The 72089-nt window shown below is 41.5% G+C and overlaps 1 non-coding gene across 1 annotated transcript; it reads right to left on the bottom strand.

The window, feature by feature from the left end:
* Positions 1-33745: 33745 nt before the first annotated feature.
* On the bottom strand, positions 33746-33852 carry LOC138818340 (U6 spliceosomal RNA). The gene has a single exon (XR_011369070.1). It is a non-coding gene; the product is annotated as a U6 spliceosomal RNA (small nuclear RNA).
* Between the last annotated feature and the right edge of the window lie 38237 nt (positions 33853-72089).

Genomic DNA, 72089 nt, shown 5'->3' on the forward strand with positions numbered 1-72089 from the left:
AGGGGAATGATGGACAAATGTTCATCTTCTGTCACTTCTTCAAGCTGACTTAGGGGTGTTGATCCTACCTAGCCACGAACCTATAACCTTAGCCTTTTTTACAAAGAGGATACAAGGGTTAGAAGTCATTAAGAACAACATTATAACTTTTGACAAATGCACAGACCTTTGTCTGGCTAGAGCAGTGTAGCTTATTTAGCCTTCTGGTTTGCAAAAGGATCTTTCTGGATGACTAAGGAATGTGATCTCTAGTAATCCTAACAATGCCTGAATTACCTATGCAGGCCTTCAGACAGATATCAATAGAAACACACTCTCAGGTTTACAAACATTTTTCCTGAGCTGATGAATTTCATGTAGCTGGTGTCAGCTCAAAAGTTACTGCCAATTAGAGCTTTTGGCACATACAGGGGTTGGGATCTAAAGTATCCTCCACATTTTACAACCTTAGCTTTTTAGTACTATCATAGATAACTAAGTTCCTGTCCCTTACAAGGTAGATAGTCAAAGATATTAAGCATGCTTACAAACTATTTTCCCATGACCTCCTGTCTCTGACCAATTGTTGAAGGGCCACGCACAAATGACTCTAGGATCTGACATTATTTCTGCCATCCAAGCAGTGGCTTATAGTTTCTGGATGCTCCTCCCTTGCTTTCATCCCAGGAGTGTCTTCTCTACACTGAGAAAAAGGCCTCATTGGCATTTCTCTTAGCTGGATGCTGGACTTGAACTTGGGGCCTGAGGGCTGTCCCTCAGCTCTACAGCTCAAGGCTAGCACTCTGCCACTTTGAATCCTAAAGCAACTCTGCTTGCTCTTTCAGCCTTCTGCTAGCTGGGTAGTGGTGACAGTCTCACATGGACCTTTTTCTGCCCAGGCTGGCTTCGAACCAATTTGCAGATCAATGAGTCTCATAAAAGGCCACTTTCCTCCAATTTAAAGCAACAAGGTGGTCAACATAGAAGTAACTTATAAGCATGTTCTTACCTGAATCTAATTAAGAGCCAAAGTTGGGCTGGGAAGGTGGTTCAGTGGTAGATCGCTTGCCTTGCATGCATGAAACCCTGGGTTTGATTCCACAGCACCACATAAGCAAAAAGAAAAAACGCCGGAAGTGGCACTGTGGCTCAAGTGGTAGAGTGCTAGCCTTGAGCTGAAGAGCTGAGGTACAGCACCCAGGCCCAGAGTTCATGCCTCAAGACTGGACCCCCCCCCAAAAGAACAAAAAACAAACAAACAAAAGAGCCAAAGTTACTTCTGACAAACTTACAAGAATCCTCACTCTTTTTTGGGGGGGGCCTGCTGGGAACTGTTAAAAAAAAACAACCTATGAGAGTAAACTGAAATAGGAATTAAGCAATTATTTTGGTAATCCTAGTTTTTCATTTTTGCACTTTGAGGCAAATGTTTAGAACAATTTTACTTTTAAACTTTATATACAGAAATCCGTTCCTAATTTGTAAGCCTCTTATTAATCTGTTTTAATATTCTATATTTTAGTTTTTAGTTGCATTCTGAAAAATCCCTTGAACTCTTGAGGCTAGGTGTCACTCATTTCTTCTTGGATGCTTGTTTTAAAACAGATACACATTAAAACTTTTAAACTCTTAATGCAAAATTTACAATCACTATCATTGTACCAAAGAGCTAGACTTAACACCTTTATGCCTTAAAAAAAACATATCCAATGGCAGAATATCATTGAGAACAAATCACATACAAATAAACTTTTTAACACTCTTTTTACGGCCTTCTCAATTTTAATTTTAACACATCCAAGGGGCAGTTTGAGCTATGCTAATCAGATCATCACATTTTTACCATCATGTTTCCAATGTCTATCTTCAGGGAAAAGGGACAGAATAAAGATGGGCCACTTGGTCCTTCCTGTGGAATGGTCATGCACCCATTCTGACTCTTTAGGGTTAGATGAACTGTGTTTGTGCGAGCTTGCTCTATTTCACCATGCGTAGACTCTTCCCAAGTCTTGTTCCACCACGCATGACCAGTGGAACTGCACTTCTGCCTGTTCACCCTTCACTCCTAAGGATAGGTATTCTGTTGCCTTCTAAGTTTCTCCTTTTTGTTAAGCCAGATATCTTGATTACAGTGTAAACAGCCTTATGCATTCTTAAATAACAGATTTTTAACTTTTCAAGTTAAACAATCCTTAAAAAAACATTTAAAACAATATGAAAATTCTATAAAATTTTTCAGGTAATATCCCAACCTCATAACCTTTTGAATTTTAAAATTAAACTCAATCAATTGTTACAGCATGCTGACAATTTCTATCGTGAACGTTTTCACAAACACATAGAAAACACAGATTTTTTTTTAAAATTTTATTTTATTTTATTTGAGAGCATACTGTACAGAGGGGTTACAATTACATTGGCAGGATAATGCATACATTTCTTACCATGCATTGCAGCCTCCTCCTTTGTTTACCCTTCACCTCCCTTCCCAGCCTCCCCCCTCCACCCCCAATCATACCCCCCTCCCCCCCCACCGACATTGTAAAGCTTGCTTTGACATGACATTTTGTAATTCTCCTTGTTGCAACAGGTCCACCTGAATCCTTAAACGACTTGTTTGTCCCCATCTCTTCCACATGTTATACTGACATCAAATAAAGTGAAAGCGGGGGTTACACTGTGGGGGAGGGACATACAAAGCAACAAAGAAATAATCTTATAAATGCGTTAGAAACACATGCATGAAAGAAACGAAAACATTAAAATACATATTTAAGGGTTTGTTTTCCTAACATCACATTATCTGACCTTTTCCGCTTGACTCATACCTATACTAGATATTGCAAATAAGGGAAACCATGGGACCTATGTTTCTTTGGGCCTGGCTTACTTCACTTAATATAATTTTTTCCAAGCCTTTCCATTTCCTAACAAATGGGGAAATGTCATTCTTTCTGATGGAGGCATAGAATTCCATTGTGTATATATACCACATTTTCTTGATCCATTCATCTACTGAGGGGCTTCTGGGTTGGTTCCATATCTTTGCTATGGTAAATAATGCTGCAATAAACATAGTTGTGCTGGTAGCTTTAGTGTGTTCTTGTTTGTATACATTTAGGTAAATGCCCAAAAGAGAAAACACAGATTTTTTTAGGTGGGGGTCCATTCGTGGGGCCTGAACTTTGGGCTTGGGCACTGTCCCTCAGCTCTTCAGCTCAAGGCTAGCCCTCTACCACTTGAGCCACAGCGCCACTTCCGGCTTTTTTCTTTTTGCTTATGTGGTGCTGAGGAATCGAACCCAGGGCCTCAGGCTTGTAAGTCAAGTGCTCTACTACTGAGCCACTTTCCCAGCCCAAACCCCAATTATTTAAATGTGCAAAAATAAAAATCAGTTGTATGTACATTTTCTAAAGTTTTCAAAGAAAAATTTAAGAAAATATTTCTTTTAAACTAAGTAATTTTGTTGAGCTTCATTTTCCCAGGGCTTGCTTGTTTAGGAAAGCATTTCACCAACTGGTCTTTTGAATCCAATTTGTTGATGGAAGGCTGGGGAGGCGGGTGTCACCTGAAACTAAACTGGCTTGATTTTTATCCAATTTTAGACAAGAGCACTTTACATTGTTGGGACTAGCTGAAAAGTCAAAACCAGGCACACAGCCTTCTCTGTGACTGGGCCCAGATGGAGACTGGAATTTTATATCCCCAGAGATGTTCAAATAAATTTCAAAAACACAAAACAAAAAACCCACATTTAAAAGTAGTACCAAGGGGCTGGGAAGGTGGCTCGGTGGTAGAGCACATGCCTTGCATGCATGAGGCCCTGGGTTCGATTCCTCAGCACCACATAAGCAAAAAGAAAAAAGCTGGAAGTGGAGCTGTGGCTCAAGTGGTAGAGTGCTAGCCTGAACTGAAGAGTTGAGGGACAGCACTCAAGCCCAGAGGTCAGGCCCCACAACTGGATCCCCCCACCCATCCAAAGAACAACAACAAAAAAAAAAACCTAGTACCAATTTTAAAACAGAACTAGACAACACAACAACCAAAGGCTGAGTTTATCCCTACCAGAACTCTGTGCTGTTCTCACTCAGCAAGCTGAATTGAGTCTGCTGAATGAGCCTGCCACTCTCACCCAGAACTTCCCTATCTCAGAGAGAACAGAGAACAATCAGGTCTCAGTGAATGGGGTGACATCTCACCAACATTTGTTGACCAAGAGCCTAACAATGTGGAAGAGAAGTCCCAGTCATGTTGGGGCAAGGGAAATAAGTCCTTAGCAGCCATCCCCTCAGAGTGGCAGATTCTCCCCCATACTCAGTACCCCCTGGGTCAAGGCTTAAGGGTAAGATAAACACCAAATGACAGACAGAACATTCGGCACACCGACACAACTTAAAAAGGCATGCTGTAGCATTGGAAATTGCCAACCAGAAAGTGCCAGACTACAGAAAGAGTTACCCAAAAAATGGAAAACTTCCCAATACAGACGGAAAACTCCCAAAAAATGTCTGCATGAAGTGCCAGACTACAGATGGAAAATTTCCCAAAAAATGTCTGTACTAAACAGCAATCTATCCAAAGGGGTCTGGGGACATCTCCTCATAGACTCCTTTGGCAGTCTCATAGCATGTCTGCCAAGACTCCTTGCCAACCAGAATACAGACCTGGTGGGAAACTAGAATTACAGATACAGAACTTGCAGGCAACCAAATATACAGAACAGCAATGCCTAAACTTGACAGCTGGGTTTTTTGGGGCGTCTGGAGGGTCTTATGAGGCAGATTCCAGACAAGCCCCAGAAATGTTTTATGGACTTGGGACCCCTGAAAGACCACCAGAGACCACAACCAATGCGAACAGCAAAAGAGTCGTTTATTTGCAAGCTCAAGCTTGGTCCTCTGCGCACTGGGTAACCAGTGACACAAAGAGTCCTCAAGCACAAAATCAGCACAGCTTTTATAGTATTGAACATACAAGTTTAGGGAATTTCCACACAAGCAGTTACATGATTGGTTTGAGTCCACTCTAACATCACTGCCCTTTCTCTGAACTATTGGGATTTTCTGTTCCTGAAACATTTGGGCAACTGCTCTGCTTTCTTAAGTGTGGGCAAGGTTGGTGACAACCTGTGTTTTCTCTCTCTCTCTCTCTCTTGGGGTTACTCTGAGGGCAAACTAGCACAAGATGGTGGGGTTAATCTCAGATTGGCCTTACTTTGGCTCTTCAGCCTGAATAAAACATAGCATACCACATACAAAGCTTTGGTAAAATACAGGTCTGTCTTACACTGTTGGACCAATAGAAGTGTATGTCTAGTGCTGTTGCAGGGGTGTCTTAAGGTGTGTGGAGTTTTTCATCCTGATGATCTTGCAATGATGAAATTGACCATCTACACAATTACCTGAGAAGATCCCTGCTGAGACCTCTATTAAGTAACAGCTTAATAAAGAGCAATATTTACAATGAAATATATTGAACAACCAGACATCATGACCAAAATTAGTTTTACCTGATTCAGTGTACTTTTTACACTCTATATCACATGTACAAGTTCCTCATTCCTTTCTGTCTCATTATGTTTTCTTTCCTTATTTTTGTTTTTTTTCAGAACCATGGTAAATAATAGGGCATTTCTTATATTTTTGTCTTCTAGTCTTCAGAAAGTATGCAGTTAAATAGGATTAAGTTCCTTTTGTTAGAAAATTAAAAACACATTGGATGGGGTCTTCATCATAATTTTGTTATGATCTCAAACACGATTTTATTTCTGGCATTTTACCTGTGTAATCTCACTTCAGTGTTTTCTAAAGGGCACTTTAGTAGAAGGAGGAAATTCAAAGTGGATTCTGGTAGAGAATTTCTGTTACTAAAAACTCTGGTACATAATAAGGTAGGCAACTCCAAAATTATTCATTAGAGAGATGAGTTGAAAGTCAGCTTTTTACACACTAATACTCTTTCCTCAACGAAAACAGAGGATTTAAAATAACTAATATTTTTTAAGTTATTGGCACAAATGTGCACGAATTTTCTAGAAATAAAATGATCACTCACGGTCACTGATACTACAAAGAATGCTTTCCAATAAGAGGAATCCCTTTCAGACATTTTCACACAGAAATAATTCAATGAATGTATTGCTAGAAAGTAAAGATAGATGTCTGAGTTAAAGAGTGAAGAAAATATCCCCAATCTCTGGCCCTCCATTGTGAGAGGGGTACGAGCCGAAGCACAAGGAGAATGGACAGAAGTACAGTAGTGCATAATAGTAGTTCGTAAGATGCAATGATGAATGTAACAAGGGAGAAAATCAACAAAATCATCACAGGACTTAGAACAAATGGAATGAGAGAAGAAGAGGGAGAGAAAAAAGGGAATATTAAGAGTTTAAAAGTGGACATGTCTGCCAGGACTATCCTAAGCATATATTAATTAATAAAAATGAGGGAAACCATGGAACCTATGTTTCTTTGAGTCTGGCTTCCTTCACATAATATGATTGTTTTCCAAGTCTTTCCATTTTCTTAAGAAAGGGGTTGTGTCATTCTTTCTGATAGAAGCATAAAATTCCATTTTGTATATATACCACATTTTCTTGATCCTGTCATCTATTGAGGGGCATCTTGATTGGTTCCATATCTTAGCTATAGTAATAATGCTGCAAAAAACATAGTTGTAGATTTAGTGTGGTTTAGCTTGAGATCATTTCCACAAGTGCCCAGGAATGGGATTACTGGTTCCAGAGCTATGTACATTTGACCTTACAAAATGATGCTAATTGAAATGAACTCTAAGTCATAGAAACAACAAGTTTTTTTTCAGATATCAACCTTGATGTAGGTAAAGTAGTGTATCTAGATCTTATTTTTATTTCATTTGCCTTTTTCCATTGGTTTATCCCTGGAAATCTCTGTCTTGATTCTGGTACCTTCCATCTTGTATATTCATTTATCTGATTTGGAGAAAGAAAGGGAAAAAATATAGTGATGAAAGAAGTACAAAGAGTGACCCATTGCAACAATGATATTCACACGAAAATATATTGGAAATGAACTTTACAACTTTGGGGTGAGGGGGAGGTGTGGAGGGTGGGAAGGGATATGAGAACAACAATGGAGTGGGCAACACTATTCAACAAGGAATGTACATTACTCATGTAACTGTAACCACTCTGTATCATATTTTTGAAATAAAATAAAATATAAAAATATAACCTATCCTAGAAAAATATTCTTTTCAAAATAATTCATCTGTCACAGTACTTGTGAGGAATTCTAGACTCAAGCTGTTAGACCTGGAAAGGGATAGATTGGGAAGCCATCTCAAACAGCAGTCAAAAGGCTGAGAGTTGTACTCTGCAAAGGTCAAAAAGTCAAGGGAAGACAGGGGTATGAGTTATTACCTCAAGAGTATTTAATTTAGAGCTTTTGGACACTAAAAGATTAAGACTTTAGAGACAAGATAGATGTCTGTTATGGTTGTAATGACCATTGCTCCCTTCTGCTCCCTAACAATAAGGGATTCAATTAACACTATGTGTACAAACAATATCTCATGTCAATAGTTGTAATCACCAGCAAGATTGATGCCTTAGTTTGTGGATATACCTGTAGCCACTGACCACCCCCCTCCTAGCCCCCATAGTAGAAGGAATATAAAGCATGTCAAGCAGGATTTAGGGATCCAGAAGCTGGCAATGAGGCTTTGGGTCCTCTGGTGTCTTCTTTCCTATTACTTTCTGTGATTTCTCAGTTCTTTGGCCAGGTATCCCATCATCTTTGCTGTCCCATGGTTGTGGTTAGCGACATTACTGATATTCTGAACACCTCAAAACAAACTATGGAAAAACACTTCCTCAAAGAAGATTGACAAACGTATAGGAGCACCTGGAAAGATACCAAACATCAGCAGTCATACTGTGTTCCTCTAGCAAAAAAGTACAATTCAGGAGTATCTTAACTTCTGATAATATAAGAGATGGATAATTGTCCCTTTTGTATATTTGCATAATTTTTCATAAACACATATACATTGTGAAATAATGTTATTTATTTCATAGGTCACAGACCATGTCACTGGAGTGATGACCCTAATGTCTTATCTCAGTTGCCTGATTCAGACTTGTGAATTGCCTAATTATGAACATTTCTTCATGAAACTCAACAACACAGAATGAAGTGTCAGGGTCAGGCCATTCCATACCTGTAAGGATTTTTATGTATATTAGAGTAATATACACCTACACTGCTCAGCACTTATGGCACATTGGTATGTTATAATTATCTTCAGATCAGAAAAAACGCTAGAGCTTAAAGTAGAATGATGGGCTGTACATTTTCAACTCAAGAGTGATGATCACCCCCTGCAATTATTCTCAGTGGAGAATCCTTCCTATACATTTCACTGACTTAGCTTCTACTCTGTGCTTTACCATTATCAGACAGGGTCACACTGTATCAAGCCACAATACTGCAGCAATCTTAGCTGCCTTTGAATTTTACCTTCAATCTTGACACCAAGGTCAACTCTGCAACTCTAATCACATAGTTAGTTGACATCCAAACTTTTCAAGCCTAGTTAAAAATTCAGCCATCACTGCTCATTGCCAGTGTTAAAGATCTCACTCCTTTAGATTTGTTGTGCATCTTCTTGTATTTCCAACACTGCCTTAGATGTTGGTTTTTGAAGTAGAGCTTTTAGTTTGCATTTGATTTATGGAGGTGTTAGTGATACCAGTTGAACTGCATATATTATAATGTAAGTAATTTGATGTTTTGACATATGAATTTAATTTTGGCAATTGAAGAGGTGAATACACATCACTCACAAAAGTTTCTTTATGTGTATTGGTATTACTTTATTGTGAACTTCCTAAAAGCCAGCCATGGGAGCACATGTCCCTAATCCCATCACTTCTGTCACTGAGACAAGGCTTGAAAGGTCCAGACTACTTGGCACTTCATAGTGAGAACCTGTCTACAGAGAAGGGGAGAGAATAGCAAAAAGAGTAAATGAATCTTCTAATAGTTTTGTTACATATTCTTTACACTTAGCCATTACGACCACTATAATAGTATTTTTTAAATGACTTCTTACCTACTCTTTTCCTGTTCTGAGCTGTTTTGTTTATGGATCTCTAAGAAATCATATAAGAATCACATAAGAAATCTATATAAATCATATAAGGCATAATAAAAAATAGTTTTGTTGGGATATATAATCCAAAAGGAATAATTTCAGGAAAGTATTAAGCACATAAAATGTAATGCAGAGCTGGGAAGGTGGCCCAGTGATAGAGCGCTTTGACATGGATTTGTTCTCCTAAAGCAATTACTCCAGGAATAATAAACAGTGGAAGCTGAATGATGTTCATTCAGGTATTTCTTTAGAAATTAAACCAATCTTTATTTGGTATAAAGATCACTTACAATGTCATTACCCACACCCTTTTCATTTAAAAATATTTATATTCTGTAGCAATGTCATTGCCGTTATTACCATGCATGAGACCCTGGATTCGATTCTTCAGCATCACAAAAACAGGAAAAAAAAGCCTTGAGCTGAAGAGTTGAGGGACAGTGCCCAGGCCCCGAGTTCATGCCCCACGACCGGACCCCCCCCCAAAATGTAATGCATTGACTCTTTATTGAAAACTTCACCAGTTGTAGTTTATTTATTCTGATAACAAAGATTATAAACAGTTACAATGGTATTAAGTTACAATAAAAGTTAAAATAAAAGTTACAATGGTATTCCAAATGGAACACAGAACTAGAAACATGAAGGTAGCACTAAAGAATGCTACTGCTACCACTAATCGAGTAAGAATGAAATTTAGGCAAAACTCCCTCAGAGTAAAAGCCACAGGACAACCTCAACATTGCTTTCATTGTTTCATATGAAGAAAAGACTTTATTTTTAGGAAAGACAATTTTTCACAGATATTTATATCAATTATGTATGTATTTCTTAAGGCCTTCAGGAAGAATGCTGTGACCATGTTGATGGAAGCTGATTTCTACACAACGGAAGCTGGTGTCTACACAATGTGCAGACACCATTCCAAGCACTGCACCTGCATTAGAGTAATTTTAGTGCTCATGAGTATTTTTCAAGTTAGGAAATGAATTAAGTATTTTATTAAAAACAGAAGTAGGCATAAGGCTAAACAAATTTCCTAAGTACCTAAGACTGATCAGTTGTAGACCCATAATTCAAATCCAGGTTTCCACCAGGCATATCTGAGGATATTCTGTGCCACATTCATTACCTTTCAAGAGCTATGGAGCAGATGAACCCACATTATATTCCTAATTATAGTAATAATGGCAATGACATTGCTACAGGATATAAATATTTTTAAATGAAAAGGGTGTGGGTAATGACATTGTAAGTGATCTTTATACCAAATAAAGATTGGTTTAATTTCTAAAGAAATACCTGAATGAACATCATTCAGCTTCCACTGTTTATTATTCCTGGAATAATTGCTTAAGGAGAACAAATCCATGTCAAAGACACTTGTGTTGATGAACACAGGCTTTTAGCATAAAGTACCTTGAACATACAGGGAATAGTTTGTTGTGGATATATAATCCAAAAGAAGTAATTTTTGTGGCTATTTACTTCCTTGTTGTACCAAAGAAAATCTGTTCCCTATTCTAAAACATATATCAATTTAGTGGATATTAGTGATATCAGTTTGAATTAGGTGTGCATAATATATATAATGTATGCTATTACATAACATATGAATGTTATAGTTATAATGTATGTATCATTACTTATATTCTATAACTACTATAAATAATATATGTATAAAACTGGTTTTAGTATTATACTGTGAAGGATACAAGAAATGAAAACTTTATTTAAACAAATATATTTGTAAGTTTTAGTCACATAAGTTATTTTTGTGCCAATACTGAGACTTGAACTATGGTCTGGGTGTTGTCCCTGATCCATTTCACTCAGACTAGCTTAATATAGCTATCTTCAGATCTCAGCCCCTAAGTAGCTGGGATTGCAGATATTAGTCATGTTAAATTTTTTAATTCCATCCTTGGTAGGTCCGTACATAATTATTTTTGAATGTTCAATTATATTATGATAGTCCATTTCTAAACTAATTCAGAATAAATAACTACTTATTGGAGAAAACTATAAATTGCAATTGAAATTGTAAGGACCCTACTTTACTATCAATTTTCAAAGATATTGCTAGTTTAATTCCTGGACAGACAAGTAGAAAAATTAAATTATGTGTGCATAATACATGTAATATACTATAGTACATAATATACAAATAATATATTTATAATATATGCATAATTAGGAGTATTCTATAATTACTATAAATAATATATGTATAAAACTGGTTTTAATATTATACTGTGAAGGATAGAAGGAATGACAACATCCCTATCTTAACTATCTCATTTTCAACAGTATGTAAACTATGCTATAAACATATACCATCAATAAAGCACACCTGTGTAATCACATATTCACCTTCAAATATTCTCATCGCTATGAACATCCTCTAAGATTGGCTACACTTATCTACAGCAAACACTTTGTGATACTTTCTGGGTAATGTTGCTTGTCTTCATCCTTATCAGCCCTTCAGCAACTTCAGTGAAGAGCATTTTCTCCTGCTTTGCCTGTAGATTATATCAACCCAGCAAAGAAACTGTGGCTGGCACTTGAGCACTGGTACATTCAGAGGTTCTTTGGTTTTGTTTTAGTGTAAATGAAAACATACTGATTTGAAAATACTATAAATATTTGTTCTTTAAGTTTATTGTTAATTCAAATATAATAGGGGTGGTTTTAGTGGTGTATGCCTTTAAATCTAGCTATTTAAAAGTCTGGAAACAGAGGATCATAGTTTTAAGCTAGACCAGAGAAATGAACCACTTATCTTCAACTAAGAATCAAAAAGCTAAAAGTGGAGCTGTGGCTCAAATGGAAGACTGGCAGCCTGAGCACAAAAGAAAAGTAAAAGAACCTATGCCCCTAATTTAAGTCACAGTATTAGCACTCATATACTATATATACATATACATGGTTCCTAAAATATCCTGTGAGTTAATTTGTCAAAACCTGGTCATAGATTACATATGAGATGTGAAGAAGTATGTAAGTCTGAAGTGACACCAAGGTCTTTTGACAAGACAACTAGAAGAGTTATCACTTAATCGAATAGTAATGAGGAATAGGTTTGTAGATAAAGATCAAAGCTCACTATGGGATCTTTTGAGTTTCTTAAAATCAGCAGCTAGGAGTTGTCAGTAGACAGGATGCTATAAAGGACTTGAATTAAAGAAAGAACAGAGCTGGAGAAAAAAATACAGAAATAATTACATGTACTCAATGGTAACAATCATGAGAAAGAAGATTACAGAACTAAGCCCTGAGATACACAAATATGTAAAACATGACAAATGAAGAAAAACTAATAAGGATATAATGCAGACTTATAGAGATAGGTATTTTTAATGTTTAAGGGCTATGAAGTGATTGTGTGATGACCTAAAATTTAAGAAATTGGTAAGGTCAGCTATTCCTTGGGCCAACCATAGCTGATAGTTTAAGTAAAATGGGGCCACAATAGTGTGTCTTGATATACCAAAGTGAAAACAGATCAATATTTGGAAAGCTATTTTTGGACATGTGGTTGGAGTGACAAACACTGCAGTTTGTTCAAGTGTCAGTAGAAACAGTTTTAGCACAATGATAGAATTCTTTCAGGGATCTGGTAGATTTTCCCTGTCTTCAATTTCCCTTTTTTTCTGAGAACTAAAATATCATCACTGGAAGCCAGTCCCAAATTGTGCCTTTGGCAAGTTACCAGATATTCAGTCTATCACATACCCAAATAACAGAAAATGGGAACAGGTATACATTGAGCACCACAGTAGACAGGTCTCTGGACTTTCTCATGAAGAGCCTTCTGCTGTTGTGGGATAGATAGGGCTGGATAATATACAAAATAGCCATCATACATTGAAAGTATTCTGCTAAGTTGACACCTGAGATACTGGATGTTTTAATTGCATTGTATTGATTTTGATGAATCAGTTAATCAGATTCCTTATACTATATCATGTTACTAGACTGTGAAATGCATGTTTATTGCATTTTCTTTGTATAACATATAGCATGTTTTGAAATTTGGTAAAATCATTCATCATTTTATTTTTTTCAATATGGATTACTTCTAGTTCTCAAGAGTGGGGAAATGCCCTGGAACTTTGTACCTTGAAGTCATATGTTGCCATGTGTCATATCCTATTTTCCTTGTACAGAGTTGGTAATAAATCATATGTAATTTATTTTTTATTTTAATTTATTGTTTATTGCAGAGTTTGAACTAAGGCCCTGGGCACTGTTCCTGAGGTCTTTGGCTCAAGGTTATCTCTCTACAACATCGAGCCACAGTATCAATTTTAGTCTTGTGTGATTAGTTGGTGATAAGTGTCTCAAGGGAACTTTTCTGCCCAAGCTGGCTTTGAACTGTTGATCCTCAGATATCAGCCTCCAGATTAGCCAAGATTACAGGCATGAGCTACCAGCACCTGGCTATATGTAATCTAAACTGAAGTTTTCTTCAAGTGTTTAATCCTACATTGAAGTTATTTTTCTTACAAACTTCCTAATACATATGTAATCTATTCTATTTTGAAAAGTACTGTTGTACCTCCCACTTATTTATGGCATTTCTGAAATCCAAGTTCCTCTGTGTTTCAAGGTGGATACTTTTGCCTGTAACAAGTATTGTTGTTGAACACATAACATCTGGCTACTTAGAAAACAAAAGATGTGAAACTACCGTAGCCAGATAAAGAACTTCCAGGACAATTCAAGGGCAACTCATGTACTGTCTGTGTAGGTGAATAGGGACCATAGAAAAGAAATTCTTATACTTGTAAGTGATTGAGTGTTTGTGCACATAGATGATCACTTGTTTATCTGTTGCTATAGTTTTACACATTCACTAGTAAAACTATATCATGTGTGTGTGTGTGTGTGTGTGTGTGTGTGTGTGTGTGTGTGTGTGCAGATCACAGTTTCCAAAATCCAGAGAACCACCTCCATGGGCATCACTTTCTTATGTTGCTCTTTGGGTAATAAGAATGAAACCTGGAACTGTCAAATGGTAGAGAAATTACTCAGTGATTCAAGCATTTATCTTTCAATATGTTGCTTGCTCCTAACACTAAAATTAGGAAGACTGTTAATATATAATATATGTTATAATATATTTAATATATTATACATAACGTATAATATATTGCATATTATAATATATGCTATATATAATACCTGACAGTAGTATATATTTATAAGGAAAAATACAATAAACCTATCTATGTCCATACTTTCCTAGCCATGATTAAGTTCAGTAGATTTAGGTGCATTATATCTCAATAGGAAAAGTCTACTGAAGTTCTGAGGACCTTGAGCTAGATAAGGAGAATTCCTGTAAAAGAAGCCTCTCCTCAATTATGAGAAAAGATAAGTTTGGAAATTTGTTTTTTTTTTCGGGGGGGTGGTCATGGGGCCTGAACACTGGGCCTGGGTGCTGTCCCTCACCTCTTCACCTCAAGGCTAGTGCTCTACCACTCAAGCCATAGCACCACTTCCTTTTTTTTTTTTTAATATTTTTTATTGTGAAAATACTGTACAGAGGGGTTACAATTACATGGGCAAGATAATGAGTACATTTCTTATCAATCATTGTAGCCTTCTCCTTTGTTTACCTTTCCCATCCCTTCCCAGCCACCCCCTCTGTCTCCCCACCCAATCCTCCCCCCCACCAAAGTTGTAAAATTTGTTTTTGACATGACAACTTGTACTTCTCATTGTTGCAACGGTCCACCTGTATTCTTATTTAAATGACTTGTTTTTCCCCTTCCCCTCCACAAATTAAACTGACATCAAATACAGTGAAAGCAGGGGTTATACTGTGAGGGAGGGACATACAAAGCAACAAAGAAATAACCTTACAAATGTGTTAGAAACAAATGCATGAAAGAAAAAGAACATTTAAATACATATCTTAGGGTTCATTCTCCTAACATCGCCTTATCTGACCTTTTCTGCTTGACTCATACATATACTAGATATTGCAAATAAGGGAAACCATGGGACCTATGTTTCTTTGGGGCCATAGCACCACTTCTGGCTGAGGAATCAAACCGAGGGCTTCATGCATGTAAGGCAAGCACTCTAACCTCGGAGCCACCTTCCCAGCCCAAATTTGGTAGTTTTTGAGAAGAGGAATTTGGCATTTGCTTTGCATCCTTGATTAGTAGGTATCATTTTGCTCCAAATTTTGTCTCCTTTTATGTTCCCTAAACACTTACACAGGATCATCATTCCATAGCATATCTTTAAGTCCTTCTTTTATTTATTTTATCATTATTGTTTTGTTGTTGTTTTGCTGATGCTGAAGCTTGAATTCAGGGACTAGGCAGTTTCCCTGAGCTCCAGGCTAGTGATCTACCACTTGAGCCACATTACTACTTCTGGGTTTTTCTTCCTGGGCTTGCTTTGAATCATAATACTCAGATCCCACCATGCTGAGTAGCTTGGATTACAGATGTGGGCCACCAGGGCCCAGCAAGTACCTCTCTTTTAGATATTATTCTAAAAGCCTCCTATCCAAGGTCACTCCTAAGATAGTAAATGGAACTATGCCAATAGTTCCTTCACATTTTCATCTCCTGTTATGGCTATGGTGTGTCTTTTCCATCTTATTTTGAACTTACTTCACTGTTCTATTCTTAATCCATTGTTCTAGGTGTGCTACTAAAAATTAACTAAATTTAGTGGGTAGAAACCCTAAATCACTCAACTATTAATTTCATTTAATTTTTTCAATATGATTGTTTTTCTGTACAAATATGAGCTTATACTCAGCTTCTTGCATCTACCTATTGGCATAAGCAGAGCCTAGGCTTATTCTACCTCAAATGCAAGAGGTTAGCCAAATAATAGCCTACAGTATTCCTGCCTAGGAGTCAGGACAAGTAGTTGAGTGCCTGAAAGAAGCAATGCATTCCTGGCATGGGAAGGGGTGGGAGAGACAAGAGCCCAGAGAGCAAACTGGCAGTCACAACATTTAACAACTTCTCCTTTGGGGAAACTGACCTCCTGCAAAGTGGTGGTGAGATAACACCTAGTGAATTTTCATATATGAAGGAAGTTGTCATGTCTCAGTACAAAACTCACTTGTAGTCAAAGAGAGGGTCATTCTTTTGTGTCCTCCATAGGTCCAGTCTCACTTATCTCCATCTTAGACTTTGCCCAGACTCTATTCCTACCAGAAGATCCCTAATGAGGAGAAAAGTGTGATCTCTTGGCTTCTGACTGGCCCTGTGGGAACTGAGGCCACTTTTAGTTTTGAACCTGTTCCTCCTGACAAGGCTATGGATGATGGTGGGAAAGCTCATTCTCTGAATTGTGCCCTAGTACCAAATCTCTTCAGAGAAAGCCAAGGAATTACAGATTCTGCTTGGGGGGGGGGTGAGTTACTCCATTTCCAAAGAGTTCAATTAATATCTGATTCTGAGGCCAGGTGTAGGTCCTTCACCAGATCCTTCAAGCTGGAGTGGATGTTACCTCAGACTCCAGGCCATCCTCACATTTCTCCAGCTCTTTCTCATGAACAAAATGGTCATAGGAGTTGATTCAGAAACAAGGAGAAGTGAGAGTAGCAGAAGAATCATCAGAAGGGGGAGGAATTAGAAACTTTGGGTGAAAAAAGGGCTCAGAAAATCTAGGATCACTCACATCATTTGGGAATCACATCATAAGATTAGGGAATAAAAGTAATAAATTACTACCTAATTAGTAACTCCGCTGCTCTGACTACATTACAAGTGTTCTGTTCAAAGGTACTGTCCTAGCTCTATTTTGATGAGGAAAATGTAGCACATTCACAAAGTTCTGAGTATCTTCATAGCCAGGTTGTTCTTACTCTCTACTTTTCTGTTACTTTCCTTTGCTGGATTCTATCAATGACACTAGAAAGTGTTATCATCTTCAGACAAGTAATTACATTTTCTTTTAATCCATTTGTTATAAAAATAAAAAAAATTATGGGGAAAACTATGTCTATGGTACATTTTCTTCCAAGGCATATTTATTTTATGTTAAGTATTATTTTAATAGTTTCATTTTTAAAACTTGAGGAAAATGTTTTGTTACTATTAGCACTAATTATTGCACCTTTTTTTGTATTTTTCCATGTCTGTATGTTTGTTATTAAGCTTCTAAAATTTTCTTTTCCCCCAACTGTTGCCTTCTTAAAATTTCTTCAAATTATAAACTATATATAATAGTCCTGTATATGTTCATTGATATATTTAAATTTTGATCTAATATCCACATATTATAGGTTATCTTCAAACTGTTGTAATTGCTCTGAAAATCTATATGGAGGTCCCTCATTAAAGCAAAAACACAGTGCCACAAAACCCAGTGAAAATAGGATTAGGTATCTATCCAAAAATATTTAGCAATGATACAGTAGAAACATTCACTTCTCACTGGGCGCCGGTGCCTCACACCTGTAATCCTAGCTACTCAGGAGGCTGAGATATGAGGATCGAGGTTCAAAGCCAGCCTGGGCAGGAAAGTCTGTGAAACTCTTATCTTCAATAAACCACCAGAAAACCGGAAGTGGCACTGTAGCTCTAGTGGTAAAGCACTCGCATTGAGCTGAAGAGGTGAGGGACAGCACTCAGACCCAGAGTTCAAGCCCATGACCGACAAAAAAAAAAAAAAAAAAAAAAAAAAGCTGATAATGAGCTGAGCTGTTAGAGGTAGTTTCCCTAAAGATCTAAGAGCTAAAAGTGGAGAGGCAAACCCAGAGCTCTGCACTACATCAGTCCACCATGCCAATTGCTTCTACCATAGTACTAACTACCCAGTTTGCACACTCATGACCTTTTTACCCTGATTGTGCCCCACAATCCCTCACAACTTTTACTCTTTCACTTTGTCTATGCTTTCTTGTCCCTGCTAAACTCTTCTGGATGCCTGTATTAGCTACCCCAACCCTTGCAAAGCTGTTGCTGCTACCCAATTTCCTGCCACTTCAACTCAGTTATTACAGTCACAATTACCCTTTCCCTGGTATCCTAGTCTCTGCTACTCTTTTCTGCTACCCATAATTCATAACACCATTGTTCCAGCCACTTGACCCCTGACACCCTTGTCTCTGATACCACATTCCCAAACAAAACAAGGGAAGAGTGGGCACAGACAGTCGACTTGGGTACTCCTCTTGCAGGCACATTGGGACATTCTTCCTCAGGTATTTAACACAAGGGACTTATTGGCGGTGGAAAGAAATGAGGTTACTCAGAGGTGACTAATATCCAAGGATATCAACTGACAACTTGTTGCTAGGAAAAGAAAGCCCTAAGGTGAAAGTTAATGAGAAAAAGTTTTACAAAGATATTGGGGATGATGCAATAGGTTTAGCTTAGTCCCTTCTACTAGTGATCTGAATTATTTTTTGACATAGATATGTAACTACTTTGCATTTTAAAAATTATATGAAGATGCATCTTTGTGTGGTATTTATATTAATTTATGAAATAGTTGCATATGATCACATTAATGATATTCAATATTTTATGTTCAATGTTATGCTCATGAGGCTGCCTTTGGCAATATGAATTGAGCTCTCTAACAACAAATGGAATTTCATTGTCAAATACTACAAGGAGATTACTGATGCTAGTACCAAAATGAAAGCTGGAACAAAAAAACTGAAGAAAGCTGCAAGTTTGATGGGAAGGGGTCAGTGGTAAGGGCTATGATGAAAGAGAAATTTTTCACCATGGAATCTTGGAAGAATAGAATGTGTTTTGTTGAATTACTTAGCTTTTTAAACCTTCTTAGAAAGCAGAACATTATTTTTATTCTTGCTTTTTGGTAGCTGTTTAATGAATGGTTTAACAAAAAAATTATCAAAATGACTGAAAATTAAATGATGTGAATTATCAGATTAACATTATACCTAAAGTTGCCCTGAGATGCAGGAAGATTGGATTCTTTTCTATTAAATTAATGGAATAAACTTCCTTTTGAATGGTTGGACAGTCCATGACACTTGTTCCAAAACAAGAAAAGATACTGGAGAGAAAAAAAAAGAGGAAGGAGACTCAACGAAGCTGAAATTAGCATGTTCTCATTTGGAGTTTAATGGTTTTTTTCTACAAAGAATAAGAATTTCATCTTAACATAATAATTTCAAAATGGATGTGCTACAGGATAGCTTGTAAATGTAATATTTAATGCTGTTGAATTACTTGAAGACAAATGTTTACAGAAAACTTTAAATTCCAGAAAAACTGTAATGTTCCAATAAACACCTGGAAGAAATATAATTTAAAAATTCATGGTTCAAAGCAAACCCTGGCAGGAAAGTCTGTGAGACACTTATCTCCAAACAAGAAGTGGCACTGTGTCTCAAGTGGAAGAGGGCTTCTCTTGAGCTGAAGAATTCAGGGATATGTTAAAACCCAGTCCCTGAGTTCAAGCCCCAAGACTGACAAAAAGAAATTTAAAAAAAATTAAAGCATTAGGGATGGGAAGGAGACTCAGTAGTAGAGTGCTTGTCTTGCATGAATGAGGTCCTGGTTTCAATTCCTCTGCACCACATAAGCAGAAAAAACTGGAAGTGGTGCTGTGGCTCAAGTGATATAGCCTTGAGCTGAAGAGCTCAGGGACAGTGCCCAGACCCAAAGTTCAGGCCCCCTACCAACAACAACAACAAAAAAAATTAAAGCATCAAACAATCCGAAGAGGTTGTCCAGAATAATGAGTGCCGCATTATCCGTTTACATGACTTAGTGACTTGAAACCTAGTTTACCAGGGGAGGTGGTGGGCAATTTGTGTCTTTGCCAAAACCTGCGAAATTATTTTGTACTTTCCCAAGGAGGGACAAAACAGGGAATGGGGGGAGGAGGATAGGTGTTTGGGGGCCTTGCCTTTTGGTTCAGTGATTGTTTTCTGGAGTCAAATTCAGAGAAATCCTGCTTGCAATCCTAGTTGCATGGGGAATGAAGAAGCCAAGCCCTGGAATTGGACTTTGCACTGTCCTTGGCCCGGTTCCAACCACCACTGGATAATCCAAGTCCCATTTCAGGAACAAGATGCCTTGAAGACTACTGATCCACTGGGCAGGTGGACCTAACCACAGCCAGGAAAGGCAAAAAATTCAATGCCGAGGGCATCACTGGAAATCTACAACAGGCAGAGATTTTTAAATATATTTTATTGTAAAAATACTGTACAGAGGGGGTTCAGTTACATGAGTAGGGTAATGAGTACATTTCCTATCGAGCATTGTTACCTCCTCCTTGGTTTTTCCCCTACCATCCCTTCCCTCCCCACCTCTCCAACTCCTCCCTCCTCAATCCCTGCCTGACATTGTAAATTCATTTTCTACATAGTGTCCTGTACATCTCTTCATCACAATGGGTCAACCTGCAGCCCCATTTAAGCATTTTGTTATATCCTTTCACTCCCCAAATCACAAAAGTAAATATAGAAGATGCAGAACATTGGAATCAAATACAGTGAAAACAGGGATTATACTGTGGGGAGATGAACCTACAAAAGAATCACATACTGCATTATAAGTATATTAAAAACAAAATCAAGACTGATTTGGGGTATATTTCACTTAACATCATCTTATGTGGTCATAATAACATAACTTTTTATCTTTTCTGCTTGTCCTAGACATGTACTAGTCCTTGCAAATAAGGGAAAGCATGGGACCTATGTTTCTCTGGGCCTGGCTTACTTCACTTAATATAATTTTTAACAAGCCTTTCCATTTCCTAACAAATGGGGCATTGTCATTTCTTCTAATGGAGGCATAGAATTCCATTTTGTGTGTGTGTGTGTGTGTGTGTGTGTGTGTGTGTGCGTGTGTGTCACATTTTCTAGATCCATTCATCTACTGAGGGGAATCGGGTTTGGTTCCATATCATAACTATAGTGAGTAATGCTGCAACAAACATGGTTGTGCTGGTAAAATGACCTTGTTTGCGATCATTTGGGTAAATGCCCAAAGGTGGGATTGCTGGGTCATAGGGAGCTCTAAGTGGAGTCTTTTGAAGAATTTCCATACTGCTTTCCAAAGTCGTTGAACAAGTTTACACTCCCACTAACAATGCAGTAGGGTTCCCGCCAGCATCTGTAATAATTACATTTCTTTTTTTTAAATTTAATTTAATTTTATTTGTGAACATACTGTACAGAGGGGTTACAATTACATGGGCAGGATAATGCGTACATTTCTTACCAAGCATTTCAGCCTCCTCCTTTGTTTACCCTTCACATCCCTTCCCAGCCTCCCCCCTCCCCCCCAATACCAATCCTTCTCCTCCCCCCCCCCCCCCCCCGCGTTGTAAAGCTCGTTTTGGACATGACAACTTGTACTTCTCATTGTTGCAACAGGTCCACCTGTATCTTTAAACAACTGGTAATTACATTTCTTGATTATAGACATTCTAACTGGAATGATGTGCGATCTCAATGCTGTCTGATTTGCATTTCTTTTATGGCTAGAAAAGTTGAGCATTTCTTCATGTGTCTAATGGGCATTTTCATTTCCTCTTCAGAGAAATCTCTCTTTAAGTCTTTAGCCCATTGAGTTATCCGGCAGTTGTTTCTTTGATGATTTGTTGTTGGGGAATTTAATTTTTTGAGTCCTAAGTATATTTTAGATATAAGACCTTGTCCATTTTATGACTCATGAAGATCTTCTCCCAGTAGGTGGGCTGTCTACAGTTCTTGTTAGCTTTGACCTTTGCCTTGCAGAAGCTCTGGGGTTTCAAGCAATCCCATTTGCCCAACCTTTCTTTGATTTGTTTTATTTCTTGTTGTCTATTAAGAAAATTTCGGTGTGTGCTAAAGAGCCCTAGAGTTTCTCCTATTCCTTCATGTAATGTTTTCACGGTGTCTGCTTTTATTTTGAGGTCTGTCCATTTGGAGTTGATTCTGGTGCAGGGCAATATATACGGATCTAGTTTAGTTTTTTTTTTTTTAATTTAATTATATTTTATTTGAGAACATACTGTACAGAGGGGTTACAATTACATTGGCAGGATAATGCATACATTTCTTACCAAGCATTGCAGCCTCCTCCTTTGTTTACCCTTCACCTCCCTTCCCAGCCTCCCCCCTCCCCCCCACCCAATCATACCCCCCTCCCCCCCCACACCGACATTGTAAAGCTTGCTTTGACATGACATTTTGTAGTTCTCCTTGTTGCAACAGGTCCACCTGAATCCTTAAACGACTTGTTTGTCCCCATCTCCTCCACATGTTATACTGACATCAAATAAAGTGAAAGCGGGGGTTACACTGTGGGGGAGGGACATACAAAGCAACAAAGAAATAATCGTATAAATGCGTTAGAAACACATACATGAAAGAAACGAAAACATTAAAATACATATTTAAGGGTTCGTTTTCCTAACATCACATTATCTGACCTTTTCCACTTGACTCATACCTATACTAGATATTGCAAATAAGGGAAACCATGGGACCTATGTTTCTTTGGGCCTGGCTTACTTCACTTAATATAATTTTTTCCAAGCCTTTCCATTTCCTAACAAATGGGGAAATGTCATTCTTTCTGATGGAGGCATAGAATTCCATTTTGTATATATAACACATTTTCTTGATCCATTCATCTACTGAGGGGCTTCTGGGTTGGTTCCATATCTTAGCTATGGTAAATAATGCTGCAATAAACATAGTTGTGCTGGTAGCTTTAGTGTGGTCTTGTTTGTAAACATTTGGGTAAATGCCCAAAAGTGGGATTGCTGGATCATAGGGGAGATCTATGTGAAGTCTTTTGAGGAACCTCCATACTGCTTTCCAAAGTGGTTGAACAAGTTTACATTCCCACCAACAATGAAGTAAGGTTCCTTTCTGTCCACATCCCCTCCAGCATCTGTTGTTAGAGTTCTTGATTTTTGCTGTTCTAACTGGAGTGAGGTGATATCTCAATGTTGTTTTGATTTGCATTTCTTTTATGGCTAGGGATGTTGAACATTTCTTCATGTGTCTATTGGCCATCCTTGTTTCTTCTTCAGAGAAGCTTCTCTTTAAGTCTTTCACCCACTTATTTATTGGGCAGTTGTTTCTTTGAGGATTTGTTGTTGGGTGGTTTAATTTTTTGAGTTCCAAGTATATTTTAGATATGAGACCCTTGTCCATTGTATGGCTACTAAAGATCTTCTCCCAATCGGTGGGCTTTCTATTGATCTTACTAGTTATGTCATTTGCCCTGCAGAAGCTCTGCAACCTTATGCAATCCCATTTGTCCAACGTTTCTTTGATTTGTTGTGCTTCCGGGTCTCTATTCAGAAAATTTCGACCTGAGCCAAGGAGACCTAGGGTTTCTCCTATTCCATCCTGTAATGTTTTCAGAGTGTCTGCTTTGAGTTCAAGGTCTTTGATCCATTTGGAGTTGATTCTGGTGCAGGGTGATATATAAGGATCTAGATTTAGTTTTCTACAAGTAGTTAACCAATTTTGCCAGCACCATTTACTGAAGAGGCTGTCTTTCTTCCATTCTATTTTTTTTAGCTTCCTTATCGAAGATTAGATGGCTATAGGTCTGTAGGTTCATTTCTGGGTTTTCAATTCTATTCCATTGGTCCTGAGGTCTGTTCTTATGCCAATACCAAGCTGTTTTGATTAGTATGGCTTTATAGTAGAGTTTGAAATTTGGTATTGATATTCCTCCAGCAGTGTTCTTTCCGTTGAGAAGTGTTTTTGCTATTTGGGGTCTTTTATTGTTCCATATGAATTTTTGGATTGCCTCTTCTATTTCCTTGAAGAATGAGGGTGGAATTTTGATAGGTATTGCATTGAATTTGTAGATAGCCTTGGGAAGTATTGCCATTTTCACGATGTTAATCTTGCCAATCCAGGAGCATGGGAGGTTTTGCCATATTTTAAGTTCTGTGTTGATTTCCTTTTTCAAGATTTTAAAGTTTTCATCATAGAGGTCCTTCACTTCTTTAGTTAAGTTAATTCCTAGGTATTTTATTTTTTGTGGGGCTATTACAAATGGAGTTGCTTTCCTAATTTCAGCCACACTTTTCTCATTGTTGGCATACAGAAAAGCCATTGATTTTTGGGGGTTAATTTTATAACCTGCTACTTTGCCAAAGTTTTGAATCAGCTTGAGTAATTTGGGAGTGGAGTCTATGGGATTCTTTAAATACAAGATCATGTCATCTGCAAAGAGGGAGAGTTTTATTTCTTCTTTCCCTCTTTGGATCACATTTATGTCTGCATCTTGTCTTATTGCTGTAGCAAGGCATTCCAATACTAGATTGAAGAGAAGTGGAGAGAGTGGGCATCCTTGTCTTGTTCCTGAGTTAAGAGGAAATGGCTTTAGTTTTTCACCATTGAGTATAATGCTGGCTGTAGGTTTGTCATATACAGCCTTTATTGTATTGAGGAATGTTCCATGGATTCCTAATTTTTCCAAAACCTTGATCATAAAGGGGTGTTGGATCTTGTCAAATGCTTTTTCTGCGTCTATTGAGATAACCATGTGGTTCTTGTTCTTGCTCCTGTTGATGTGATGAATAATATTAATTGATTTGCGTATATTGAACCAGCTTTGCATCCCTGAAATGAATCCTGTTTGATCGTGGTGTATGATTTTTTGGATGAATTGTTGAAGTCGATTGGCCAAAATTTTGTTGAGAAGTTTTGCATCAATGTTCATCAAAGAAATGGGTCTATAGTTCTCTTTCTTTGATGAGTCCCTGCCTGGTTTTGGGATGAGGGTTATGATGGCTTCATAGAATGTGTTCGGTAGTGAGCTTTCTCTTTCAATTTCATTGAAGAGTTGGAGGAGTATTGGTGTGAGCTCTGCTTTGAAGGCCTTGTAAAATTCCGCTGTAAAACCATCTGGTCCTGGACTTTTCTTAGCTGGGAGGTCTCTTATTGCTGTTTCTATTTCAATGCTTGATATGGGCCTGTTAAGATAGTTTAACTCATCTTGGTTTAGTTTTGGCATGTCAATATTTGCTAGGAAGAGGTCCATTTCTGTCAAGTTGTCGAACTTATTAGCATAAAGTTTTGAGAAGTATTCCCTTATAATGTTCTGAATCTTGGTTGTTTCCGTGGTGATGTTTCCATTCTCATCTCTGAGTTTATTAATTTGGGTGTGTTCTCTTCTTTTTTGATAAGATTTGCTAAGGGTCTGTCAATTTTGTTAAGTTTTTCAAAGAACCAACTCTTTGTTTTGTTGATTCTTTCTATAGTTTTTTTGGATTCTAATTCATTTAATTCTGATTTAATTTTGATTATTTCTTTCCGTCTACTGGATTGGGGTTTATCTTTCTGCTCTTTTTCAAGGAGGTTTAGATGTGTCATTAAATTGCTAGTTTCAGATCTCTCCAATTTGTTGATGTAGGAGCTCAGAGCTATAAACTTGCCTCTGAGTACTGCCTTTGCTGTGTCCCAGAGGAGCTGGTAATTTGTGTGTTCATTTTTGTTGAATAGCATGAACATTTGAATTTCCTTTCTAATCTCTTCCATGACCCACTCTTGATTCAGCAGTGTGTTGTTCAGCCTCCATGTGATACCGGACTTTCTTTGGTGGCTTTTGGTGTTGAGTTCTAATTTTATTCCCTTGTGGTCAGACAGAATGCAGGGTATAACTTCAATGTTTCTGAATTTAGACAAGTTTGCTTTGTGGCCTAGAATGTGGTCTATTTTAGAAAACGTTCCATGTGCTGCTGAGAAGAACGTGTATTCTGATGCTGCTGGGTGAAATGTTCGGTAAATGTCTGTTAAGTCTAGTTGATCTATGCAGCTGTTTAGATCTGCGGTTTCTCTGTTGAGTTTTTGCCGAGTTGATCTGTCTAGTGGGGAGAGTGGTGTGTTAAAATCCCCAACAATTAATGTCTTTGGATCTATATGGGATTTGAGGGAAAGTAGTGTTTCTTTGATAAATTTGGGTGCTCCATTGTTTGGTGAATAGATGTTTAGAATTGTAATATCCTCCTGAAGGAGAGATCCTTTAATTAGTATGTAGTGACCTTCTTTATCTCTTCTCACGATTTTTAATTTGAAGTCTATTTTATCTGATATTAGGATTGCAACTCCCGCCTGTTTATGAGGGCCGTTAGCTTGGTAGATTTTGTTCCAGCCTTTAACATTGAAAATGTGTTAGTTTAACAGTTGTTTAACCAATTTTGCCAACACCATTTACAGAAAAGGCTATCTTTTTTCCACTCTATTTTTTTAGCTCCCTTTTCAAAGATTAGGTGGCTATTGGTCAGTGGATTCATTTCTGAGTCTTCAGTCCTTTTCCATTGGTCCTCAGGTTTGTTGTTGTGCCATTATCAAGCTGTTCTTATGACTGTGGCTTTTTAGTCGAGTTTGACATCTGGAACTGATATTGCTTCAGCACTGTTCTTTCTCTAAGGATTGACAAACCTACAGCCAGCATTATAGTTAATGGCAAAAAGTTAAAATCATTTCTTATAAATTCAGGAATGAGGGGCTGGGAATGTGGCTCAGTGGTAGAGCGCTTGCCTTGCATGCATGAGGCTCTGGGTTCCATGTCTCAGCACCACATAAGCAATAAGAATAAAAGCCGGAAGTGGTGCTGTGGCTCAAGTGGTAGAGCGCTAGCCTTGAGCTGAAGAGCGGCGGGACAGTGTCCAGGCCCAGAGTTCTTGCCCCACGACTGGGGCATGAAATAAATAATTAAAATAAATTCAGGAATGAGATAAGGATGTCTGCGCTGTCCACTCCTCTTCAAATTAGTATTAGAATGCTAGCTGGGGCAATAAGACAAGATACAAACTTAAAGGGGATCCAAATAGGGAAAGATGAAGTAAAACTATTCCTCTTTGCAGATGACATGATCTTGTATTTAAAGAACCTCATGGACTCCACTCCCAAGTTACTTGAGCTGATCAGAAACTTTGGCAAACTAGCAGAATATAAAATTAACCCTCGGAAATCAATGGCTTTCCTGTATTCCAATAACGATAAGAGTGAGGCTGAAAATAGGAAAGCAATACCTTTTTAATATTCGCAAAAAAATACAATAGCAAGGAGTTAACTTAAGAGGTGATGGACCTCTATGATGGAAACTTTAAAAACCTGAAAAAGAAAATGAAAGCAGAACTAAGGAAGTCGGAAACCTCCCACGCTCCTAGATTGGGAAGATTAACATCATGAAAATGGCAATACTGAAAAAGGCTATTTCCAAATTCAATGTGATACATATCAATATCCCAATCTCACTTTCAATGAAATAGAAGAAGCAATCCAAAAATTCATATGGAAGAATAAAAGACCCCGAATAGCAGAGAGGATTTTTGTGATTCTCATTTTGTATTACCACTTTCATTCTACAAAGTAATCTATGGATTTTAACTTTCTTCCCTCCCTTTGGATAAACCTCACAAAAACCCTGCCTCTAGCTCCCAAGACACCTAACTCTTAGGTCTGGACAATTGTTCCTAGATAGTGAATTACTTAGTTGTATTTTGAACGCATAAAACATGCATATAAAACTAGCACATTTTGATCTCATGAGAAAACTGCCTTTTTCCCTCTCTCAAATTCATTTCCTGATAGGCATTTTTAGAAAGAATCTATTTTCTTTTTTAGATGAAAGGCTTGTAGGAAACTATGTTTATAATCTGGCTCTTCCTCCTGTACCTCAACACCTAAAACACAAATTTCACAAAGCATTTATAAGAAACAATACAAAAACCAAAACACTGGGAAATGCTCAGATGCAGAAAGTTTTACAAAACCCAGAATATAACTCTGCTGTCTGAGGCCGGGGCTCTCTGTGTAAATTAACAAACCCCAAAAGAACAGCCAAGAGTACCAGACATGAGTGTCTCTGGCTGATACTCCATGGACAAGGAGCATGGAGGGGCATCCTGAGCCTGCAGGAGAGTGTCGGGAGGAAAGTTTCCCTGCCAGCCTGAGTACAAAAGTTGGCATCACCCCACCTGGGCCTGTATTTCTTGTCTTCTCCCCACAGCTGAGAACAATCGTCCCTTACTCCATGGAGGATACTGTACAAGCTGATCCCCAGAGCGGCTTCTGTTTTGTCTGCAGTCCTTCCTAGGTGGGTCCCCCCTCCCACCGTGTGTGTGTGCTCTCAGGGGCTGATCCTTAGGGCCCAGGCCCATGGGGCTTGTGGGTATTATATGTGGGTCAGTGGCACTGTGTCATTCACACAGCAGCTTCCCTAGTCCAACAGCAGGTACACCCTGATATTCTCCCACAGTCTCAGGTGAGGTGCCCAGAAGCACCCGTGTTGGGTAGGCTGCCACTAGGCTCCTACTTCATCAGAGGGGCCAGATGAAGTGGCTGCTGACTGAATTACTAATTATTTTATGGAGCAGTTATAAACAAATTGATACTTATTACTGTATGATATATAATGCTATATCCTTGAGTCTCTAGTCTACAAAATCATTGAACTTGATACTAGCAAGAATGTATTTTATTTTATGTGTTTATAAGCCCATAATGGCAAACTGAAATGAAAGTACAACAAAACTCTTCTCCAAAAAACACATTCTAAAATCACAGAATTTGAAAAAAATTGTATGTAAGTGCAAATGAAATTATACTAGGATAGTAAAATACACACAAAAATATTACATTCGTTACATTCAAAAGTAAAATAAGTAAGTACAGAAAGAATTCCTACTGGATAAAAAATATTACAATGTTTAACAGGTAGAAGTGATATAGGTTATATGTTTCCTTTTTATAAAACTTATTTATATCTTCCTGTTCTGTTTATCTTAGTGAAGGAAAATGTTAGAAAGCAGAAATTATATGTGGCATCTCTTACTTCCAGTACTACAAAGGAGAGTGGCACTTCCTAATGGGAGTCCTGGAATGACACCCACACCCAGCTCATGTAGACCCATCAGAGGTCCCTGTGGTGACCCTGAGGGGGTCTGGAAAACCGCACTGCTGTTGCAGCAGGTGCAGTATTTGTTGTGGTGGGCTGCATCCAACAAAGCTCCATCAGTGACCAGACCAAGCAACCCAGCCTCAGGTGCCAAAGCCAGGAGGTAAGGCAGGGCAGACCCCAAGTCCTGCCTTCCATGTGTGTGGCCTGCATTGCCAAGGCCAGACCCATTCCTGCTTTGGATACCAATGAGGGTAGAGGATGAGCCCATTGCTGCCAAAGGGAGCATCCCCGGAATGGCACCCAGAGCTGGGCCCATGTGGACCAGAAGGACAATGGAGGAGGCTATACAGCAAAGCCAAAGGGGCTTTGATCCCCCAGTGCTGCAGCTGGTGCACTGCAAGTCCATGCTCCTCTGGCACTGATGGGCATATGCAGGGATGGCACCTTACCCGAGATCACAGGGACCAGAAAATGGAGGTCCGTGGGGATGCTGAAGGGGCTCCAGGGTGCTCAGCTGCCACAGCTGTCACAAGCCCGCTGGCAGAAGGGCCAGCACACGACTCTAATCCCCATTCTGCCCTAAAGTCTGAACCAAGTTTGGGCTGCCTGGCCCCAAGGGGGTGAATTGTCCACCAAGCCTTCCTTCTCTTGTGGACTGTGCAGTGTACAAGCATGGTGTTCTCCACCCCACACCCATGGGGGCAGGCAGTGACCCCACAACAGAGTCTCACTGGGATGGCACTTGCACCCAGGACCACCGAAGACCAGTACCAGCACACCTGGCAGAGGAGAGGGCAGCAGTGGACTCAACTCCAGCCCCATGGCTGCCAGATCCTGGGTGAAATGGAACAAGTGAGAATGGGAAGGGAGGTGGGCAGGGTGGGCAATGCTCATCTGGCAATGGTAGGGACCATGCACACACACATCCCTTCACTGCACATCCACCACAAGGGAGGGGCCCCACTTCTCAACGGGTGACCTGAAGAGGCCCCACACCCACAAGGACTACATAAATGGAAGTTCACGTGGTGATATTGAAAGGGCTCCAGGGTACAGCCTTGCTCCTGCACTGATCAACTGGCACAAAAAAAAAAAAAAAAGGAAAAATGACCACTACACCTTTTCATCAATGATAACCTATTATACTTTCAAAACAGTTTTACTTTCCTCTTGTCCTATATTTTTGCATGGGGCCCTCTGAATTAACCAGAAATCTCCAGGATTTCTTCATGCACAGTAATACAAATAAATATAGCTTCTATTCTTTTTTGAATTAAGGAAGGTTGCATTTAGTTCTTTCCCATGTTTGATTCATGAAAAAGAAATCCTGAAGTGTATCTGTAAAACACAAAACTCAAGCTACCCAGAGAGAAATAATCACATGATTAGTGGTTCAAATGATATTTCATCTTTGCATTTCTTTAGAAAACTGCATACTTGGGGCTGGGAAGGTGGCTCAGTGGTAGAGCGCTTGCCTTGCATGCATGAGGCTCTGGGTTTGATTCCTCAGCACCACATAAGCAAAAAGAAAAAAGCCAGAAGTGGTGCTGTGGCTCAAGTGGTAGTGTGCTAGCCTTGAGCTGAAGAACTGAGGGACAGCGCCCAGTCCCAGAGTTCAGGCTCCACAACCGGACCACCCCCCAAAAAGAAAGAAAGAAAGAAAGAAAGAAAACTGCATACTACTTTCTACAATGAGAATATTAACCTGTATTTTGACCAAGAGAGTACAAAATTTCCTTTCCTCCACACTCTCACAACATTATTACCTTCTGAGTATTTCCAAGGGCAGGTTTTTCCTATGTGCAGTACCCCAGACTGGCCTTAGAATCAAATCCTCTTACTCCAACCCCCTAAATGCTTGGAATTACAAGCCTTTACCACCACACCTGACTCCTTTGATTTCGTTGATAAGAGTTATAATAGTTATGAAGTAGTATCATAGTAATTTTGAGTTGCATTTCTCTAATGACTTCTGTTCAGAAAGCATTAAGCCAGCATAGAAGTGGTATTAAACACAAATTTGTAAACCCACTGGTGATTTTCAGGGCTTTTTGGAAAGCAGGTCTATTCAGAACTTTCATCCATATTAAATCAAGTTTCTTGTTAATCTCATCTTTAATATCTCTATACAAAATGAATACTTAATTCAATATAGTAGAAAGGAAAAATTAAGCAACTCCTAACATTTTTCACTTTTCAATAAAATGATATTGCTTAAATCAATTTCTGTTTATGCTTGAGACTATACTACTTAATTTGGTTAGACCTTTTACAAAGCTTTATATACTTTATTTATTTTATGTTGATTGCTCTTTCCAAATCCTGCATGTCTAATTTTGGTTTCTTTCAGTCTCATGTAGTTCAGATTTCAAACCGAAGAATAAATGGAAGGAAACAAACAAACAAAAAAAAAGAGTTCCTCTCATCTGATGATGCCTCTACAAGAATGAGGAAAGAGTTCATCCTGCTAAGGATCTATGATAGAATTTCAAAAAGAGAATTCATTCTTCTAGGTTTTCCCTATCTTTGTGATGTACCTTAAATTATATAAAACAAAATACACTGCTCAGATACTCTTACGTTTTATCAGTTTTGTACATTTTCATATGGACTTCACATCTGTCTACAACATTCCTTCTTTATAAATGTCCCTGATATTTTTACACTATCAAGACATAAGATAACCAGTTTGATTTACAGCATGAGAGTTATCCTCCTGGCTTCCTTGGAAGCAGAGCATGGTCAATAGATAACATTACTTCTGGTTGCTCACTTCATGTAATGGTTTCTGTAATACATTTTATTTAGTATTTAAAAAACTGTTGGCTAAACTCAAAAGCTCATTCATAGAAGTTTATGTTAAGTTTTTCACAAGTTTTAATTCTCTTAATTCTTAAGATAACATTTGCTATAATACTAATATTATTACCATTTAAGTGTTGGGAAAAATTGTAATTAAAGGCACTAAATGCATGGCCCAAATACACACAGTGAGGAAAAAAATGAGTCAAAGTTTCCAAAAGTCTTTCAGCAATTCAGAAAAGGTAGGTAAAATCTCACCATTCTCTTACACTCTAAATTCAATATTAATATTGCTCAAGAAGTAATAGCATAGCAATTATTGCCGATGATGATTGTTTTCTGTCACAATTTGTCTTCAACACAGACTGTGTTGGTAACATTGCGTTATCATGCACAGAATTGAGCTTATACATTGAGTTTCAAAGACAGCCAAATTTCTTCTGTACTACAGTTCCATTTTTCTTTTTAAAAAGTACCAAAACTTTTAAATATCATCACTTTCTGTCTTTTAAGAATCCAAAAGAGAAATAAATTCACATTTAATTTAATAAATTCACCTTTACTTTTAAAGCAAAGTGCTTTAAAAGTAGGAGATGATAAAAACAGGCCCCCATGAAGTAAATTTTCTTCTACTTTTAAAATTATTCTGAAAACCTTGTGCTGCTTGGTCACACCCGTAATCTTGTTTACTTGAGATATCTACTCAGGAGGCTGAGATCTGTGGATAACAGTTGGAAGCCAATCAGGGCAAAATTATTTTTGAGATTATTTTTCAAAAAAATTTAATGAACTAGCAAAGAGCCAGGAGTGCAGATGTCGCTCACCAATCTAGAGAGGAAAGGCCTAGCAAGACCTTAAAGCCCTGAGTTCAAATTCTGAGCACTCCAACACACTTGTGTACCCGTGTGCACACACACACACACATTTATTCAAAATACCCTCGTGTCAGTGTTTTGCATTAATTTATTTGTTAACAAGATTATATGGATAAAATAAGGGAAATAAACTCTTCAATCTCAGAACATTTTTATACATTTTTTATTTTAAAAATACTGCACATGAGCAAGGTAATGAGTACATTTCCTAACAAGCATTGTTACCTCCTCCTTTATTTTTCCCCACCATCCCTTCTCTCCCACCTCCACAAGTACACTCCACTCCTCCTCTCTCCTTCCCCTACCTAAATTGTAAAATTCATTTTTCATCATACGTCTTGTGCATCTCATTGTTACAATGGGTCAAGTCATATCCCTATTTAAGCATTTTGTTGTTTTCTTCTTCTCCCCAAATTAGAGAAACGTATATACAAGATGTAGGCGCACCAACTTCAAATCCAGTGAAAAAAGGGGTTATAGCGTGGTTGAGGAACATATAAAGGAACAAAAAAAATCACATCGTACAGTATAAGTATGTTAGAAATAATAGCAAGATAGAATCACTTGTGTACCTATCTTGGTGTTCGTTTAGCTTAACATCATCTTATCTGGTCAAATGCACATAGCTTAAGACATTTTCTGATAATCCCGGACATATATTAGCTATTGAAAATAAGAGAAACCATGGGACCTATATTTCTTTGGAGTTGGCTTACTTCACTTAAAAATTTTTTTCCAAATCTTTCCATTTCCTAACAAATTGGGCAATGTCATTCTTTCTGATGGAGGCAGAGCATGCAATTGTATATATTTACCAGGTTTTCTTGATCCATTCATCTACTGAGGGGCATCTGGGTTGGTTCCATATCTTAGCTATGGTAAATAATGCTGCAATAAACATAGTTGTGCTGGTAGTTTTAGTATGGACTTGTTTGTGATCCTTTGGGTAAATGAACAAAAGTGGGATTGCTGGGTCATAGGGGAGCTTTATGTGGAGTCGTTTGAGGAAACTCCATACTGCTTTCCAAAGTGGTTGAAGACTTTTACACTCCCACCAAGAATGCAGTAGGGTTCCCTGGTGGCCCCATCCCCTCCAGCATTTGTTGTTGTAAAAACATGGATTGCTTCACTAATTTTCAAGTCATCCTTGAGCAGGGGCCATGCTAATCTTCTCTGTATCATTCTGATGTTAGTGTATAGGCTGCCGGATTAAGCACAGAACATTTTTTATATAGAAGGTGTAATTTATTTTCTTAGTCAATTCCACAAAAAAGTAAGTTCAAAAGAATTGTCATGAAATTTTAGAATCATGCATTTCTTACATAAGCACACATTTTTGATGTTGGCATAATTTGTGGAGGGGAAGGGGAAAATGTTTAAATAGGGATACAAGTAGACCCATTGCAACAATGAAAGGAACTTTACAACTTTGGTATCTCTACTACTGCCATACCTGCAGATTGTAACTTCATTGCTTCTTTTGAGGTAAGTATCACTATGCCTGGGTCTGCTTGGACTGTGGTCCTCCTAACACAAGCAAAACATATAGCACCCATCAAATGGTTAGAGTTTCTGAAACTTCCTTTTTTTTTTGGTCTGGGCTTGCCTGGAACTGCAATTCTCTAATCTCTGTTTTCTAAGTAGATAATATTACAGGTTTGAGCCACTTTATCCAGTAAAAGTATACAATTTCAAGATATCTTGATATTGCCTATATTTGTGCTTAACATATATAGCTAACCTTAATTTTCTCCCTCTTTTGTTTAGTACTCTGAGTTGAAAACATTGACTTTCTTGATATACATGGCTTTGTTTTGGGTGGAATCCCATCACAATCCAAAAAATCTTCCAAAAAGTTTATGTCAAGAATCTGGAAAAGAAGGCTTCAGGTTGGAAAGAAAACACTGATCCTTAACTTATAATTGCAGTATATTTATAGTGTTAGTCAATACTTTCTGAAGTATGAGAAGAGAAGGAAGACAGAAATGTGAAAGATGTCAGGTCTCTGTGGAATTTCTGTAGTTGTCACTTCATGTTATATTCTTCCTTAAAACTTGCTTTATTAAAAGCCTCTGGGTGGATATTTGTTGGACTGATTGGTAACCTTACCCAAGAAATGAAGCTGATTTTAGAAGGTTGATGATTTGGTAAATAAAGGAATGATGAAAATGAGAACAGATATTGTCACAGAATGAGCCGACAAGGTTCATTGCTGAACAGCAAAACAAAGCAGTTTCAAGTCTGATGATGCACATTGGAACATATATAGATAGATACATATATGTATACATATACAAACATATGTGAAAAAGTATATATGCAGTAGAATACAGAGAAAGTTTGTGTGACAAGTATTAAACTATATCAAACTGGTTGCAGGAAAGGTCCAGTAAAATATCAATAGTTTAGCATAGATTTTGCATAGATTTCTAAAGGATGAAAATTCTTCCCTCATTTTATACTTTACAAATATCCTTAGTATATTTTAAGTTTTTTATATTGTAGTTGGAACATGTATATAATGCTGAGAATTGGAATTACATAAAGTATGCAACATGAATAGGTCAGCCAGAATAGGAAAGTTCATTAGATTCTTATTTCCAATTAACCACCAGGAGAAAAGGAGTTCCAGTTCAGATTTTATGTAGAGCACTGGCCTTGAACACAAAACGACCAGTCAGGCCATGAGTTTAAGCCTTAAGATCTACAGAAACAAAAACACAAAATATAACTTGGAGTTAGATATTTTATAATGAAGCATTTTTATATACTCTACATTGTTACAAAGACTAGATTTCTGTGTTAGCTTTATAACCTACCATAATAAATGATATTGTCCATTTATTAAACAGAAAGGCTTACTCAGATTTATAAGTTTGAAGGTTTCAGTGTATGTTCAGTCGGTTTTATTGTTTTGGTGGCCTGTGACAAGACAATGTCAAGGTGAGGAGTATGACAAAAAGAAATGTTTTTGACCTAGAATGATTAAAAGAGAAAAGAAGAAAGAAGATGAGAGTGCATGTTCTCATAGGTTTTATTCTGAAGAACTTAATCTCCAGAAGAACTATTCAGTATTCTCCACAGTCTGGGAGGAAATGGAAAGTCATTTTTCTTTAACACATAGGTCTTTCTGGGGCATTGTAAATTCAAATGGCAACATCTTCACCAATGATAATGACTTGTCCAGGGGTGGAAGCAACTAGATATTGCTATAAATTCCAATCAGATCCTTTTTCTTCTCATACCATGAAAGCCTGCCACAATTCCCAATCAAATCCCATCAAAGATTCAAACATTAATGCTGTCCCAAAAGTTCTGTATGCAAACCCAGGTACATTCACTTCATTTAAGACGGCAATAGTATATGAAAATTTTAAGTCTTCCATAGAAAAAAATTCATATTAAGTGAAGTAAGCCGGTACCAAAGAAACTTAGGTCCCATGGTTTCCCTTATTTGCAATAACTAGTATATGTCTGAGTCAAGCAGAAAAGGTCAGATAAGTTGATTTTAGGGAAGTGAACCCTAATATATGTATTCAAATTTTTTTTCTTTCAGGTGATTGTTTCTACACATTTATAAGATTATTTCTTTGTTGCTTTGTATGTCCCTCCCCCATGGTATAACCCTGCTTTCACTGTATTTGAGGTTGGTATAATTTGTGGAAGGGAAGGAAAAAAACAAATCGTTTAAATAGGGGTACAGTTGGATCCTTTGGAACAATGAGATGTACAAGTCGTTATATGGAAAAACGAACTTTACAACTTTGGTGGGGGCGGGGAGGAGGATTGCGTGGAGAGGGAGGGGGTGGAAGGATGGGAAGGGAAGAGATGGGAAGGGGAAACCAAGGAGGAGACTACAATGCTTGATAAGAAATGCACTCATGGGCTAGGAAGGTGGCTCAGTGGTAGAGCGCTTGCCTTGCATGCTCAAGGCCCTGGGTTCGATTCGTCAGCACCACATAAGCAAAAAGAAAAAAGCCAGAAATGGTGCTGTGGCTCAAGTGGTAGAGCACTAGCCTTGAGCTGAAGAGCTGAGGGACAGCGCCCAGACCCCAAGACCAGACCCCCCCCAAAAAAAAGAAAGAAAAAGAAAAAAAAGAAATGTACTCATTATCTTGCCCATGTAATTGTAACCCCTCTGTACAGCGTTTTCACTATAAAAAAAAAAGAAAATTTTAAGTCTTCCAATTACGTTGTCACCAAGGAAACAATTACAATATTTCCTTAAAAAATATCTAGATTGTAGAACACTTTAATCAGAAAATTGGAGTATCCATTATAGGATTTAATTTAAATATTTAGTCACTGAAATGGATATTCTATATCCACAACTTAGAGCCCTTTCAAAATACATAATTACAAACCTCATCCATTACCATCTTCCGTGAAGACAGTCCTTGCTGAAAACAAACCAAATGTGGTAAACCAATTAAAATGTACGCCATTGTCAAATGCTGTTGTTTTAAAGCATGGAAGTGACAGCACAATTAATGCCAGTGAACAGCTGGTTCTAAGGAGTTTGGAAAGTGATTACTTTGTACTCTAGGTGGAAAAATCCACAGATGTTTCCGATTGTGCTTCGTTTTGGCATTTGTAAGATATATTTTGGAAAGCACAATGAATGAAAGCATGTTGTTTTATAAAGATTTGCTGGCTGACAAACTAGGGAAAGAAAACTTATTGAAATGTTTCAAATGAGAAGACAGACAATAGAGTGTGTAAAATGTGGTATGCAGCTTTAAATACAGACTGAAGCAAACCAAAGAATGGGAAAAAATTTTTCCTTAAATGCTTTCTGGGTATATTGTGCTATACACTATAATGATGAAATGATCATTTCTTTGGAAAAGTCATGAAAAAACACTGTCACCTGTTGAATTTCTTTATAAAGTGAATCTTAAATGACAAGAATGAAGAAATTTAAATATGTTAATAAAACATTATCAAGTATTACTTTAATTTTTGATTAAAAGTTAAATCAAACTGACAGACTATTAGTCCATTAAGATTAATGTTTCCTGTCATATGTTATTTTCTTTTTGTTCCTCTTTTATGGGTGGTGATTTTTTTTTTCAGAAAGTCAACCTAGTCTTAACCATTACCCACAAAATTTATGCTGTCATAGAATCAGAAAGTTTTTTTTATTAAATTAAGACAATAGTAGGCTCATTTTATGCCAAACCAAAATATAAACACCAAAAACATTTTTCACTAAAAAAACACTCAAAAAATCATGAGGTTTTGGGGAAAGATGGAGGAGAAGAAGCTGGAGGATAAACAAGCTCTTACATAGAAAGCAGTTTAAATGTTCCAGTCACACCAAGTGTGCCATCACAGTACAGAGAGTTTGGCCAAAGATGGAAAATCCAGGCAAGATGACAGATCTGAGCACTTGCCAGTAGCCACAGCTGAGGTGGCAGTAGGTACAGCGCCAGTGGCTATAGCCACCATACCTACAGAGAGAGTCCATGACAAAGGCCCTAGACGTGGCTGGTGAGCAGATTCTACTCAACACCAGCAAGAACTGACAAGGAGCAGATATCTTCATCCTGCAGATCACAGACCAGAGATGACCCAGGAACCAACACTCTTACATGAGTAGAATCCTGACATCCTTACTCCTTCTCAGGGATCAGAGAAGGGAAGGCCGCCCCTCCCCCACTACCAGAGATCTCCATCTATGTTACTGACCTCCCCAGGGCTGAGCAACTAGCTCCAATTCAGGCCTTGGAAGAAAACAAAAGAGTCATTTAGTAGGTCACAGGAAGTAGACATGACCTGTCAGGCTCAGCTCCACACAGGGGAATGTCACCCCACCAAGCCAGTGGAGCCTCTGTGGAGTGATGTCCTTCACATGGTAAACAGAGCCAGAGGCTGCCCCTCCCTACAACAGCCTAGGCAAACAATTGAAACTAAGTAAAAAAAAAAAAAAAAAACCCTGAGAATGTGTTCCATGAGTGTTTCAGGAGTTGCCCCTCAGGGAAAAGCTACCATTTTCTGAAAGGCCCCAACCCTACCTCATCATGGCATTTACACACTGGAGGAAACTGCCATCTCCCTCTTTGGTGATATTCAAAGCATATCTCCCTCCCACTGAATAGCCTGGGAAGAGGATCACAAAATCCTGGGTAAAGCAGAGCATTTTTCTGCCTGCACAAAAAAAAACTGACTTAAGAAACCAGTAAAGCAAAATGAAAACTAAACACCACAAGCACACCAGAGACTCCACCAAGAGACAGGTTATAGACACAGGAGAGATACAGGGTCTTATCATCCCCCCCCCCAAAAAAAAAACCCCAAATAAAAGAACTCTTCTTTTTAACCTTTTTTTCAATTTTTAAAAGTGTTTGATGTTAATTTTTTCTCATAATTTTTATTTTTGATGTGTGTGTGGGGGTTTAATCTCTTTTGACCTTTTGGTCCTTTTTTTATTGTTTTCATTTCTTTCTCTCTCTCTTTCTTTTTGTTTGACATAATTGCTGTTCTGCTCATCCCCAGATACATACCAGTGGTCAATTATTAGACCTTATCCCCCATTGTGTACATACTTAATCCTGAAATTTATTACTCGATTCAAAAAATCTTAGGCTTAATTTCTTTAATGGCAGTATTATCTCTTTATACCAGTATAATTTTCAATTAACTAATTTTAATTTTCTTTTATTTTTTAGTTTTTCATGTTTCCTTTCTATCCCTCCTCTCCTCTCAACCTATCCTTTTCTTCTCTCCATATCATTTCTTTAAAGTTACATAATTTTTAAGTGTTTCACTTCTTAGATTTAAATTTTTGTTTATCCATTTTTTCTTTATTTTAAAAAAAATCTCTCTCCAATCATTCTGTACAATGCATTTCCCTCTCAGAGATTAGGACTTGGTTAAATTCACTCTTTTTTTTCCACCAGATTTCTTTTTTTTTTTTAATTTTTTTTGGGGGGGATCCAGTCGTGGGACCTGAACTCTGGGCCTGGGAGCTGTCCCTCAGCTCTTCAGCTCAAGGCTAGCACTCTACTACTTGAGCCACAGCGCCACTTCCAGCTTTTTTCTTTTTGCTTATGTGGTGCTGAGGAATCAAACCCAGGGCCTCAGGCATGCAAGGCAAGCACTCTACCACTGAGCCACCTTCCCAGCCCAAATTCACTCTTCTTTTACCTCTCCACATCCCTCTAATCCTATTTTTCTCCACAATTCTCCCTAAACCTAATAATTTCTGGTGTGTCAAATCCTTTTTGCTTTTATTACCCTATTAGTCCATGGTTGTTTGATGATGAATAGATTGTATCTGATGTACTAGATTGTATCTGCAGCCATTTTGACTGTGCAACTACAGGACTCCGGTTGATGCTTGCCTTAAAATAGTGGTCTAGCACAAAATTGGTTTACTTTCATACCAAATGGGCAGAACAAGCCAGAAAACACAAAAAAATGGCAAGTCTGGGTATATGAATTCCCACTCATGATAATCAGGTGACAGAATATTAATGAATAATCCAGAAGAGAGTACCCAAAAAGCTCTACAAGCCTTACTGGTATACATGGTGAATGAATAGATTGAAAGGTTGCAAAAGACTCAGTGTGAGCGAGATAGAGAGCGAGAGGGGGCAAACCAAAGATTAATACAGGAATCTTGTGAGCATGAGGAAGCTACTCAAAGATTAATACAGGAATTGCGTGAGCAGGTTAAAAACAGTCAAAGAGAAATACAGAAATTGCATGAGAAGGCTGAGATCAGTCAAAGAGAAAGACAGGAATTGCATGATTGTGAGGAAGCTGTTCAAAGAGTAATACAGGATTTGCGAGAGAAGGATGAGAATAGAACAAGATCAATAAAGGCATTCATGGAATCCATGAGCAGACAGCTGAATGAATTAATGGAGACCACAAAGGGAATGCTCAATGGAGCCCAAGAAAAGTAATGGGAGTCCAAGGAAACCATAACGAATCAACTAAGTGATTTGAGAAGAAACACTGACCACCAAATTAAGGAAGTAAAGTTCATACAAGACCTAAAACAAAGCTGCAACAAAGAATTTGAAGCCAGCAAAGCCAAACAATTAGAAGGAAAAGAAATAAAAAACAAAGTAGAAAGTCTTGACAGTTGGTTAGACCATGTAGAAGATCGGATCTCGGGAACTGAAGACAGCTTAGATATTATAGAGAAAGAATGTATAACTATCCAAGACAAATCCAAGAAATATGATAGATCTATTCAACATTTGGAAAGCACCATCAGAAGGCCTAATCTGAGGGTAATGGGTGTAGAGGAGCACCTAGAGACAGAAGTTAACGGTTTAGGAAATTTATTTCACAGAATCATAGCAGAGAATTTCCCAAACATGCAAAAAGATAGGCCTATTCAGATACAAGCTTTTAGAACCACCAAACCAGACTGACAAAAGATACTTAAACATGTGCTACACATAGAAAAACAACAAGAGCACAATAAAGGCCAAGAAACAGGATCCAAGGGAATTAAATTAGAACTCAACACTGAAAGCCACCAAAGAAAGTCCTGTAACACTTGGAGGCTGAACAATACACAGTTGAATCACCAGTGGGTCATGGAAGAGATTAGAAAGGAAATGCAAATGCTCATGATAGTCCACAAAAATGAACACATAAATTACCAGCACCTCTGGGACACAGGAAATGCAGTACTCAGAGGCAATTTTATACCTCTGAGTTCCTACATCAACAAATTAGAGAGATCTGAAACCAACAATTAATGAGATATCTGAACCTCATTGAAAAAGAGCAACAAAATAAACCCCAATCCAGTAGATTGAAAGAAATAATTAAAATTAAATCAGAATTAAACGAATTAGAATCCAAAAATAAAAATAGAAAGAATCATCAAAACAAAGAGTTGGTTCTTCAAAAAAAATTAACAAAAATTGACAGACGTTTAGCAAATCTTATCAGAAAAAGAAGAGCACACACAGAAATAAACAAACTCAGAGATGAGAATGGAAACATCACCACAGAAACAACCAAAAATCCAGAACATTATAAGGGAATACTTCTCAAATCTTTATGCTAATAAGTTTGAGAACCTGGTAAAAATGGACCTTTTCCTAGCAAATATTGACATGCCAAAACTAAACCAAGATGAGTTAAATCGAATTAACAGGCCCATATCATGCATTGAGATAGAAGCAGCAATAAGAGAACTCCGATCTAAGGACCAATGGATTACAGTGGAATTCTACAAGGCCTTCAAAGCAGAGCTCACACCAATACCCTCCAACTCTTTAATGAAATTGAAAGAGAAAGTGCACATGGAACTCATTCTATGAAGACATCCTAACCCTCATCCTAAAACCAGGCAGGGACTCATCAAAGAAAGAGAACTAGAGACTCATTTCTTTGATGAACATTGATGCAAAACTTCTCAACAAAATTTTGGCCAATCGACTTCAAGAATTCATCCAAAAAATCATACACCACGATCAAACAGGATTCATTTCAGGGATGCAAAGTTGATTCAATATATGCAAATCAATTAATATAATAATTAATATAATATATTAATATATATTATATAAGGCCCAAATAAATATAGGTCCCATGGTTTCCCTTATCTACAATAACTAGTATATTTTTTAATCAAGCAGGAATGGTCAGATAAGTTGATATTAGGCGAAAGATAAGAACTCAAATGGGTTTTTTTTTCTCTTGATATTGTTTCTAGCATATTTCTAAGATGATTTCTTTGTATGTCCCTCCCCCATGGTATAACCCTTGTTTTCACTGTGTTTGATGTTGGTATAATTTGTGGAGGAGAAGGGAAAAACAAATTCTTTAAATAGGGATACAGGTGGACCCATTGCAACAATCAGATGTTCAACACGTTATGTTGGAAAACAAACTTTACAACTTTGGTGCATGGGTTGGTTTGGGGGTGGGGAGTTGGGAAGAGATGGTAAGGGGAAACAAAGGAGGGGCAACAATGCTTGATAAGAAATGTAATCATTTCCTTGCTCATGTAATTGTACCCCCTCTGTACGTATTTTCACAATAAAAAAAATCATGAAATTTAAAGTAAAAATCCATGTCAATTTTTTTTTGTTGTTGTTGGTCGTGCAGCTTGAATTCTGGGCCTGGGCAATGTCTCTCAGCTCTTCAGCTCATTGATACCACTGTACCACTTGAGCCACAGTGTCCTTTCTACTTTTCAAGTGGGTTATTGGAGATAAGAGTCTCACAGACTTTTCTGCCCAGGCTGGCTTTGAACCACTATCCTCAATCTGAGACTCCTGAGTAGCTAGGATTACAGGCATGAGCCACCAAAGCCCAGATCCAAGTCAATTTGTAAAAAGCAAGCTTATTGAAACTTCTGGCTTTTTCCAATAAACAATCTTACTTTTTAGTATTAGTTTATAACTATGAGTTATTTTTAGATGTAACCGTGAACTTTTTAATAGAATCAAACATAATTTTTACTATTACTCAGTATCTCACAAAATCCACTGTAATTAGCTTTCCCCAAAGTAAATTATTACAGGAAGTGGCGCTGTAGCTCAAGTGGTAGAGCGCTCGCTTTGAGCTGAAGAGCTGAGGGACAGCGCCCAGGCCCAGAGTTCAAGCCCCACGACCGACAAAAAAAAAAAAAAAAAAAAAGTAAATTATTACATACTCCATTACTCACTATTATTACACTCTATATTACATATAGTGTGAAGTGAAAATAGTTTGGATCATTATAAATTCACATCTGTGATTTTAAAAGAAGGAAAGAAGATTTTAGAGTTAAAATCAAATGTAAATGTGTTGTGTGTCCTAATTAAAGCAAAATTTATGAGTCCATACAGACAAATTTATTTTCTTTCCACTAAAGGCTTTGAAGTAATACTATTGGAAATAGTGAGGCAAGAGGAGGAAGAATTCAAATCATGTCAAAGAATGTGTCTGTTATTCTGCTACCCCCTCCATTAAGAAGACCTACCCGGTCCAGATATCACAAAACTTCAAGTATCTCTCTTAGAAATCTATTTGGAAAAGTTCTAAATCACTGATTATTTATGTATTTTCTGTTAAATGAAACAAAATATAGACACAAAACAACTGAAATAAAATGCACACATATGTTGAAGTCACCACAGGTGGAAAAACAACCAACAAAGTAGAACTCCCCCAGGAACAAAAACTTGTTGTGCCTGTTTGTTTTTAAGCACAAAAACCTGAAATACATGTTACCCTTGAGTAGATCCATAAAGATAACTGTGTCTCAGAAATATGGTGTGTTAATTTGTAATTAAATTCATCTAGATGAATGTAATATAGCAAATCACGTGAATGGATCAAATTGTTTAAAACAAATGTGACTGTATGTGGAGTGAGAGCTGCACATATTAAAAGAATAAAATAACAAAAATCATGACATACTTAAAAAATTCAGAAATGCAATGAATAAGACCAATGGTATCCATATTGAGACCTAAATCTTACTGATTTAACAAGAACAAAATATGCAAATAATAGAATCTGAGCAGGGTACCTGAGTGTACATAATTGTAAACTACTCCAAATTGTAGAAGACTGAATGTAGGTTATCTAAAGGAAAACATCAACCCATGATATAAATGACATTGAAAATTTCATGAAAAGATAGAAGTAGTTTCTAGAAAATACTATTTTAATAAGTGGTGATCAAAATCTTTCTAGTACTGACAAAATTGCATACCTATTTAGTTAGATCCAAAAAAGACTCAAGTTACGCAAGCTGATTTGAAACTTTGGCAAAGTAGCAGGATACAACTATATTGTTATTATGGATGTTGACTCCGGCATGGAATTAATTTCCTCTTTGATCTGACAAATGAATATATGAAAGAACAGAACTTCAGCTAAATATCAAGACCTAACTAAACATAGAACCAGAAAAGTGATCATGCAAGCCGTATTGCAACTGGGATAAAAGGAATATCAGTCATACTGATTCTGTATTTATTGTAAATGCTGATTTTTTCATAAATTATTTCCTTTAGCTTGCATTTTTAAAACATTGGTAACTAATTTTGGATTCCTCCTTCAATTTAGTTCTGAGTATAATGTATCACTTCAGTTCCTAACCCATATCCCCAGCACTCACACACACACACAAACACACATACACACAGGAGCTTCACGATGCACCTGCTTGGTGTGTGGAGTGGAGGGGGATGGAGGAGAGTCTCCTCCAGTGGTGGGGCTGAGGGGAGATTCAATCTCCTGGGCCGGTACTGGGGGTGAGGGATAGTGCTGAGCTGAGGTAAGGCTGCAATTGCCATGATCTGGAAGCCTTAGGACCTAGTCAGGGCTGCGATTGTGGCCAGGGGTGGCGGGCAGGGTCCAGGGGAGCAGGGGTCGGGGCCCAGGGGCACACTTTGGTGGCAACAATGGCCAGGGGTCAAGGGGTCAGGGGCGCATTGCCTCAGGGCGGGGTTGCCCAGGAGAGGAGTGTGGGGCCAAGAGAGAGCTGAGAGAAGAGAGAGCATGAGCACAGGCACCAGTGGAAACGGCTTCAGTGGCTGGCGGCTGCTCTGATCATAGCGTGGGTCCTGGTCGGAAGTGCATAGCATGTGGCGGCGAGGCATCTATGGCTGCTGAGGCTGTGGCATCTGAGGAGAAGGAGCAGAGGCTGCATGCAGCCCCGCCAAGTGCCAGCAGAGCACCGCCTCCTCCCAGTAAGGCTGCTTTTCAAACATGGTGCTGCCGGCTCTGATCCGCAGAGCTTCTTGCAGTCACTTGGCAGAGATGGTGCACCCCTGGCTTGCTTGTGGCCCTTATTTGGTCCCGGCCCCAGATCCTCAGACTCTGGGCGCACACCTGATCGCAGCCTACAGCTTCTTCCAGCAGCACACGTAAGTGGATGCCCTGCAGGCCAGCACCCCGCGATCCACCCCCTGCTACCTCCCCACACCACCTCTGACACACATACAACTGGCCTGTACCCCCAACCCCAGCTGTCAACAGTTCTGACTGGGTGATCACATTTCCCATGTCTGTCAGCTTCTGCTAGTGCTCCCAGTCCATTTGGTCTCCTTGTACTCCCCAAGAATCTGCCAAGTCGCCCAGAAGTATGTAGGCTGGAAGCAGGGAGTCCATTCATGTATATAGCATTTAGGACCCCATCAAAGTCACCAACAACCCCCCTCCACCCCAGGTCAGACACCTCTCTGGAGGCACCATGACCCCCTGCTTTGTTTTCTGTCCAGGCTCTGAGGAGCCACATGTCTGGGGACTCCAGCGTCCTGGCCTAGGGTTTTGGTGAATGGGGAGTCAAGGCTAGTTGTTCCCAAGGGGAAGGGTCTGTCCCTGGAGAAAGGGGGAGGCAGGGTGGTTCTGCATTATTAGAGCATTGTTCCCCTTGGGTGGTTGCCCCTGGTTCTGACAAGAGAAACCCCGTGCTTGAGCTGGTACATTGCCCAGATGAGAAACCAACAAATTCAGGAGAGGCACTGCTCTGAGACTGTGTGTTTAGGTGTGTATGAGAGAGAGAGAGAGAGAGAGAGAGAGAGAGAGAGAGAGAGAGAGAGAGAGAGAGAGAGAGAGAGAGAGAGAGAGAGAGAGAGAGAGACAGACAGACAGACAGACAGACAGACAGACAGACAGAGAGACAGAGAGACAGAGAGACAGAGAGAGACAGAGACAGAGACAGAGACAGAGACAGAGAGAGAGATCATCTTTCTCATTGTACAGTCACCATGTCTAAAAAGAACAAAAGCATTTTGGGGTGGGGTTGGGTTGTGGGGTCTGAACTCTGGCCTGTGCGCTGTCCCTTAGCTCTTCAGCTCACTCAGCTCTTCAGCTCAAGGCTAGCACTCTACCACTTGAGCCACAGCACCACTTCCGGCTTTTTTCTTTTATCTTATGTGGTGCTGAGAAATCGAACCCAGGGCCTCATGCATGCAAGGCAAACGCTCTACCACTGAGCTACCTTCCCACCCCGAGCAAAAGTATTTTATTTGTGTGTATGTGTGTATTTGTTGTCCTTTTTTCATTAATGCCCAGTATGAGCCCAGCCACAATTCTTGTTTTCTCTTTCGTTTCATGGCTCCTTTAGAGAAGGTTTCAGTAGATGTTCCTTTCCACCACTTTCTTCCCCTTTCCTCCAGCCCACAGTAACTGGTGGGCCTATATGGGTCTCTCCTAGGAGGCCTGTGTGAACTGCAGACCAGAGTGGACACCTGCCCTTCTGTCTTCAGCCAGAAGGCTGATGAGGCTAATGTGACCACAGCCGCACTCTTCCAGACAGTCTGCTCTCATGTGTATAGTTGGAGCTAATTCAAAGTTGGGAATGTGTCTGCCAAACATAATTAGGGAATGAGATAGGAGGAGTAGGGCAGGGGCTGTGAATCTAGGTCGGTCTGGGAAGTGATGAACGGTGTGACATGGCAGATGGTTCACCATGAACGAGGATGAGAGAGGAATCTTACCCAGGGCATTGACAGTGTCCGTCGACATCTGAACAGGAGGCTCCAGACCCCCAATGGTGGCATGGATTCCCTCCCAGGGCAGTGCACTGGTTGGCAGTCCTCCCTCGAGTCCTGCAGACTCCAATCTGTGTCCCTCCTGGGCTGTTTCTAGCTGGGCAATGGTAGGCAAGTGTGTTCCCCCTGCTAGAGCCTGCTTGGGATCAGGACATGGCAGTTAGCTAGGGCTCTCTGAATGCCATTTTCTGTAACCTACTGTAGGCTGTCTGGAAGGAAAAGGGGACTACTGATTTTGGAACCCATTAAGTTTGATTGGGACAAGTGAAATGCCAGATTTCCCAGGGTTTTTTTTTTCCTTGATGCTGGCTATTTCTACTAATGCCTGGAATTCTGGGTCAAATTAGATGGACCATTTTAGACATTAAATTAGACATTCAAAGTGGCACAGGCAGAGTTCCCAAGCCAGATGGTCTCTTGCTATGAACGTTGTGTCTTGACTGCCTTTCTCCAGAAGCTGCTGATTCTCCTCCAGCTCTCTCTAGGGTGACCACCACAGTCAAGGATGTCTTGGGGATCAGAGATTGTGACCTTGCCATCCACAGCCTGCCAGCTGTGAGCAGAGACAAATCCCAGGACCTGTACTGGACTCTGGGAGATTCAGAGACCCGGGATGCCTCAGGGATTCTTTCTCTGCAACATGAAACTTGGGAGGCGGATATGGTGGACCATCCTGTCTGGCCCCAGGGAGTGGATAGGAGGCCCCTTGAGCCTGGTGCTCACCTAACAGCAACCTTGTTCACACCTGAGTGGGGAATTGAATGCCACATAGCTGGTCAGTGGCTGGACAGAGATCTTTGAGAAGATAGACATCCCAGAGGCCCTGGAATTCAGTGAGGACATCATGGCTCATGTCTTTGGAACCAAAGCAGTTAAGTGCAGTGGCACCAGGAGGGTGGGAAGAGGGATGAGGGAGAACTGTTGGAGAGCTACATCAGGCTTTGCCCTCACCTAGGATGCTTACCTGAATTGGATGGGACTTTTCTGTAATATTGTCATAGACAGATGCTCATCTATTTATCTAACAAAACGTTACAGTGTGTGCCAGTTCCTGGGGGAGAGAGAGTTGGAGTCATACACGATGAAAGGTACCAGTGCTGGTTCCACAGCACATGAAGACATCTTGGTTTGAGCTGGAGATCATTGCTACACTACTGTCATCCTAGCTACTTAGGAGGCTGAGAGGGGAGGATTGAGGCCCATGCAGGAAAGCCTGTAAGACTCTTATCTCCAACTAACTACCAAAAAGAAAACACCAGAAGTGGATGAGTGGCTCAAGCCATAGACTGTTGGCCTTGAGTAAAAAGGCTCAGAGACAGCACCCAGGATCTGAGTTCAAGGCCCAGGAGTGACACATAGAGAGGAAAGAGAAAGAGAGGAGGAAAGAATGGAGGGAGAAAAGGAGGGAAGGAAGGAAGAAGGGATCATGCAGGCCTTGGTTTGGAGTCCCTGGATCAAGAGATCCAACCATGCACAATCTCTGTGGGACAGTTTCAGAGCCTAAAGTCAGTATGTAGGACCAAGCCACTGTCCCCTCAGCAACTTCATGACATCCAGGATCTGGGTGGTTGCCGACTGCAGAGGGAAATAGCCTCGGGTAGACACTAGTGCTCAGGGTGGGTCACAGAGTTTCAATCTCCCCTGGCTCACCAAGTTTATTTTCTGGTCAGATAAGAAGAAAGTATCCAAGGGCTAGGGAGGTATAGGGTAAGGGAGTGTCCAGAGTGGGGTAGCAAGGGATAAGCAGGAAGATGAAGAGGGAGGACGATCCCAGATCAAGTGTGTCAGGCCATTGAAACCATGACCTCACCTGAAAACCTAGACCATCAGTGATAGAGCATTCAACCCAGCCACATGGCTATTAAAAGTCCTGGCATTCTGGGTTCACTGTTGATGACCTCACTGTTGTCCACTGCAGGATACCTGTGCAGTACATCCTTGGGGACTGGGACTTTTGCTGGCTCAATCTGAAGATGACACCCTCAGTGTTCATTCCTCAACCAGAGACAGAGGTAACCAGGGCACTGGCACAGGAAAGCCAGGGAATGAGGGCAGGAGTCAGACCAGTGTTGCTCTGAGACTTCCTCTATGGGACTCTAGGGTCCCGTGACTACAATTCTCAGAGGTAGAGGTGGGTCTCCTTGCTTTCTAAGGCTTTAGTCTAGATGGCAGATGTGCGATTTAGAGAGGGCGGACTGAAGGTCGAGGCTGGTGGAAAAACCAGAGGCACTGGGCCTGAGCAGGGTTGTTTCTTTGAGGATACTCACAACCCAGGAACATTCCTGAGATAGATCAGCACTTTTCTCCTTCCCGAAAGAGAGGGACCTAGAGCCCTCCAGTCTGCATCCCTTGGCTGAGAAATTCATTCATTCCCATATCCTTTGGTTGCATAACTAGATCTCACCTGACTGCTCGGTGTCAAGGCAGGACAGTGAGAGATCTTCAGTCCTTGATGAGGTCATGGGATCCTCAGTATGAGATTGTACTTGAATGTCCTGACTTGGTGCATGGTCAGTCCCATCTAAGACTGCCATGATCTAGGACATAGAATCCAGAGAATCAGAGCAGAATGGTTCTATTCTGTAAGTTTTGAGTATTATGTGTGAGCTTTGAGCTCGGGTGTGCTCACCCGCTTCCCTTTCTTGGGTGGGTTTATGCTAGAAAAAGCTTAAAACTAGGGCCTGGGCCCATCTGTTGTTTTATGCTCAAAGCTAGCACTCTACCATTTGAGCCACAGCTCCACTTGCAAGGTTTTTGGATGTTTAATTGGAGATAAGAGTTCTCAATGATTTTGCTGCCAAGGGTGGCATCCAACTGCAGTCTTTAGATCTGTCTCCTGAGGGGATAGGGTGACAGGCATAGAAAAGCATCTTTGGGGGGCTGGGAAGATGGCTCAGTGGTAAAGCGCTTGCCTTCCATGCATGAGGCCCTGGGTTCGATTCCCCAGCACCACATAAGAAAAAAAGCCAGAAGTGGCGCTATACCTCAAGTAGTAGAGCACTAGCCTTGAGCTGAAGAGCTGAGGGACAGTGTCGAGGCCCAAAGTTAAGGCACCACTACCAGACCCCCCCCAAAAAAAGAAAAGCATCTTTGGCCGGGTGCCAGTGGCTCATGGCTGTCATCTCATCCTAAGTACTCAGGAGCTGAGATCTTAGGATCAAGTTTCAAAGCCAGCTTGGGCAGGAAAGACCCTCAGACTCTTCTCTCCAATAAAGCACCAGAAAACTGGACATGGTGCTGAGGCTCAAGTAGTAGAGTGTTGGACTTGAGCTGAAGAGCTCAGGGATAGCACCCAGGCCCTGAGTTCAAGCCCCACAACCAACAAAATGAAAGAAAGGAAAACATCATTGCCTGCAAAGGACGGTGGTGGTGTATTTGTGTGTATGTGTGTGTGAGCGGGAGTTGGTACACATTTAGTGCCCCACTCAGTCATAGTTTTTGAAAATTGTACATGACTTTGCATGGCTGAGGCTGGTAGGCGGTCAGTGAAGCCTGAGGTTAACCCAGACACCTGGGCCCTGAGCTCGATCCTAGGACTGCCATATACACATGGTTGAAGATCCTAGGAAACTGGTTCTTATCTCTAGGAACACTAATAGAATGTTTGAAATGTACTAATTGAATTACTAATTAACTAGTCTTTCTAATGTAAGATTGTATGCATTAAATATAGGTCTTTGATTAATTTAATTAATACCTTATTAAGTCTTCTACCATGATTAATTAATGGAGGAATAATTTTAGACTGAATAATTAGTAGTAATAGAATATACAAAAGTAAGATATAGACATCACTTTTTATATAGAGTTATACACTAGAATCTACACAAATGTCTATTAGTCTCTCTCTGTATATGTTTATAGATGCATATACATATGTAAATACACACACACTGCACTTTACACATCTATGTGTTTATGTGTTGACCACTTCTAGGGCCAAATTTGCCCGACAACTTCGTTTGCATCAGACTGGTGTGCTAACATTTATCTACTCCCCATTCATGAAATGGGCTTTCTAGGCCCTGCATTCAAATCACAGAACTGCCAAAAACTTAAGTAATCCTGGTGGAAGAAGCCAAATGTCTCATTTGTTTTCCGTATCGGTGAAAGTCCTGGGTGACAGGAATGAGGTATAGTACATTGGCAAATCTATGTCCTATGTAATAAGATGTAAAAAAGGTTATGTGTGTAATCATACTCACTAAAATACATAAGAAATAAATAAAACACAAAATAAAATGAATAACCACACTAACTGCAATATGCAGTAAAAATGTGTATGTAAATATGAATCCTGTATTTAAAATGAATACGAATATTATTTTTGCAAGAGCTAGGATTTGAATTCAGGCCCTGGGAACAGGCCTGACTTTCTTGTCTACGAGCAGGGTGAGCTTCTCCTTCTCGCACAGTGCTGTAGATGTACCTAGGACCTGAGTTCAAATCCCAGGACTGACAGAAAAATATGGCATGAATAACAAACCTGAAGTAGAGGGCTGGGAATGTGCCTTAGGGATAGAGTGCTTTGCAAATCTATGAAACCCTGGACTTGACTTCTCAGGAACACATCACTAGCAAAAAGCCTGAAGTGGCTCTGTGGCTCAAGTGGGAGAGGGCTATTCTTGTACAAGAGTAACTAGGTACAGTGCTCAGGTCCTGAGTTCAAACCCCAGTACTGGTGTATGTGCGCACACACACACACACACACACACACACACACACACACACACACACACACAAACACACACACAGACCAGAAGTAAAGCTGTGACACAAAATGGTAAATCACTGGGCTCCTGCGCTGAGCTCATGGTCAGCACCCAGGCCCTGTGTTCAACCCCAAAACCTTGCCACACAGGGCTCAACTAGGAGAGTGCAAAAGTTTCAAAACCTAATGTGCTTCAGCAGTCCTAGATGACAGGAAGCAAGATCAGACATGTGCTTGGATTTCCAAAGCTTTCAGAAACCTAGCAGAGGCATCATAGGCCCATCATCACCCTCAATGAAACATTGCTTGAACTTAAGTGCTCTAGTTGTCTGCCAGAAGGACTCCTGAATTATATTGAGCACTGTATCTGAACACCAGAATATAGTCTCACAAAGGCAGGATAAGTGCTGGGAACTTGGCCTGCCACAGGAGATGCCCCAAATGAAGGCTGCCTGTCAACACAGAGCACTGGGGAGAGAGATAGCTTGGAGTACAAAGAGGCCTGTTTTCCTGACCTTCAGAGCCCATCCACACTCATCCTCACTAATTGGCCCAGATGGAGTTGTTTGTTACAGAGCTGTACAGGACTGAGGTCTTTTGTCTGCATGTTCAAACAATGAGAGAGCCTTCTTCCAGCAGGCCTGGGAGGCAGAGAAACCCTCAAGGCTGCACTGGGAACTGTGAGGGGAGCCCAGGAACATGCAATGTCATGAAAGCAATCTCTGTGTTATGAAATCATTGTTTTGAAAACAAATTTTCTAGCTTGGTGCCTTTCATCATAGCTACTCTGGAGCTTCACCTATAGAAATACATCCACACATATACAATACATGGAAGCAGGTCCTGGGCTTGAACTATGAGCATAGGCCTTGTCCCTGAGTTACTTGTGCTCAAGGGTATTGCATTAACCTTGAGCCACAGCCCCACTTCTGGGTTTTCTGTGATGTCTTAGAAATAACAGTGTCATGGACTTTCCTATGCAGGCTGGATTCAAACTCAGATTCTCTACATCTCAGCCTCCTGAGGAGCTGGGATTACAGTCAGCAGCCACTGGCACCTGCCTTTCTTTTCTTCTTCATTTATAAATCTGGACAATCTAACTACTTAACAACACCATTCCAATACTTTGAATTTATAAGTAAACTACCCAATGTTCTTTATAGGTGCTTTCTCTGAGAAGGATTTTCTCTCCTCCTCTTCTCCTCTGGTCACAGGTTTGAAGCCAAGAGTGAGAAATGAGTGTCACATGACTTTGGCAGCAAATGTCCACAGAACGTGCCACTTCAGTCACTTAGCATTGAGTTCAGTGGAAGTCAGAGTGTCATAGACATTTCTGCCCTGGCTGGCTTCACCCTGTGATCCTCAGACCTGAGCCTCCTGAGGTAGTGTGATGGGCCTTGGCAACTGGGGTTTGCTAGGTCAGAACTGTAATAACATTGACAATACAAGTCAACTACTTATCACAAAGGACTTGGGGAGCATATTAAGCTTTTCAACAATGGACCTTTCAGAACTCTGTAGGACACAAGATTATAATGCTAGAGTCTGAGAGGCTGGGCATGTGGATCTGCTACACTTGAACCTTAAGCTGTGACCCAATTCTGGTGTATATCAGCTTTCATTTTCCAGAGAATGTTCTCCTAACCCGCAAATAGGAAAAGTACTTTGATTAACCATCACTTTTTTTGCATTATGTGTCTCAAACTCAAGCCTGGGCACTGTCCTGAGCCCTTCATCTCAAGGCGAACACTCTACCACTTGAGCCACAGTGCCACATGGGGCCTTTCAGTGGTTCATTCGTGATAAGAGTCTAACAGGCTTTACTTGCCAGGCTGTCTTTGCACTCTGGTCTTCGGATCACAGCCTCCTGAGAAGATAGGGTTCCAGGTGTGAGCCACTGGCATCTGGCCTATTGTTTTTGCCAGTGCTGGGGCTTGAACTTAGGGCCTGGGTACTGTGTCCATGCTTCTTTGTCTCAAGGCTAGTGCTCTACCACTTGGGCACTCCACAGCTTCTGGCTTTTTTTGAGTATGTGGCACTAAGGATTCAAACCCTGGCATTCATGAATACTGAGCAAGCTGTCTACCACTAACCACATTCCCAGTCCCACCCTTACAATTATCCCTCAACTTGCCTATCCTCAAGGAAAGGCTTCGGAGTATAAATCATCTAAAGAAATTCCTGTAGGAAGGTGTTAAAGATAAACAAGGCAAATCTCATATTTGGGAGAGACTCTAAACATGTGAAGACTGTGACAAATACCTCCATTTACTTATGTATCATGTTTTGACACTTAATAATGTATTAATGAAAAATGAGTCAATGTCCTAAATTATTTTGTATAATTTTATAATAGATGTGCAAAATGTAATAAATATTATGTGAATAATAATATTAATACAATAAACAATATGTAAATGAATAAAATATAGAAATACAGAAATACAAAATCAATAATAAAAAATCATAGTTTGTATTAAACATACACATATAATACGTAACATATATTACACATGTACACAAATATTATGTTCCATTATAGGGACTTAATTCAGGCTCTGGGAACTCTACCCTGAATTTCTTTTCCTCAAGGACAGTGAGCTTCCCCTTCACCTACGATGCGAAAGAGTTACCCGGATGGTGAGATCAAATCCCAGCAGTGGCAGAAATACTACCTCCAGTTCCAAGACAGTGACTTAATTACTTTTAACGGAAGCAGTTATTTTTATTCAGTTCCATACTGAACATTTTAAACACAGCAGTGTACAAATTTGTATATCTATTCAGACATCCTTCCCTTACCTGCAAAGTGTTTCTCCGAGCTCTAAATTGTTTCCTTCTTTGTACATTTTTTGTTGTAAAAATGTTGTATATAAGGGTTACAGTTAAATGAGCAAAGTAATGAGTACATTTACTATTGAGCATTGTTGCATCCTCCTTTGTTTTCCCCTTGCCCTCCCTTCCCTCCCACCTCCACAGCTATCTCCTGAACCCCCCAGCTGAGGTCAGTGACTTAATTTTTTGTTTTTGGCTTGGCACAGGATTTGAACTCAAGTAGTAGAAACTCTGCACCTTCCCTCACATTGCTACAGGTTTACCAAGATCCTGAGTTCAAATCCCAGGCTAGGAAAGAAAACTGGCAGAAATTCCAAACCAGGGGATTTTTTTTTTTTTACAACCATGGAGCTTGAACTCAGGTCATGGCAACTCTACCTCAGCTCTGATTGCCTTAGACTGGGCTGCAGACTCTCACCCATAGTCGATCCTGGAATCCTAGGCCCAGAGGGCTTGCATGAAGAAAAAAAAACTGGGACAGCACAGAAAGTGATGAGCTGCAGAGGACTGGGGGTTTTACCTTATTCTTTTCTTTGCAGGGTGACCATCCTGAGTCTGAATGGCATGGCTGCAAAGGGGAGCTGAACTTCTATTCCTGAAGGCTGGTGGGCCATCAGGGAAGCCATAGACCAACCTGTCAATATAGGCCCTGGGTTAAAAATCTAAGTCCTGACACCTACCAATGGCAGGACAGCACAAGAGATTCGTTCCTATGCATAGTAATACTGATTGAAAGAGTAGTTCGTGCATCAGTTGAGTCTAAAAGTGGATGAAATAATCCTAGGATGGTGATTGATTTTAATTGATAGTTTATTAAGTATAAAAAGAATAATATTACTTCAAAGGCAGTATAATAAATACCTAAGAGTTGGTAGGAATGTAGTAGGCGTCATTCAGTCAGATAGATGGCTCTGGCACTCTTTACCAATATGTATTAATTGTATACCACCATCTGCCAATCCATTCATCAGTTTTGGCCAAACCTGGGGCTCCATCTCAGTGCCTGGGAACCACCTCACAGCTTCATTGGCTAGAGGCTGCCGTGCTCACCCTTACCCATTCATGAATTGGGCCTGCTAGGCCCCAAGTTTGGATCCCAGCACTGCCAAAAATTTAATCTTGGAGTAAGAAGCAGAGTGTGACACATGTTTTCCTTTTCTGAGAGAGTCCTGGATGTCAGGCATGATAGAGAACACATCTACAAATCTAGATGCTATGTGATAGGAAGTAAAAAAATGTAAGAAACGGTATAGGTGTCAAAGAGTCAATAAAATAAATGGTAATTAAATGAATAAAACAAGAAATGAAATGAATAACCATACCAAACATGATATTGTCAGACTATATGTAAGTATAAATCCTGTCTTTAAAATGTAAATAAAATGCATATAAGGAGTATGTTTTGCAGGACTGAGGCTTGAATTCAGGCCTAGGAAAGAGGCCTGACTTTCTTGGCTTCAAGTATGGTGTGATTCCCCTAGCCCGACAGTGCTGCCTTTTTATGCAGACTTTGTGTTCAAATCCCAGGCCTGGCAGAAAAATGTCACGAATTGCAAAACAGGGAGATAAATAATTGTTTTTTTAATTTTTTTAATTTTTTAATTATTTTACTTTTTTAATTTAATTTTTTTGTTTGTTTTTGGCCATGGCCATGCACGTGGCTTGAACTCAGATCGTGACAGCTCTGTCTCAGCTTCCATCACACTAGCCTGGGATGCAGCCTCCAGAACCAAAGCCAAACCTGGAATCCTAAGACTTGATATCTGACAGGAAAACAAAATGAAAATGACACTAAAACAAACTGCGAGCCACCCATGGTAGGTGCTTTCTTGGCTTTGGTTCCTTGCATGGTGACCATCCTAGGTCTGAATGACATGGATGCCACACACAGGTGACCATTCCTTGCTCAAGGTTGGCAGACTCTCAGGAAAGCCATAGGCCAACCCCCCAACACAGTCCCTGAGTTCAAATCCTGGTCCTGACACCTACAATGGCAGGAGATCCCAAGAGACTCCTGCCTATGCACGGAAATTCCGATGGAATGGTATCCAACACATGATTGAATAGTTCGTGCAGCTGTCTGGACTGAAATTAGATGCAATAATTCTAGGACGCTGATTGAACTTAATTAATGGTTAATTAGGCATGAAAAGAATAATACTCCTTCAATGGAGGCATAATAACTACCTAAGACTTGGTAGGAGTGTAGCAGATGTCATTGAATACTAGATACACAGCTCTGGCCCTCTGTACTAATATGTATTTTTGGTATACTACCACCTGCCTATCCATGTATGGCTATTTTGGCCACCCCTGGGGCTCGATCTCAGAGGTTGCCAAAAATTTCCTCCTGGAGTAAGAAGCCAAGTGTGACACCTGTTTTCCTTTTCTGTGAGAGTGCGGGGTGTCAGGCATGATGGAGAACAAGTCTACAAATCTAAATGCTATGTGACAGGGTGTAAACAATGTAATACATGGTTAGGTGTCATCACAGTCAAGAAAATAAACGGTAAATAAATGAATAAAACAAAAAGTACAATGAATAACCACACCAAACATGATATAGACTGAACACCTGTCTCGAAGTTCAATCCTATCTTTAGAATACATGTAAGGACTGCGTTTTCCCGGGTTGGGGCCTGAATTCAGGCCTAAGGAAGAGACCTGACTTTCTGATCTTCAAGCATAGAGACCTTCCCCTTCCCCTAGATACAAGAGTTACCCAGACCCTGAGTTCGAATCCCAGCCCTTACAGACAAAAAAATAGCACAAATTCCAAGCCAGGGAGCTTCATTAGCATTTTTCATATGTTTTAAAGTTCACTTGGCCTTTAATTGCCACATTTTGATTTTATAACATGAGAGTTTTTCAAAAAGGGGTTTAAACATTTACATTTCAGCACAGCACATTGGTGTTTCCATTTTGACCATCTGCCATGAAGACTGAGAATGAAAATGAGTACATCATTCCTCCCTAGAGGGACAGTTGATATTATTTCTATTTAGAGTTATTTCTATAACTATAACCACTCTACAATTGTATCTTGTGAGTTTTCCTCAGTGCCTACCACAAAATACACTAGGGGAGTCCTCATGCCACAAAAGGTTGGGTTTCTGAATAAAAACTCACTTCTGTGAGGACAGTAGGTACTTGTAAGCATTTTGGGAATAAAGTGAATTGTAAAATGAAAAACAAAAACATTGGGACTGGGATGTAGCACAGTAGTGGAGTGCTTGCCTAAAGAGCATAAGACCCTGGAAGAAAAGGAAGGCAAGTTTGCTAAAGGTCAGAAGGTTAGAATTTTATGATCTGTATGAACAAACTTCTTTTTTTCTATTTTTTTTTTTTTTGGTCGGTGGTGGGGCTTGAACTCTGGGCTTGACTTCCTGCCTTCAGCTCTTCAACTCATGGCAAGTGCTCTACAGCTTGAGCCACAGTGCCATTTCCGGTTTATTGGAGATAAGCCACAATGTGATTTCCGGTTTATTGGAGATAAGAGTCTCATGGACTTTCCTGCCCAGGTTGCTTTGAACCGCCGTCCTCAGATCTCAGCCTCCTGAGTAGCTAGGATTATAGGCATGAACCAACAATGCTCAGAGCATGAATAAACTTAAAGATTGATTCTGAGGAAAGAAATTTGAAATACACTTTTAATAGAAATAATTTATAATGCCATGGTTAAGGCACTAATTCAGAAGTATTTATTCATTGGCTGGTTTCTTAGTTCATTTAAATATATATATATATATATATATAAACATTTTTAATATATATATACATACATATATATTATTAAAACATAGCTTTGAAGTGTACCTAAAAGCATATGTGCTCATGTAAAGTTATACACTACACAAGCTTGATTTTTTATTTTCAGTTTGTTGGTGCCATAAATTAGGTGGGATGTGTGTACTGTTGTTTTGTTCTCTGTTTTTGGAGAATTTCTCTCTGCTTTCTTCCTCTACCCCCCTCTCTCTGCACTTGAATTCAGCTTGCTCTTTCTTGGCTTGATTTTTCATAGCTGATTTTCTACCACTTCAGCCATACCTGTAGCCTGGCTTTTTGCCAGTTAAATGGAGATGTCATCTCTCAGGCTTTTCTGCCTGGATTGGCTTTGATACTTCATCTTCCAGTTCTCACCTCTTGAGTAGCTGGGATTTCAGATGTGAGCCACTGAGGTGCCTAGGGATGAATTTGACTTTGGTTGGTGCATTCTTTCTGTTTTTCTAAGCATGGGATCATCTACTATAGAATTTCTGTGAATGTCCTGGGTCTGAAATAAGATATATAATACATATGCTAATCTGTATAGTTCTCATAAGATGTAATCAATTAATACATGTTATAAGTATAATAATAGTCAATATAAATAATGAATGAATGAATAGTGCAAAAAATAAAATAAATACACAGTAAAATAATATGCAGTAAACATAAGTATGTAGATATTTATTAATCATTATTTCAAATGTGGATGAATATTACTTTAACAGGACTGGGGATTGAATTCAGGCCTAGGGAACAGGCCTGAATTGCTTGTCTTAAAGATGGTGAGTTTCCCCATCCCCCACAGTGCATTAGAGTTACCCAAACTCTGAGTTCAAATCCCATACCAGACAGGAAAATAAAAAGACACGAATTCCAAGCTGGGGAGCTTCATTAGTATTTTTACAATTTTTATTTTGTGAGGCTTGAGCTCTGGCATTGGGCCCTTTCCCTGTCCTCTTCAGCTCAAGGCGAGCACACAACCGCTTGAGCCACAGCACCACTTCTGGTTTTCTAGTGCTTTATTGGAGATAAGAGTCTCATGGGCTTTATAGCCTGGGATGGATTTGAACCACAATCCTCAGCCTCTTGATTAGCTAGGATTACAGGTGTGAGACACCGGCCCCCAGCTATTTCTAATATTTTAAAATTTTATTGATTGATTGATCGATTGCCAATCACAGGACTTGAACCTCAGCTTCCATCACCCTAGGCTGGGATTGTGCAGCCTCTGGACTCACAGCCTACAATGGGATAATAGGCCTCAGGGGCTGACAGGAAAACAAAATGAATACAGCACCGAAAAATCCACTCATTATCTTGACCACGTAATTATAACCCCTCTGTACAGTATTTTCAAAATAAAAAAATGGAAAATAAATGAATAAAACAAAAATACAATAAGTAACCATAACAAACAGGATATGGACTGACCATCTATACGTAAGAACAAATCTTACCTTTACAATGAATATAAATAGAATGTTTCCGAGGTGGGTACTTGAATACAGGCTTAACGACCAGGCCTTACTTTCTTGTCTTCAAGCATGGTGAGCTTCCCCTTCATCCACAGTGCTTCAGAGTTACCCAGGCCTTAAGTTCAAATTCAAGGGTAGGAGAAACGGCATGAATTGCAAGCCAGGGAGCTATTTTTTTGCTTTTATTTTGCCAAACAAGGTCTTGAACTCAGGTCATGGCAACCATGCCTCAGCTTTCATCACCATAGGCTGGGGTGCAGCTGCTCGAAACACAGCCTATCCTGAGATCCTAGAACTTCAGGCCCTGTGCCGCGGGCGGGTGGGTGGGAACGGGGAAGGATGCACAGAAAAAAAGTGGTGGGATGGAGTTTTAACATTTTCTTCTTTGGCACCGTGGCCATCTGGGTCTGAGTGATCCGGCTCCAAAGGATACTTCACCTTGCATTGCTGAAGGCTTGCAGGCTACTGGGGAAGCCATAATCCTGAACAATGATTAGCCAGGCACCAGTGGCTTTCACCAGTCCTCCTTGATACTTACAAGGCTGTGATAGGAGGATTATGGTCACAGTCACCCTAGGCAGGGAAGTCCTTGAGACCCCTGTCTAACCTCAATGCCAACAAAGCAAAAGCAGAGCTGTGTGGCTCCAGTGGTAGAGGGCTAATCTTGAGCAAGAACAGCTCATGGACTGTGCACAGATCCTGAGTTCAAAGTCCAGGACTGGCAACAAATAGACATACACAACAATCTGTGCAGCCATCTGGCTAAAGCAGGTCTCCCTCTTGTCCCCAACTGGATTTGACAGAGTTTCCTGGTAAAGGGGCTGCTGTCATCTTGACTCCATCCATTCTGTCTGTATCACAGAATTCCAGACACACCCTCATTCTTTCATGGTTCTTTTTGACCAATGGGATACAAGAATAGTGGCCACGACCACATTCCATGTTTCCCTGTATCACTAGGATTCCCTCTGTTGGTTGATAACACTAAAAGCAGTTGAGGAAGGTAGAGGTGGCTGAGTGGTGAGCAAGAGACTCCAGGTGACTTTGAGGTAGAGTAGGAAACCATGTCCTAGTCAGTGAGAGGATTTCCTAGAGCCTGGGAACGTGGCCTGCCCAACTTTCCTGTCCCAGCACTCAGATGTCTGAAACAATAAGACTCAATGAGAGAACTGTGGGCAAGAAACTGCCACAAGAACACCAGCAGTATCCTTCCGACAGACCTGAAACATTCAAGAAAACAAAGAACACGAAAAAAGGAGGCATCCCCAAGACAAACATCTCTGGGGAGCCGAATTGAATGGAGAGTCCGGCCAAAGGTGATGCCGACCATGGGCCTCCCTTGCTTTTGGACACAGTCACAGCCACCAGGGTCCAGGGTGTCAAGGGTCCCAATAACACCAAGGATCCACAGAGGGGCTACTGGCATGTGGTGCCCACCCTGGACTACAGAAAAGAAGAAACCAGGCACTCTGTGCCAAGATCCAACCACTGAAGCAGGGAAAGACAGACTGGCAGGATCAATGGGAGTAAGAGAGGGCGAAGATAGCCCAGATACATGCAGCACCAAAAATGGAGGTAGAGATCCACAAGGCACCCATACAGCGGTTGGTTTCAGCAGAAAGTGTTTTACAATGTGCGCTTGCCCAAGTGCAGCAGGCCACTGATGACAGAGAAAGGGAGCACGAAGCTCTCACCAGCTGCCTGCAAGCTACAGAGTGGCCCATGGCAGAGCTGGAGATAGCGGCTTCTGCGGTCACTGCTGCAAAGAAGGAGACCAAAATGTTCTTGGAACAGCTGAATGGTCTGACCCTTCAGCTTGAGGAAAAGACCAGAAGCTTCGATGACCTGGAGCAAGTGAACACAGAGTTGCAGGAGAAGCTGGAAGTGCTGTGGATACAGAGGAGCCACATGAAGAAGAGAATATGCAAGTTCCAACAAGTGCTGGAGGGACGTGAGGTACTGAAAGACTACTGGACAACCTGAGCTGGCTGGTGACCACAGCGAATCTGGAGAGAGACACCTTCATGGAGGACCTGAGCATTGAGAGGTCCGCAGGGAAGGAGGAGGCATGATGGCTGACCCAATGGGTGAACCAACTGACAGAGGAGAAGGAATGAGGGGTAAGGCATGTGTTGGACCTAGGGAATGAGCTGTGGGAACTGAGAAGAAAGCTGGTAATACCACCCCCCCACCCCCCGCAGGACCATCTCAGGCCAAGCAGCAGCTGTAAGTCCAGGCCTACAGCAAGGAGATGGAATTGAAAAACCTGGAGGAACAACTTCACATCCAGGTCTAGGAAAACCAGTCTCAGTCTTCAGAACGTGGAACAGCAGGAGATGCTCAGAGGAGAAGATAGAGAAATGGATAGTGGTGGCTGAGAGAGAGAGCCAAGAGGCTCAGGAGCAGCAGGAGCAGTCCCTGGGCCAGTGCAGGAGTTCAGAGCCTCCTGTGAGGCACATCGCCTCCAATGAGTGGCTGTGCTCTGAGAAGGAGGCCCTGCAGCAGCACTTAGAGAGGCAGATCCAGCTGCTGGAGCAGCTGAAGCAAGTGAAGGGCTCAACAAACTGGAGGGACCAGGTGGTTTGCTAAGTGGCAGGACACTCTCAAGTGCCTGGAAGCCACCAGATCACAGGAGGAGTGCCTGCAGGTCCAGCTGAGCTCCTTGGTTTTCCCTGGGGAAGGGGAAGGCATGAGCCCTGGAGAAGCAAAAGGTAAGGAGGTGATACCCGCCCTCCCCCTTCCATGTGACCATCACAGAGGACAGAGATGTCCCCCAGACCAAGAGTGACATGGCTCTGAGAGTGCTCTTGGAGGATGAGATCCACAGGGGGAAACTCCTGCCACAAGAATGGCGGGCCAGCTGGAGGCACCCCCTGGCCGACCCAGCAGCTCAGTGCCAGACTGAGCTGGAGCCACAGACCCTCATGAACTGCCACCAGAGCAGGCATGGGGATCGGAAGCGGGACACGTGGGCATCTGAGAAGAAAATCTGCTTCATCCATGACCTGCCTGATGAGGTAGACTTCCAGAGTCCAGCAGGTGAGCTCCACCATTGATGCAGCCAGCTGTCGGCACACATCCAAACCATGGAGGAGTCCCTCATGGTGTGTAAAGAGCAGATGTTGGTCCTGAATGAGCTGTGTTGGGAGAAAGCCCAGTGCATGCACTGGCTGTCCCAGGAGAAGATGGAGAAGAGGAGAGTGCTGTGGGAGCTGCTGTCACTCCTCCCAAGGGAAGGCACAGACAGCAGTCTCCAGATGACAGCACAGGCTGAACCCCCCCACCCCCTACCAACTCTGCTTCAGATGCCTCAGGATGTGTGGTGGGTGAAATGAGGGAGGATCAGAAAGGTTTTGAAGAATTGCCACTTGAAGACAGCATGGAACCTGCTAGAGGAGAGGTCAGGATTCCCGTCCCCATAGTGGAGTCCCCCAAAGAGAAGGTCCTGCCCCAGATGCCCCACATCCAGATCTGCCCACAGCTCCCAGGCTCAGGGGAGGAGTGCTCTCTCACATTCTCCTATAGACTGATGTGGATGATAACGAACTCTGTGATATACCGACTCTCAAAAGCCTTGGCAGCCACCAAAAGTAGGTGGCCAAGTGGCTTTCTCTTAAGCCTCCATATGCGAGGTGACAGGAAGGTTAAACTGGGAGTAGGGTAGGGCAGAGGCTGCAGGGAGTTTTCCCAAACTCAAGGGATAGCTAATGGCCCATTGGTGGCCAGGAAAGAGACCCATGTTATGCTTATCACAAAGAATAAAGTGTTTTCAAAGCAAAATAAAAAAAAAAGCCTCCAACAAAGATTTGTTCTTCCAGCCCTGAGGCTTGAACTCAGGACCTGGCCACTATTCCTGAGCTCTTTTTGATCAAGGCTGGCCACACCTCCCCTTCCAGCTTTTTCTGTGTGGAATAGAACCCAGGGCTTCAGGCATGCTAGGCGAACACTCTACCATTAACCACATTCTCAGGATGATTCTTCCCCCTCCCAAACCCATATGGCCATTCCTCAGATCAATAGGAAGTAGGGGCTAGGATGAATATGAAGCACAAGTCTGGTTCACATCAAAATATTCCCCCGCCCCCTTTTCCCACACCCTTAGTTGAAGTTTCTCTTCTACCATTGAGGGATGAGAGAGGGAGAGGGGAGTCCCAAGAGAGTACCAACAACAGTGGCCCCCTGAGTCCCACATCCTCCCCCACTCAAGTGATCCTCCAGATTCTGATCTTATCTGACTCAATGTGAAGTCTACACTGTCTCCCCACCACTGCAAGGCTCAAGATGAAATAAAGGTCAGGCATGGCCTCAGCCCACACCCAAGGTGGAAGCTCCTAGTCCCAGACCTACTTCCATGTCTGACTGCCCCTAGTTAGGCCAGAACCACCACTCACCACTATGTTGGTGGTGATGACCTCATGGATGGATTCCAGGAAGAAGGTCTATGGCAAAGAGCCGAAGCAGCAGGGTGAGCAGGACAGAAGGAGGTGGGGTGATTGCTCTGGGATCTTCCTTGGAGCCCTCCCATCCAGCCAGATCCATGGTGACCCAAAGCACAGACAAGGCCAGGGGGTGAGACAAGATGGAGGAGCACAGGACTAAAGGAGGTACTGCTTTGTCTTGGAGGACTTGATTAATTCCAATTATAATTAATTCCAATTATATTTGGCCCATGCCAATCCCAAAGGCATCATGCAATGCCTCTCCTTTTTGTTGGCTGTGAGCACTGTCCCTGAGCTCTTTTTCTCAAGGCTGGCACTCTACTACTTGAGCCACAATGCCACTTTGTTTTCTGATGGTTCATCGATAAGAGTCTCATACACTGTCCTCTCCAGACTGGCTTGGCACCATGATCCTCCAGGATGACAGGCATGAGCAACCAGTGCCCAGTATGTGATGCCTTTTGAAGGCATCTTGCTGAGTCTGTAAAGGAGCCCCAAAGGGCCTGGATAGACCATGACCCAATCAAGGAGCTGGGATGGGGGAAGGTTGACCTTCTAGCCATTCTGTTCCCCCAAAATTGAAGATGCCATGTGATGTTGTATGCACCAAACACCTAGGCCAGCAGCCACCAGGCTTAGTGGGAAAAAAATAGAGAATATCCAAAGACTGCAGTGTAGAAATCTCTGATTTTGCATGCATGTAGTGTGTGTGTGTGTGTGCGTGTGTGTGTGTGTGTGTGTACACTAAGGGACTAGGCTCTATAGACCCTGAGTTTTCTTGCTCAAGGATAGTGCTGTGCCACTTGAGCCACAGACCCACTTGCTTTTCGATGGTTAATTATAAGTAAGAGTCTCAGGCACTTTTCTCTCCAGGGTGGCTTTGAAGCATGATGGAGGCCCTAGGGAAGCAAGAGTAAACAGAACTTGCAGGTACAATCCCTATGGTGGGCTACTCTTGCCGCCTGGTGGCCACACACAGAACATGTAGCCCAGTGCCAGTATCCTCTTGAGTTCAATTTGGGGAAGTTACCATGGTCAAGCTCACTTTTGTTCACCCTGATTGCTGATGCCAGAGCAGGTCTGTTCAACCCTAGGCCAATAGAGCTCCAGGAAGCCCAGCTTTCCAGGGACACAAGGAAGGGAGAGGTCAGCTCCAAGCTGAGCTAAGAGCCTTTGCCCATGGATACCCCAACTTGGCCTTACTTATCACCATAAGACCTGTCAAAGAACAACCCAAAAAACAAAATTGTTGCTGTGCCTCCAAGTGGTAGAGCTCTAGCATTGAACCAAAGAGCTCAGGGACAGGGCCCCCAAGCTTTGAGTTCAAGACCCCCAGTTGACCTTCCCCCATAAAACACTGGCTGTCTAAATGTGAACTAGTAGCATTTATGAAGTGTTTCTGAAGAATGGTGATACTGAAGAAAGCACCCTAATTCTAATGACAGCTGAACTTGTGACATACAACTATATGCTGATTCCTTCACAGGGAGCTATTTGCTGGGTCCTTCCCTCATGGGAGTTGTGTGCTGAGTCCTCACAAAAGTGCTGTTTGTTAAGTCATCCCAAAGGGGGTGCTATGTGCTGAGTCCCTGAGAAGAGTGGGTCGTCCTGGGTTTTTTAAAGGGTGTTGTGTGCTGAGTCCATTACTCAATGTAATGTATGCTGAGTCCTTCAAAAGGTGTGGTCTGCTAATGTATCCCAAAGGGTCCTGCTATGTGCTGAGCCCTTGAGAAAAGAGGGATGAGGTGTTTTTGAGTGCTGTGTGCCAAGTTTTTTCACAGGGTGCTCTGTACTGTCCTTCAAATGATGCTGTGTGCTGAGTGCCTCCACAGTGTGGTAAATGCTGAGTCTTCCAAAACTGTTCTGTGTGCTGAGTTTTTCGAAGGATGCTGTGCACTGGGTGTTTTACACAGCATGCTTCAACACAGGGTGTGATGAGTCCCTGGAAAAGAGTGCTATGTGCTGAGTGTTTCAAAGTGTGCCATGGACTGAGTCCTTTACACTGTGGGCTATAGACTCCCTCCTTCAAAGTGTGCTGTGTGCTGAATACTCTATCCAGCATACTACATGCTGAGTCCTTCAAAGAGAGCTGTGTGCTGAGTCATTTACACAGGGTGCTTTGTGCTGATTTTGGAAGTGCGTTGTGTGCTGATTCATCCCAAAGGGTGCTATGTTCTGAGTCCTTGAGAGGTTATCCCCAACACTCACACACACACACACACACACACACACACACACACACACACACACACACACACACACACACAAATACAAACACACATACACACACCAGTGTCACCATGCACCTGTGGTGTGGAGGGGGATGGAGGAGAGTCTCCTCCACTGGTGGGGCTGAGGGGAGATTCGATCCCCTGGGCCAGTACTGGGGGTGGGGGTTAGTGCTGAGCTGAGGTAAGGCTGCAATACCATGGTCTAGAAGCCTCAGGGCCCAGTCAGGGCTGCAATTGTGGCCAGGGGTGGGGGGCGGGGCCCAGGGGAGGAGGGGGCGGGGCCCAGGAGCACACTTTGGTGGCAGCAATGGCCAGGGGCACAAGGGGGCAGGGGTGTGTGCGCAGAAGGGGCGGGGTGGCCCAGGAGAGGAGTGTGGGGCCCAGGGAGAGCTGGGAGAAGAGCGAGCAGGAGCACTAGCACCCGTGGAAATGGCTTCAGTGGCTGGCGGCTGCTCTGATCATAGTGTGGGTCCTGGCCGGGAGCGCAGAGCATGCGGAGCCTGCAAGGCAGGCACATCGCCACACGCAGCCCCTCGGAGGCACCCAGCCATGGTGGCCCTGAGTCTGAGGTCCTGGTTTTGGGAGCACGGCAGAGGCAGTGGCTGCTAAGGCAGCGGCAGCCACAGGTTAGGAGGCCGCTGAAGCTGCGGTGGTGGCTGAGGAGGAGCAGAGGCTGCACGCAGCTCCACCAGACGCCCGCGCTGCATTTCAAACATGGCGCTGCTGGCTGGGACCCACGGAGTCTCTAGCAGTCACCTGGCGGAGATGTTGCACCCCTGGCCTGCTTGTGGGCCTGACTTGGTTCCGGCCCTCGGTCCTCAGACTCCCGGCACGCACCTGGAGTCCCAGACTACAGCTTCTCCCAGCAGCACACGTGAGTGGCCGACCTGCGCTCCCGCACCCCACTACCCCCTCCCCGTAAACCCCGTCCCCCGCTCTACCCTTCCTCCCCACCCTCGTGGATCTGGACCCTTGCCTCTTGCCTTCCCCATGCCCCACAGTCTGTCCTGGCTCTGCCACAAATGCACCCCAAGGGTGGGGGGTGGAGATGGGTGTCCACCCGGGGATCCCACCCTCATCCCTAGTGGCCAGTGTTCCAGGAAAAGGGGAGCTGCAGGGAGGTGGGGGCAAAACAGAGCCCCTGGTCTCGAGCAGTGGGAGCCACACAGCTGTGCATCTGCATCCTTTTTCTCCCTGCACCCCCAACCCCAGCTGTCAACAGTTCTGACTGGGTGATCACATTTCCCAGTTCTGCCAGCTTCTGCTAGTGCTACCAGTCCATCTTGTCTCCTTGTCCTCCCCAAGAATTTGCCAAGTTGCCCAGAAGTATGTAGGAGGGAAGTAGGGAGTCCATCCATGTATATAGCCTTTAGGACCCTATCAAAGTCCCCAACAACACCCCCACCCCAGATCAGACACCTTTCTGGAGGCACCTGCTTTGTTTTCTGTCCAGGCTCTGAGAAGCCACATGTCCCAGAACTCCTTCACCCAGCGCCCTGGCCTAGGGTTTTGGTGAATGGGGAGTCAAGGCTGGTTGTTCACAATGGGAAGGGTTTGACCCTGGAGAAAGGGAGAATCAGGGTGGTTCTGCATTATTAGAGCATTGTTCCCCTTGGGTGAGATCCCTTGGTTCTGGCTAGGGAACCCCTGTGCTCCAGCTAGTACATTGCCCAGATGAGAAACCAACAAACTCAGGAGAGACACTGCTCTGAATCTGTGTGTGTGTGTGTGTGTGTGTGTGTGAGAGAGAGAGAGAGAGAGAGAGAGAGAGAGAGAGAGAGAGAGAGAGAGAGAGAGAGAGAGAGAGAGAGAGAGAGAGAGAGCGATCATCTTTCTCATTGTACAGTCACCATGTCTAAAAAGAGCAAAAGCATTTTATTTGTGTGTATTTGTTATTCTTTTTCAATTAATGCCCAGTATGAGCCCAGCCATAATTTTGTTTTCTCTTTCACCGTTTCTTGGCTCCTTTAGAGAAGGTTTCAGTAGATGTTCCTTTCCACCTTTTTCTTCTTCTTTCCTGCAGCCCACAGTAGCTGCTGGACCTGTGTGGGTCTCCCCTAGGAGTCCTGTGTGAACCACAGACCAGAGTGGACAACTATTCTTCTGTCTTCAGCCAGAAGGCTCATGAGGCTACTGTGATCACAACCGCACTCTTCCAGCCAGACAGTCTGCTCTGGTGTGTATAGTTGGAGCTAATTCAAGGTTGGAAATGAGTCTGCCAAACATAAATAGGGAATGAGATGGGAGGTAGTAGGGCAGGAGCTGTGAATCTAGGAGGGTCTGGGAAGTGACGAACGGTGTGACATAGCAGATGGTTCACCACGACTGAGGATGAGAGGGGAATCTTACCCAGGGTATTGATGGTGTACGTGGGCATCTGGGCAGGGGGCTCTGGGCCTCCAATGGTGGCATAGATTCCCTCTAGAGACAGTGCACTGGTGGGTAGTCCTCCCTGGATTCCTGCAGACACCAATCTGTGTTCCTCCTGGGCTGTTTATAGCTGGGCAATGGTAGGCAAGTGTGTTCCCCCTGCTGGAGCCTACTTGGGATCAGGACATGGCAGTTAGCTTGGGCTTTCTGAATGCCATTTTCTGTAACCTGCTGTAGGCTGTCTGGAAGGAAAAGGGGACCACTGACTTTGGAACCCTTTAAGTTTGATTGGGACAAGTTGAAATGGCAGCTTTTCCAGAGTTTTTTCTTGAAGCTGGCAATTTCTACTAATGCTTGGGATACTGGGTCAAATGAGATGGACCATTTCAGCCACCAAACAATGACATTCAAGCAGCACAAGCAGAGTTCCTGAGCCAAATGGTCTCCTGCAATGAACGTCGTGCCTTGACTGCTTTTCTCCGGCAGCTGCCGATTCTCCTCCGGCTCTCTCTAGAGTGATCACTACAGTCGAGGATGTTGTGGGGAGCAGAGATTGTGCCCTTGCCATCTGCAGCCTGATCGCTGTGAGCAGAGACAATTCCCAGAACCTGTACTGGACTCTGGGAGATTCAGAGACCCAGGATGCCTCAGGGATCCTTTTCTGCAACATGAAAATTGGGGGCCGGTTATGGTGGACCATCCTGTCTGGCCCTAGGGAGTGCAGAGGAGGACCCTTGAGCTAGGCTTTCACCTCACGACAACCTTGTTCACAGCTGAGTGGGGAATGGAGTGCCACACAGCTGGTCAGTTGCTGGACAGAGATCGTTGAGAAGATAGGCATCCCAGAGGCCCCAGAATACAGTGAGTACATCATGGCTCATGTCCTTGGAACCAAAACAGTTAAGTGCGGTGGCACCAGAAGGGTGGGAAGAGGGAGGAGGGAGAACTGTGGGAGAGTTACGTCAGGCTTTTCCCCCACCCAGGATGCTTACCTGAGTTGGATGGGACTTTTCTATAGTATTGTCATAGACAGATGCGCATCTATTTATCTAACAAAACATTACAGTGTGTGCCAGTTCTGGGCGGGGGGAGAGAGTGGGGGGTCATACACGATGAAAGGTTCCAGTGCTGGTTCCACAACACATGAAGAAATCTTGGTTTGAGCTGGATGCTGGTGCCTCACACCTGTCATCCTAGCTACTTAGGAGGCTGAGATAGGAGGATTGAGGCTTAAGGCCCAGGCAGAAAAGCCTGTAAGACTCTTATCTCCAACTGACTACCAAAAAGAAAATGCCAGAAGTGGATGAGTAGCTCAAGCTGTAGACTGTTGGCCTTGAGTAAAAAGGCTCAGGGACAGCACCCAGGCTCTGAATTCATGCCCAGGAGTGACACAATGAAAGGAAAGAGAAAGAGAGGAGGGAAGGATGGAGGGAGAAAAGGAGGAAAGGAAGGAAGAAGGGAGCATGCAAGCCTTGATTTGGAGTCCCTGGATCAAGGGAGCCAACCATTCACAATCTCTGTGGGGACAGTTTCAGAGCCTAAAGCTAGTGTGTAGGACCAAGCCACTGACCCATTCATGACATCAGCAACTTCATGACATCCAAATCTGAGTGGTCGCTGACTGCAGAGGGAAGCAGCCTCGGGTAGACCCTAGGGCTCAGGGTGGGTCATAGAGTTTCAATCTCCCCTGATTCACGGAGTTTATTTTCTGGTCAGATAAGAAGAAACTGTCCAAAGTCTAGGGAGGTATAGGGTGAGGGAGGGGCAAGACGGGGGTAGCAAGGGATAAACAGGAAGATCAAGAGGGAGGACAATCCAGATCCAGTGAGTCAGGCTATTGGAGCCAGGACCTCAACTGATAACCTAGACCATCAGTGATAGAATCTTCAACCCAGCCACATGGCTATTAAAAGTCCTGGCACTCTGGGTTCACTGTTGACAACCTGGCTGTCATCCACTGCAGGATGCCTGTGCAGTACATCTGTGGGGACTGGGACTTTTGCTGGCTCAATCTGAAGATGACACCCCCAGTGTTCATTCCTCGACCAGAGACAGAGTTAAGCTTGCTACTGGAACAGGACACTCAGGGAATGAGGGCGAGAGTCAGAACTGTGTTGCCCCCAGACTTCATCTAGGGGACTCTAGGGCCCTGTGACTGCCATCTTCAGAGGTAGAGGTGGGTCTCTTTGCTAGCTCAGCCTTTAGTCTAGATGGCAGATGTGGGAGGGGCCGACTGAAGGTGAGGCTAGTGGGAAAACAGGAGGCACTGGGCTGGGAGCAGGGTTGTTTCTTAGAGGATACTCACAACCCAGGAACATTCCTAAATGGATCAGCCGTTTTCTCCTTCCCGAGATAGAAGGACCTAGAGCCCTCTAATCTCCAACCCTTGGCTGAGAAATTCATTCATTTCCGTATGCTTTGTTTGGATAACTAGATCTCACCTGACTGCCCACTGTCAAGACAGGAAAGTGAGAGATCTTGAGTCCTTGATGAGGTCATGGGATCCTCAGTATGAGATTGTACTTGAACGGCCTGACTTGGTGCGTGGTCAGTCCCATCTAAGACTGCCATGACCTAGGACATAGAATCTAGAGACTCAGAGCAGGATGAGTATTATGTGTGAGCTTTGAGCTCCCGTGTGCTCACCTGCTTCCTTTTCTTGGGTGGGTTTATGCTAGAAAAATCTTAAAACTAGGGCCTGGGTCCCATCCCTTGTTTCATGCTCAAAGCTAGCACTCTACCATTTGAGCCACAGCTACACTTGCAACATATTTGGGTGTTTAATTGGAGATAAGAGTTCTGAATGACTTTGCTGCCAAGGGTTGCATCCAACTGCAGTCTTCAGATCTCAGTCTCCTGAGGGGATAGGATTACAGGCATAGAAAAGCATCATTGGCCGGGTGCCAGTGGCTCATGGCTGTCATCCTAAGTACTCAGGAGCTGAATCTTAGGATCACGGGTAAAAGCCAGCTTGGGCAGGAAAGACCCTCAGACTCTTCTCTCCAATAAAGCAACAGAAAACCGGAAATGGTGCTGTGGCTCAAGTAGTAGAGTGCTGGACTTGAGCTGAACAGCCCAGGGATAGCACCCAGGCTCAGAGTTCAAGCCCCACAACCAACAAAAAGAAAGAAAGTAAAACATCTTTGCCTACAAAGGA

This window comes from Dipodomys merriami, unplaced genomic scaffold (assembly GCF_024711535.1).
Source record: "Dipodomys merriami isolate MVZ:Mamm:240054 unplaced genomic scaffold, mDipMer1.0.p SCAF_737, whole genome shotgun sequence".
NCBI classification, from domain to species: domain Eukaryota; kingdom Metazoa; phylum Chordata; class Mammalia; order Rodentia; family Heteromyidae; genus Dipodomys; species Dipodomys merriami.